The sequence below is a fragment of the Tamandua tetradactyla genome, chromosome 6 (assembly GCF_023851605.1).
Source record: "Tamandua tetradactyla isolate mTamTet1 chromosome 6, mTamTet1.pri, whole genome shotgun sequence".
Classification (NCBI taxonomy): Eukaryota; Metazoa; Chordata; class Mammalia; order Pilosa; family Myrmecophagidae; genus Tamandua; species Tamandua tetradactyla.
The window spans coordinates 63,662,788-63,713,829 of NC_135332.1; the positions used below are offsets into that span (position 1 = coordinate 63,662,788).

The 51,042-nt window shown below is 43.9% G+C and overlaps 2 protein-coding genes across 2 annotated transcripts; both read right to left on the bottom strand.

Annotated features, from left to right (window-relative positions):
* Window positions 1-1,577: 1,577 nt before the first annotated feature.
* Window positions 1,578-22,122, bottom strand: DHRS7C (dehydrogenase/reductase 7C). Its single transcript, XM_077163128.1, has 7 exons — window positions 21,981-22,122; window positions 21,602-21,761; window positions 9,995-10,107; window positions 9,088-9,298; window positions 7,986-8,078; window positions 2,765-2,920; window positions 1,578-1,837 (listed from the first exon to the last, which is right to left on the bottom strand). Exons 2-7 carry the CDS (start codon window positions 21,753-21,755, stop codon window positions 1,629-1,631), a joined length of 936 nt encoding a protein of 311 aa, XP_077019243.1. The 5' UTR covers window positions 21,756-21,761; window positions 21,981-22,122; the 3' UTR covers window positions 1,578-1,628.
* Window positions 22,123-32,448: 10,326 nt separating this feature from the next.
* Window positions 32,449-49,492, bottom strand: GSG1L2 (GSG1 like 2). The gene is made up of 3 exons (XM_077163286.1): window positions 49,261-49,492; window positions 38,066-38,201; window positions 32,449-32,707 (listed from the first exon to the last, which is right to left on the bottom strand). The coding sequence occupies exons 1-3, from the start codon at window positions 49,490-49,492 to the stop codon at window positions 32,449-32,451; spliced, it is 627 nt and encodes a 208-aa protein (XP_077019401.1).
* Between the last annotated feature and the right edge of the window lie 1,550 nt (window positions 49,493-51,042).

Genomic DNA, 51,042 nt, shown 5'->3' on the forward strand with positions numbered 1-51,042 from the left:
TCCCAGGTTGCATCTCTAGTGCCAGTGTGAACAGTTCCAGCCTCAGTCCCTCCCTGCACCCCCATCACTCCCATCACTCCCTTGTCCCCACTCTGGAGCTCCCCTAAGACCAGGCAGGGTCCTAAAGGGAGCAGGGCAGGACCCCATGGCCTGGGTTATGGCCAAGCTCTGCCTGGAGCCCAGCCTTCCTGCGCCCCTTGCGCCCCCTGGTTCCAGCCCCCTCTTCCCAAACCACCGTCCCTGCTCTCTGGCCACCACTCAAGTTTCTGCCACCTTGCTGCTGCCCGTTGTCTTCCCATAGCTCCTCCCCCCAGCCCTTCTTTGGCTCTGGTCTGAGCTTCCCTACAACACCTCCCATCACTCCAAGCAACAGCAGTTCCCCAAAGATAGAAAGTTAACTTGCTGACTCCAGGCCAGCCCTGCCTCTGCTTAGCTGACCCTCCTAAATTCCAACCCACACCTGCCCCACTGCTCTGAGCATCGGGTCAGTGACCCTCAGCTCTGTCCTGGGGCCGGCTGGGCTCCAGGGTGCTTTTGTGGTCCCAGAGGTTTGCTTTTTTGCAGTCAGCTTTGCATAAGCCCACAGGCATGTAGTACGCATATATTTTGGAAGTGACTTAGGTTCAGGGAAGGAACTCGAGCCCTCCTTCGGCTACAAATATTCGAAGAGTCTGAATCAGCAGTTGCATTATTAGGGCTATAAAAGCACCTGACACTTTCCCGAAGCCCAAGAATAATTAATCGTTTTGTATAAGAAAAACTAAACTACGCAAACTTAAACACCCACTACAGCACAGGCTGGCGGTTTAAAAATGAGGTTTGCTTTGAGAATTTCAGAAAGGGGTGGAAGGAGGTGGGTACCTTGGGGCAGAGGTTCTCAAGCTTTGCTGCCCGTTAGAATCAGCTAAGGAGTCTTTTAATTAGATCAGTCTCTGGGGGAGGGGCTGGCATCAAGCCAACACTGCCCAGGTGATTGTGATGTGCTGCCAAGCGTGGGAAAATCACAGTTCTGTGGAGCTGTCAGCATGGGAACTGCTAGGGGCTGTTTTTATTTTTTTAATTAAATAAATCAAAAAATAATTAAATAAATTTCTAAAATTCGCGTTTTTCAGTTGCGCTAAGCCGCATTTTCAGCGCTTCCTTAGCCACACGTGGCTAGCGGCTGACATGCCGGACAGCTCAGACAGAGAACTTCTCCATCGATAGGGGAAGTTCTGTGGACGGAGCTGCCCCTCAGGCGTGGCCAGGTCCCACTTCTACCGTGGGAAGGTGGCTGCGACAGTTCGCCCTGGTGTGAAACGAAGGTGGTTTTCCGAGTGTGCCTCTGACAGGCTGATCGTCATGGTGTGGGGGGTTTAGGGCCCTCGAGGCCCCTATTCTCTGCTCATGTGTCAACCCTTGGAGAGTCGAGAACCTTCCAGAAGGGTATCCAGGGACGGCTGAGTGGGAGACCCCCGGAGGCCCTGCAGCTTGCGGGGGCCGTTCTCACTCCGGGTGGACGTTCCCTGCCCTGAGAGGGAACAGACGAGGGGCAGCATGGCTGTGCAGAGGCGCCAGAAGACAGGAGACCCGCCGCCTGCCGGGAAAGCCTTTATTTCCCATGGGACTGCGCCCGTGGCCTCCTGTAGTCAATTCTCCTCGGGTATGTTGAGCTTCTCCTTCACCCCGCAGGCCACCACGGCGAAAAAGAACTCCGGGAAGAAGGTGCGGACGTAGATGGCGGCCTTGGGGATGGGGTTGGCCATGCAGACCTCCTGCTTCTTCCTTCGCACGGTGCGCATCACCTCCTCGGCCACCTCCACGGGGTGCACCCCGTACACCTGCTTCCTGAAAAAGACTGAGAGGCCCCGGGCGGGGCAGGCCCCGAGAGAGGGGAGGCGTGGACCTGAGCCCCTAGAGCCGACCCTGCCACCCAGCAACCGCGCGACCCTGGGGGAGACGCGTCACCCCCATCCAGCGTCCGCTGCTTCACCTGCGAAGGCGGGAAGGTGCCACCGAAGGTGTGCGGAAGAGCTTGGAAGATAAGAAAGGGCCAGATGAACGCAGGGGCACGGGCTGTGGCTGCTGGGAAGCCATGCCTGCCAAGAACCTCCCTAAAGTACAGGGTCTGCCCCCCATATTGAGTCCTCTTGGCCCCCCAATCTAGACCTAGAGCCCTGGGCGAGGTGCAAGCATGTCCACACTTAGAGTATTCTAGAATGCCCGTAATGATAATGTATGTTGGTAGAGCATGTTCTGTGCTGGCTGTTGTTCCAGGTCTTTACACAGAGCCATTGGACCTCCAATCCCCCAACAAGTCCCATGGGGTATTACCACCAACCCTCATTTTCTAAAGGGGAAACTGAGGCAAAGAGATTTAAAGCTAAGTTGCCTGTGTGCTAACATGTGGCAGACGCAAGCTTCAAATGCAGGCACTCTGGCTCCAGACTCTTAACCTCAACTCTGTGCTGCCTCCAAAGAAAAAAGGGGAACAGCGAGACTCTTAAAGTTCCTGGAGACCAACTCCTGGGGAAACTGAGGCTCAGGTACTTGAACAAGATCACAGAGCAAGTGAGCTACTGAGTTCAGTGGGGCCTCGGTCCTTTCCCTTGTGGGTGACTCTCTCTTCCTGCTGGTAGCTGGTTGCAGAGGTCCCATCCCCCCCAGTCTCATGCTTTGGGAACAGCCCCCAGCCCGGGCCCAGTGAAAGCAGACTGTCCCAGAGGCCCCCACCCCAGGAGCCCTCTTCAGCCCCTGCCCCTCCAGCTTCCCCCTGAAGTCTCACATTTCCAAATGGAGGCTTCCCAGTTTCCCTGCTCGGGATAAACGTGGTATGAGCAGACAAAGGTGGGGCTCACGGTGCTGACCACGACGTCGTATTCCTCCACCTCAGCCCGGAGGCAGTCGAAGAAGCCCAGAGCAGCATGCTTGGAGGCAGCATCTAGAAGACAAGCCAGCCAGAGGGTGGTGCATGCAGGGGTCCAGCCCTGCTTCCCTGGGCAACATGCTGACACCCCACATTCCACAAGGTCAAGAAGGGGCCTCCAACGTCCCTCGGCCCTGCCCACACCTTGCAAAGGAGGAAACAGAGACACTGCAATGTGGTAGAAGGAGGACAACCTGGGCTGAATCCAGCTTAGCCAACTGCCTGCTGTGTGACCTTGGGCAAATCACTTGCCCTCTCTGAAGCTGTTTTCTGATCTTTAAAATGGAAGTTATTGAGAAGAGGTATGGAAAGTGCCTGGCACCAGCATGTGCTCCCTTTCCTTCCCAGGAAGGCTGACGCCTGGGGGATGTGTCCCAGGTCCCAGTGCCAGCTGGTGGCTGTGGTGTGCCTGGCACATGAATCTTTCCTCCCACTTCCTGCTCCCCTTTCCCTTGGAGAAGGTGTCTGTGTAATCTCCTTGCCAAATTCAACTCAAATTGTGGAGGCTGTGGGTTGGGCAAGCAAGAATAGTTCCAGGAATTCTCCAAAAAGGGAACATTTCTAAAGTCTAGGGAAGTTGTAGCCACCTGTGGAGTTAGTGAACCCCAACTTTATATTTTTTTGGAGTGTGGCTGAGGCAGTAGGTGGACATGTCATGGTCTCTACTGCCATGAAGTCTTGATGCCCAGATATTTAGAGTCAGACCCAGCTCCCTTTCCAAAGATTCCCAAGGTGAAGCAGGGGTAATCCCTCCCCTTTCCATGCATGCTCCCACAGACTGCTCTTTAGAAGGCCTAACCCGTGCCTCACTGGACAGGGTCAGGAATGCAGGTACTGAAGCTGTAGGATGGGGACACTGGCGGGGAGCTGCTGTAAGGACCCAACAAGATAAGACGTGTAAGGCTTGGCGCTCAGGGCCAGGGCGTGGAAACCCTTCGGTAAGCGGTCAGCGCTTTCATGACTGCTTGAGTTGTCAGCAGGGTCCCAAGTTAAAAATGTCTTTGGGGAACACACGGAGAGGAGCAGCCCGGGTGGACTGTGGCGAACGGGAAAGTGCACGCTCATCTATGGGGGTGACTCTGCTCGGCTCTGGTGACTGTCCCCACTCAGGACGCTGGGTCCTTGGCCCTAGATCTTGTGGTTGTTCAGGAGAAGCTGGAGATCCTGCTTTCTATGCAAATATCCCAATATCTAAGCAACGAATGGTAAAATACTCTCCTGCTGGCCAAAGCAAACCCATCTGGAGACAGCCTCAGCATGGTTTATACAGTGAATGATGTGCGTCATTCCATTTGAACCCCTTCCTGCAGTGGCGTGAGGCCACTGGTTCGTTACTAATGCACTGCATAAAGAGGGATACTTTATGAATAATGAGGAACAAGAAGCTCAGAGAGGTTAAGTGATAAGTACAAGGTGGCACAGCCAGAGGTGGCAGAGTTTGCACTTGAATCCAGCCCTGCTGGCTCCTACGCCTCCCTCAGCATTCTGCTTGTGGTTCATGGGGAACCCAGTTTTGCCTGCATATAAAGGGTTATGATAGCTACCACGGGAAAAACAAACACCCCAATGTGATACCACTGCATAGCCACTAGGATGGCTGGAATTAAAAAGATAGACAATAACAAATGTTCGTGAGGATGTGGAGAAATTGGAAGCCTTGTATATTGCTGGAGGGAATGTACAGTGGTGTGGCTGTCATGGAAACCAGTCCAGCAGTGCATCAGATGGTTACACATGGAGTTATGTAAGTGACAACAGTCCTACTCTTAGGCATACACCCAAGAGAAATGAAATCCAATGTCCACATAAAAACTTCTGTGTGACTGTCCATAGAAGCATTAATCAACAGCCAAGCAGAGGAAATACCCCAAATGCCCATCAACAGATAAATAGAATGTGGTATATCCATATGATGGAATATTTTTCAGCCTTAGAAAGGAATGCATTTTTGATTCATACCACACCATGGAAATATCATGTTAAAGAATCCAGTTATGAAGGATTGCATATTGTATGATCCCATTTGTGAAATATCCAGAATAGGAAAATCTGTAGAGAGAAAGTAGTAAGAGGTTACCAAGACTGGGGAGGCTGGGGGTATTGGGGAGTGATGTTATGGGATATGGGGGTTCCTTTTTAGAGTAATGAAAATGTTCTGAACTTGACGATGGTGTTGGATGCAAACTCTGAATATGCCGAAAGCCCCTGAATTGTGCGACTGAAGAGTAAATTGTGTGGTATGTATGTTATATCTCAATACAGTTAAAAAAAAGTTAGGTTCAGCAGCTTGATGTTCACTTATCTACCAACTGAGCGATTCTGTCATTCATTCACCATGCGTGGGTGGGGCACCCGCTCCAGGCTGAGCTCTGGGCGGGAACTGATGAGGCACAGGTGTGTTGGAGAAGCTCAGCCCTCATGGAGCCCACAGCGCAGGGCAGACACTGGCAGGTATTCTCCATGGGGAGTGGTTAGTGCAGTGAGAGGGGTGTGTGCCTGTGTCGGGAAGGAAACTTGGCATGATGGGCCTGGCTCATGGGTCTGGGTCTGGGCCTCTGAGCCCCCAGTCTCCTCACCTGGGATGGTGCCTGAAGGAAGGGGTGCCTCTGGAGGCAGATGACCACTTCTCTGCCCTCCCTCTCCAGTGCCTATCAGAAGCCAACCCAGAGGAAGAGGAGGGCTTGGGGCTGACCCTGAGTTGCATCTCTGTGGTTGCATCTCTCTAGTTCTGACATTTAGGTGGGAAATTCTGCACCCTGTAATTTCTTAGTTGCAGAGAAGCCAGACCATGGCCAGGGGGATGGGAGGGGCTGGGGGGTGGAGATGGCCCTTGTTATAATCCTTAACCCCTGCTGCTGTGATTGCAAAATGCTCTGAAGAAACCAGATATTTGCCTCATATTGGTTGGTGACCAAAGAGCCCATTGCAATACCGAGTGGCAAGGTTTCCCATGTTACCTCTGTCTGTGATGCCAGCACCTGGTTTTAGACATGCTGAATGAATGAAGTTTATTGGGGATTGAATCATGTTCCCTACAAAAGGCATGTTCAGGTCCCAACCCCTGGTCCAGTGGGTGTGAATCCACTGTAAATAGGACCTTCTGATGAGGTTACTTCAGTTAAGGTGTGGTCCAGTTGAATCAGGACAAGTCTTAATCCTACAAGGCAGCAGAGGGAGACAGCCACAGAGAACAGGCAGAAGCTGGAAGCCAATGGAACCCGGGAGAGTAAGGGGAAGATGCACCTGTGTTCATTGCCATGTGATGGAAAGGCCAAGGAAGCACGAAGAATGCTGGCCAGTTGGAAGATACTGACCCTGGGAGGAGTTAAACCTTCTAGCCTCTGAAACCATGAGCCGATAAATTCCCATTATTAAGCCAACCCACTGTATGATACTTGTATTAGCAGCCTAAAGCAAAGGCATAGAGCAAAAAAATAAAAAGTTACTGGAAATAACATGTAAAGAGAGTTTAAAAGTACAAGGAAAAGTGGTGAGATTCATAAATGAGCTGGGGAAGAGAGGAAAAAGAGGAAAGTGGCAAACTCTGCTGAGTGTGGACAAAACTCCATCCCTCCTTTCTTGGGCCCACAGGTAACAGCCCTTCCCATGTCCGTTGCAGTTAGGTGAGCTGTTCACTAGTTCAGTTCTCACCAATAGGAAGTGAGCAGAAGTGATGAATGCTAATTCGGGTTGGGGCTTTAGACATTGGGCCTCCTCAACTCTCTTCTTCCCTCTTCCTGCCAGCCAGAACCCAGATGGGGTGGGGACCTAGCTTTAACCAAACAGAAGATGATGTCTAAGAAATAGCTTGGCATGGTCATGGGGGCCCAAATGACCATATGGAACAGCAGTGCCTGCTGACCTGGTCCTCTCACATTGAGATTGTTACATGAAAGAGAAGTAAACATCTTCATTCTTAGGCTTAACCTGACTAATGCAAAGGAGAAGAGTGTGAAACATTGTTAGGGACTGTGGAAGTTTGGAGCTGTATGTACCCCAGAAAAACGTTCTTAAATCTACTCCATTCCTGTGAGTGTGAACCCATCTTAAGTAGAACCTTCTGATGGGATTACTTCAATTAATGTGTGTGTGACCCAGTCCAATAAGGATGGGTCCTATTTCTATGACTGGAGTCCTTTGTAAATGGAATGAATGCAGACATGAGGAAGAGAGCCATAGGAAGCGAGAAACTGGATGTCAACAGAACTCACAAGATAAGGGAGAGACAGGAGACACTGCCATGTGACAGAGGAGCCAGGGATCACCAGCAGCCAGCCCCCAAATGCCAGAGTATTCAGGCAGAAAGCATTGCCTTGATGATGCCTTGATTTGGAATTTTTCTCAATGTCAAAACCAAAAGCTAATAAATTTCCATTGTTCAACTTGACCCATTGTGTGGTATTTGCTTCAGCAGCCTGGGAAACTATAAAACAGGGACCTACCCATTTTCTTTCCTTCTTCCCTTTCCTTTCCTTGCCACCTTTCAATCAATTACATCCTGTTTTGCTCAAGATGCTCTGGGCAATAAAGAAATGTATAAGGCATGCTCCCTGCCATCCAAAAACCTAACTTGTGGGAGGTGAGAATGTCTCTACAGTTTTTCCAAATGGATCCCATGAACATATACTCATGAACACATACCTCCTTAGAGTTTTTAGAAGACTCACTTTTGGAGTTTCCCCTTCCCTGGAATTCTGCCCCCTTTCCTCTTCCTTCCTCAGAACCTCTCCCATCCCTCTCCCTATTTTCTCCCATGTTTTCTTTCCTGGTTGTCACCTTTCCTGCTCTTGAAGGATATCTTCTTGGATGAAGGGGCATTGGAGCTGGTTCTGGAGTAAATTTGTCAGAAGTGTGACCTTCATCTGACATTGACCCAGCTCACATTCTGACTGCCTGGGAGAAGGACCTTATTTTTTACGTCTCACTGTCTCCCACAGTGCCCAACATGCCAAGGGTGCTTGAAACATGGGAATTGAAGAGATGAAAGGAAAACAGCAGACTGCCTTTGCCCCCACCAAGCATATGCCTAGTCCTAGACAGAACATCTCTGAAGAAGACATTTTTGGTCTTAGCAACTTACAAGCTGAACGGAACGGGATTCCAAACTTCCCTTGGATGTTATTCACCAACACAATCTGGCCTGTTCTCCGGGAGATCATGTCGGGAAGCAGGGCTGGAAAACAGGACAAGGATTCACTGTTAAAAATCTGAGACCTCAGCAGGTGATGGCACGCAGACCCTTTCCCGACACTCCCCTCCATCACATGTCGTTCCTGGACCTCCTGGTAATTAGATTGCAGCAGGAAAAGTACCCTGGAAGTCAATTAGTCCAGTATCTCCAAAGAGTGGGCCAGCATCAGTGCCCAGGTAAAGAGTCGGTGACCCTGCTTTTCCCCCAACACCTAAGAGGGTGCCTTCTCAGCCTCTGTTTGGGCATCAGACTATAGGTATCCTCCATGCTTGCATTCTCCCTCTTGAGTTCTGTTTTGATAAAATGTTATTCTTTTGGGGGGTGGGGTGGGAGGATGCTTCAACTCTTGGTTCTAATCTGTGAATGTCTCTAGCTCCACCATCCCAGGTTTCAGATCTGCACGTGAACTTGCCCATGAGAAACTCCACCTGGGTGTTTTCTGGACCTGCCTCGCACTCAGCAGGTCCACACGGGAACCGACATTTTACCCTTTGAAGGGGCACATCCTCCTGACTTCTGTCTCTGTATATTGGGTCTCTTGCAGTTTGGGGATAAATTATTTTCCTTCAATTCTGAGGACAGAATCTCACTTGCCCATCATCCTGAAGAGTGACTGTCTCCCCTAATTAGGAGCAGACCAAATGCAAAGTTGATATGAAAAATATGCAAAGGATGCAGGCAATAGTCCGGAGGTGCCAAATGGGATGGGAGGGGGGACTGTGGATTTAAATAAGAGGGAGAGAGGTAAAGAGCAGGCCCTGGGTGGGGAGGGCGGGTTTAAACACAAGGAGGTTGGAATATGTCAGTAAGATACTTTCATGATCTTTCTTTCATCTACAGTTACACTTAGAACTCTGAAAGCTTTCGCCAAATAATAGGGATTTTCATGAAGGGAACCCAGGTGCTCCATACAGAATTGGATGACAGCCAGGCTATGTAACAAGCCCTCCCTAGTAGCTGGTGGTCCAGGGAAATGTCAAACTCACGAGACCTTTGGTCAATGTGATGGGGCCAAAGTAGTTGGCATCCATGATCTTTTTGTCGAGCTCCAGAGAAATCTTATGGGCAGGTCCTTTCACCTTCATGCTGGCATTGTTGATGAGGATGTCCACACAGCCATAGCAGGCCAGGACCTCCTTTGCCACATCCTGTACACAGCTGACATCTGAGAGGTCCAAGAGGACCAGCTTTGGGGTAAATGTCTGTGGAGGCAATGAGAGAATCAAGGTGTGGGAATACCTCCTGATCCCAGAACTGGGGCCCTACAATATATTAGCCACCCTTTTGAAATTTCGAGCTCATGGAAAGACTGCAAAAAAAAGCAAAGAGGAAAATGCAGAAATGATTCAGGTTGGGAAGGAGATTCATGGAGAATCCATTCTCGGGAATTGGTACAACAACATCCACAAACCCTAAATATGAATATATAGCAATGATTCTGAACTTTGGGCAAAAGTGTCAGAATTGATAAATCCAAATGACTAGCACCCTTCACAGTTGCCCCTTTTGGAGACTGCACTTATTCCAGTAGTGATGTCATGACTTAAACATTTCTGAGCTCTTTTTTGAAAACTGTTTTCCAAACAGACTGACAAGCCATAAGAAAATCCGCCACAATAATTTGCAGTCACATATTGTTTTTGGACAAAATGGGTGGGGGAAGGTCAGTGCATAGAGAACATCTCTTTGGCATGGGTGAGTGGCCAAAAATAAGTGACCCCTTCTGATCAGTAGACGTGCCTGTGTCATGATAGTGGAACCTTTGGCTTACATTCCACCAAGAACTCTCTAAATCTCATCCTGCCGAAGGAACCCACAGGGCCAAAGAGTTGCCTCAATAATCAATGAAGGCAAAGGGTACCCAGGAGTTACCCAAACCAATTGCCAGAAAACCTTACCTTGCTGGGGTCAGCCACACTGATCAAGGCATCATATAGGATTTCCAGCCTCTCCCAGTTCTTTCCACACAGCACCAGCCTGGCTCCGCCAGTGTGAAACACTCGCGCACACTCTGTGGGGAAGAAGGAGAGAGGGCAGGGGGCACTGTGTGGATGGTACCACTGATGGTAAGCCCCCTCCCTTACAAATCCAAGAATTCAAAAATCTTAGGGCCACGAGGTCCTTTAGAGGTAATTTCATTCAACCCCCTCCAGTGCTGGAATTTTTTCTAGTTACCAACTTCAGCTTGGTTGCTTCCTTTGATGGGGAGTGCAAGGTTGGGTGACACAACAACCCCTTCCATCATCAGATAGTCCAGATTATGAGAACATTCTTCCTTAACTTGACAGAAGCATCACCATGTCCACAACTCTAAATATACCTAAATCTAAAGATGTTAGGAAGAGCCATTGTGTCTTCTCAGACTAAATGTCACCCATATTTTCTCTGCGGCTAGATACCCTAGTCAGGGCTCTTCTTATTAAAAAGTAAACATTTTCTGTCTAATGAATTTTACTCTGAACTAATTCCTGACTCATCCAACTTAGGACATTCTCAACTGGGTAATGGCTGGTGGACACACAGCGTGACACTGATGCTTAAAAACCACAAAAAAACTGACATATTTTGAGAGTTTACTTGTTCTAGATACTGCAAAAGAACTTCACATGCATGAGCTCATTTGTTTCTCTGTAGCAATAACATCAATGCTTAAAAACCACAAAAGCTGACATATTTTGAGAGTTTAGTTGTTCTAGGTATTGCAAAAGGACTTCACATGCATGAGCTCATTTGTTTCTCTGGGTAGGATCTCATGAGGTAGAATATTGAGTCAGGCTCCCTGGAAGCAGAGCCCGAGACGGGGATTCAGGTGACCAGGCTTCATTAAGGAGTGTGCTTCAGAAAAAACCTGCTGGGGAGTGGCGGAAGGAGGATAGGGCAGGGAAAGGTGCCAGGCAAGGATGTGGTCTCAGATAAAGTCCGGTATTGACTTGATCCAAAGAGGGTTCTAGAGTGCATACTCAACTGCAGAGCCGTACCATCTGGAGGCAAGAGGACAAGCCTTTTGGATACCTGAATCAATCAGTCATTGATTATGGGCTGCCACCTTCCAGGGCGGGTGAATAAGGTGTATAACTCCTGGGCAAAGCGACATCCACTGGCAGAGGGCAGGTCTCTGGGGAAAGGGGCAGCAGGAAGGCAGCAGAGTCCATGCTCAACAGCACCTGGAAATTTGGTAACTGGGCAGGTTACTGGAGCACTAACAGCACCTCTGACAGGTGGGCACCTATTGCCCCCATTTTATACCAGAAGGCAATGGACCCAGACTGGCCAAGGATACCAAAGGATAGCTGAGTATCACCGAGCCCCACTGGAAGCTGGATATTGTGAGTTCAAGGCACAATGTGAGCTTAGGGTTGTGTGATTTCTCCTGCAGGACTCAGCGGTGTTGGCTGAAGAGGAGATAAGGAGCCAGTGGAGCAGGGCAGTTGGGCGGTGGTTGGTAAGTGGGTCTTATACGCAGGGGAATTGCAGCATAGGAGAGAGAGCAGTTGAGGTGCTGAACCATGCAGGCCAAGCCAGCTGGTGGGAGGAGTGATGGCAGGAGGGACTGAGAGAAGAGGGAAAGGTCCAAGGATGGGAAATCTCAGAATGGTCTAAAAACAGGCATGGAGGTATGACTGGAAGGAGGGCAGCTGTGATCTGTTCTGCACTTAGGGAAACCTGACTGGAGAATTGTGTTAGCAGGGTCAACTTGAGTTGTTAGGACCGTAGGGGATGGGAGACTTCTCTGGGTGCTGGTGTTTTCTTGAGAAAGGGGTCATCCATGATGATTCTGGAGGGGAAAATTCAATAGAGATGTCCATTGATATCCATTTAATTTCATGGAATAATAGGTGTTGGAAAGCGATGGAAAGATTCTAAACTATGTTTGGAATAATTTACAAACTTTATTTAGAATAATATACATGCAGAAAAGCAAAGAACATCTTGAAAAGCAATAATGGGGATGGACTAAATTTACCAGTCATTAAAATATATTATCAATCCACAGAAATTAAAGCTGAGCCTTAATGGTTCAAGTATAGATAGAAATCCTAATATAAACGGAGCCAAGTTTTAATAAAAATTTAGTATATGATAAAATTGGCATATTGAATCAGTGGAAAAAGAATGTATTATTTAAAGTGATGGTATTTGGACTGCGTAAAACTATTTGTGGGGGTGAAGGAAGAGCTAGATGTATTACACCAAAATGTGTTAAATAGTTAAATGTAAAAACAGAACCATAAAAGAACTGGAAAAAAGTAGAGATGACTATATAACCTTTAATTGGGGAAAGTCTTATAAGCATGGCATCAAAGGAAGTAACCATGACAAATGATTTGTAGATTTTACCCTTAAAAAACCTTCCTGATAAGAAAAACAATAAATAAAATTAATGGCAGGATGAACTGAGAAAACGTACGTGGCAGAAAAGGGTTAATTTATTTGAAATATAAAAAAAGCTCACAAATCCATTTTTAAAAGGATCCTAACAAAGAAATTAGCTAAGGATACGAATACGCAATTTATAAAAGAGGTGCAAAGAGCTATGCAGATAGTTTAATGACAATAATAAAGAGATGCAAATTAAAACATGACACTATTTTTTTTTGTTTTGTTTTGGGGTGGGTGCCTGGTCTGGGAATCAAACTCAGGTCTCCCGCATGAAAGGCAGGACCACTGAACTACCTGTGCACCCTAATTTTAACATAAGAAATAAAGTAAAAAACTGCGCTATTTAGTCTTGGTAAGATGAGAAAAGGGGCTTACCACCACTGCTAGTGGTAGCATGAATTGCTGCAGTGTTTTAGAGGAAGAATTTGACAGTGTTGTTGAAACCAAATGCAGTCTTTGACCCAACGATTTCATTTATGGACATTAATCTAAGGAGATAATTAAGAGTGTCTGTATAGACACAGGTATAATCTTGTTTATCTTAGTACCATTTATACTGGTAAAAAGTTGGAGATAATTGTCCAATATAATAGGAGATTGGTTAAGTAAGTTATTGTATATCTATACATAAAATATTTGATTGAAGCTCTTAAAATGATATTGCAGAAATGAATCTACTGACATGGAAAGAAGTTCAAGATTTAGTAAGTTTCAATAAAAAAAGACAAAAAAATATAAAACAGTATGTCTAATGTGATGCCATAAACTGAATGGTGTGTATGTATGTATGTGTATGTGTGTGTAATCGAATGTTAATTTTATATTTCTGTACATACCAGGATCCTAAACTGGAAGTTTGAGATGCTGACTCAAATAGACATAAAATTCCCAAGTTAAGTGCCAATCCGGGATGCAGATTTTCAAAGGAAATAACTGAACCCCTGTTTTATGAAGCTAAATTCTGTTAACCCAAAAAGAGGACATAAATGGATCAAGAAAGACTTGGAGAGAACTGTACGTGAGCCCTCACCCCGGGCCAGGGATGGGAGTGGGCCTAGAGAGGAGCGCGTGGCGGGGGGGAGGGTAGTGGGGGGTGCGCGGGGGCGACCCTGTGATCAGCAGCACCTGAGCTCCCTGTGCTGGGCACCTGGCTGATTTCTAAGTCACACCTGGGAAATCTAATGAGCAAGATTGGTTGGGGCTGGTCACCTGCCCTGGGGGCAGAGACGGGGGCCTGAGGGGGTAGGGGTGGGGCGGTTGCTGCAAGCCCAAAGAATTCACCACCGTTTCTCATGGACCAAAAGTAGGCCAACTGAGGGAGACAGAGAAAAGAGAGAGGAGAGAGAAATGGTTGGGAGCTCTTTAGAATTCTGCCCCAGAGAACTCTGCAGTAGGCTGAGTCATGTAGCCTAACCAAAGACATATTCTTTTGGTTGTTTGTTTTTCTTTTCTGGAGCTTGGCAATTTATTTATTTTTTTCAAAAATTAAAATTAAAAAAAAAATTTGTATTGACACAGCAATGCACAAGCACATACATTCTTAATACACAAACATTCCATACATGGTGTACAATCAATGGCTCACAATATCATCACACAGTTGTATATTCATCACCATGATCATTTCTGAGAACATTTGCATCACTCCAGAAAAAGAAAGAAAAAGAAAAAACACATACCATACCTTTTACCCCTCCCTCTCATTGACCACTAGTATTTCCATCTCTCCAATATATATACTTTTTAAATTTTAACACTTGTTCCCCCAATTATTTATCTATTTTTAATCCATATGTTTTACTCGTCTGTCCATATGGTAGATAAAAGGAGCTCAGACACAAGGTTTTCACAATCATGCAGTGACATTGCAAAAGCTTTATCATTATACAATCATCTTCAAGAAACATGGCTACTGAAACACAGCTCCACAGTTTCAGGTACTTCCCTCTAGCCTAATACACCTTAATCTGAAAAGGGGATATCTTATACAATACATAACAATAACTTCCAGGATAACCTCTCAACTCTGTTTGAAATCAATCTCTCAGCCACTGACATTTTATTTTGTCTCATTTCGCTCTTTCCCCTTTCGGTTGAGAAGGCTTTCTCAATCCCTTGATGCTGAGTCCCAGCTCATTCTAGGATTTCTGTGCCACGTTGCCAGGGAAGTTTACACCACTGGGATTCATGTCCCACGTAGAGAAGGGGAGAACGGTGAGTTTGCTTGTGGGTTAGCTGGGAGAGTGGCCACATCTGAGCACAAAAGAGGTTGTCTGGGGGGTGACTCTTAGGCCTAATTTTAAGTAGGCTTAGTCTATCCTTTGTGGGGTTAAGTTTCATAGGAACAAACCTCAAGATTGAGGGCTCAGACTATTGATTTGGTTGTCCCCACTGCTTGTGTGAATATCAGGAGTTCTCCAAATGGCGAGTTGAATTTTCCCCCTTTCTTGCCATTCCCCGAAGGGGACTTTGCAAATACTTTTTTATTCACTGTTCAAATCACTCTGGGATTTATCAGGGCATAACTCTGGGCAAACTTTCAAAATCTCATGCTCTGTTCAAGGTTCCATGTATTTATGGTGTTCAATTAAACTGTCCATATAAGTTATATTAGGAAATGCACTAGTCAAAATATAAATTTTGTACCAAATATTTTTTGCTTTAATCTCACACATAAGTTAAAGTTTTAAAATATTAATTATCATCTATTTTCAACACCCTGCAATATTGATATTCCTTTGTTCTTCCTCATGCAAAAATATTTTTTAATTTGTATATTTAGTCACTATCATTGTACACTCTAGGCATTCCTAGATTATATCATCTCAGTCTTTATCGTCTAACTTTCCTTCTGATTTCATTTGTGCTCCAGCCCCTCTCCCTCTATCATTCTCACATTCAGCTTCATTCGGTGTACTAACTTTATTGTGCTACAATTAGGAAGTATTGTGCTATCCACTTCTGAGTTTTTACAATCAGTCCTGTTGCACAATCTGTATCCCTCCAGCTCCAATTACCCAATATCTACCCTATTTCTAGCTCCTGATGGCCTCTGTCCTTAACTGAAATTCTCCAAGTTCATTCACTAATGTTAATTCATATCAGTGAGACCATACAGTATTTGTCCTTTTGTTTCTGGCTAATCTCACTCAGCATAATGTCCTCAAGGTCCATCCACGTTGTTACATGCTTCATGACTTTATTCTGTAGCTGCATAATATCCCATCTTATGTATATAACACAGCTTGTTTAGTCACTCATCTGTTGATGGACATTTGGGCTGTTTCCATCTCTTGGCAATTGTAAATAATGCAGCTATAAACATTGGTGTGCAAATGTTCATTTGTGTCCTTGCCCTCACGTCCTCTGAATAGATACCTAGCAATGGTATTGCCAGATCATATGGCAAATCTATACTTAGATTCCTGAGGAACCGCCAAACTGCCTTCCACAGCATTTGACCACTTTACATTCCCACCAACAGTGGATAAGTGTGCCTCTTTCTCCGCATCCTCTCCAGCACTTGTTGTTCTCTATTTTATCGATAATGGCCATTCTGGTGAGTGTGAGATGATATCTCATTGTGGTTTTGGTTTGCATTTCCCTAATAGCCAGGGAAGTTGAGCATCTTTTCATGTGCCTCTTAGCCATTTGTATTTCCTCTGCTGAGAAGTGTCTGTTCATGTCTTTTGCCCATTTTGGAATTGGGTTTTTTGTCTTTTTGTTATTGAGTTGAACAATCTCTTTATATATTCTGGATACTAGACCCTTATCTGATCTATCATTTCCTAACATTGACTCCCATTGTGTAGGCTGTCTTTTTACTTTCTTGACAAAGTTCTTTGATGCATGAAGGTGTTTAATTGTAAGGAGTTCCCATTTATCTATTTCTTTCTTCAATTCTTGGGCTTTGGGTGTAAGATCTAGGAAACTACCTCCTATTATAAGATTTATGAGATATTTCACTACATTTTCTTCTAAAAGTTTTGTGGTCTGAGATCTAATGTTTAGGGTTTTGATTCACTTTGAGTTAATTTTTGTATAGGGTGTGAGATATAGGATCCTCTTTCATTCTTTCGCATATGGATATCCAGTTCTCCAAGCACCATTTATTGAAGAGACTGCTCTGTCCCAGGTGAGTTGGCTTGACTGCCTTAGCAAATCAATTTTTCACAGATGAGAGGGTCTATATCTGAACACTATTCAATTCCACTGGTCAGTATAGCTATCTTTATGCTAGTTCCATGCTATCTTGACCACTGTAGCTTCATAATACACATTAAAATCCGATAGTGTGAGACCTCCAACTTCATTTTACTTTTTCAGGATATTTTTAGCTATTCTGGGTAACTTGCCCTTCCAGATAAATTGGGTTATTGGTTTTTCTATTTTTGAAAAGTAAGTTTTTAGGATTTTCATTGGTATTGCATTGAATCTATAAATCAATTTAAGTAGAATTGACATCTTAACTATATTTAGTCTTCCAATCCATGAACACGGTATGCCGTTCCATTTATTTAGGTCTTCTGTGATTTCCTTTAGCAATTTCTTGTAGTTTTCCTTGTATAGGTCTTTTGTATCCTTAGTTCAATTTATTCCTCAAAGACACATTCTTACTACGAGTTCCTGTGGGTGTGAAACTCTTTTGTAACTAGGAGCCTTTGAAGATGTATTATCGTTGACCTGTGGACTCATTTGTGAATACGATCTGGGAAGAGCCTGTAGGTGTGGCCCAGCTGAGTCCATTTGTTTGGAGGCCTTGGAAAAAGAAGTCAAAGAAAGCCACTGTGGGGCAGCAAGCACATCCCTACACGGTCGTAGGTACCCCAAGGACTGCGGCAAGCGTGGTCCTGCTGATGCTCTGATTTTGGACATCTAGCCTCTGAAGCAGTGAGAAAATAAATGCTTGATGTTTACGCCAACCCATCGTTTGGTTTTTGTCATAGCAGCCTGGCAAACTAAGACAAACTCCAAAAGAGCACACGCATGTGAAGATTGTCCCACACCACGGGTGGTGTGGGGAGCGAGCAGCTGGAGGAAATGCTGCATTCACAGAGGATGCAGGTGAAATTGCCAAGGAGGAACTCCTGAGGTCAGTGAACGCGCCCACAAGAGGGAGAATCAGGCTCAGTTGTAAACATGTAACAGGCCCTCGGAGCCTGAAGCATCAGTCAGATAAGATTTTCCTGCTCTCCCAGAGACAGCCAGAGCTGGCCTGCAGCTTGCCATAGAAATAGAGAAGTGGAAAGAAATTTTAACGTTAGGCAGTGGAAATTGAATTGATATGTAATGGACTGATGTCCCAGTTTCTGAATCAATGCCGTGTCGTGGGGCTTTAAGTGACTAAAATCAGTAACCTGATTTCTTATCAAGGCCAACAGAAGGAGCCTCCTCTCTGAATCAGTTTGAAAAAGGCAGAGGTGGCGCTCTCATGACAGCCCTTGGCTTGTGTTTGCTCTGTAACTAACTGCCTGCACATTTAAGCATCATAAGCAAAGAAGCTGAAGGAGAATAAAGTGTTTGCAAAGGGTGTCTCTGAGTGAGTGAGGTCCTAAGTGTGTTTTTATGTTCTTTCTACATAAAACATTCTTTTTAATACATATAACTTTTATAATACTAGCCTTCACTAAAAGAAACCCCATTTGAGAGGGAAGCAGCCTCGCCTTTCAGAGGATCACCTGTCATTCTGTGTAGCAGTAGCAACCATACTAGGAGTGTGCAAAAATGGTCGTATCTTCCAAATCAGAGAGGTGAGGTTTGGTGTTTAAATGATGGGTGCAGAGTTCCACAGCTGGAGTGGTGGAGCTGGAACTTGAACCCCAGACTCTGGGGTCCAGCTCAGGGTGTCCTGTCCTGTACTAGGCTGCCTCCTCAAACCCCGCCCCCCGACTGCTGAGACGGGAGCCTGTGGGAGGAGGGACCCCTGCTCTCCCTCCATCTTGTGACGATGGCATATATCTGCAAGTGGGGCCCTGGGGTGGGGGTGGGGGAACGTGTGACAAGGAACCAGACCCAACCTCTGATCTTGACTTCCTTGGGAGAGGCAGCCAGGATCATTCCCCTCACTCCACTTCCTCCTTCTCAGCTTACACCTTGCCTTTCCCAAATGGCCAGGGAGCCTGGGGTCCACTGAGCAGCCTCCATATAAGGCCAGACTCACCATGCCAAAATGGACCCTTTCTGCTTGAAGCCAGGCCTTAGGTATACCCACTCACTTTTATTTTTATTTTTTAACAATGTTGCTCAGCATTTATCTTGTGTCAAGCACACTGGCACCAGGCTTTTTCTTTTCTCACCCAACAAACATAAATGGAGCCCTTACTTCCATAAGTCATCCAATCGGATTGTAAGAGGCTTCTTGACTTCAGAGACATTAAAATGCAAACAGATGATCTGTGGTGGTTGTAATATGCTGTTTATTGGAAGACGACCATCCCAATTTCTGAAAAGCTGAAATGCAGGCAGAGCTGATTTCTGGATGGTATTCTCTGGAGTAGTTCAATACCAGCAGGTAAGGGTACAGCTGTCACTCTTGCTCTAGCTACACTGAATGCGAGATAACACAGTTTCCGACTTGGATGAATTGTGTAAGTTTGGGGAAAAGGTTAAGTATCTTGATCATTGTTGATTTGTTTGATTTCCTTAGGAAATCTCCTTGCTGCTGTCCAGTGTTCCCCACTGGGTGCCAGGGACCTGCTGTGTGCTTGGACAGCCCATATCCCACTCAGTGCCCTTCCCTTTTCCTTGCCTTGGTCCCAAGAAAAGGAGCAGAGAGGTCCTGGAATCTCTGCAATCAGCAGCATAGCTGAGCTAGGCATTTATTTAAGGTCACACCCGCCCAGCTTCTCAAGTTACTTCTAAATACTTGGACTTGTTTTTTCTGCTTTGCATTTTATTCCAGGGTGGGTCAAGAAGATACAGATTTTTTTTTCAAGTGAAAAACAAAAAACACAGACAGTAGTTGTCACAAAGACTAGTCTTTGAGATTAAAAAAAAATACCTGGAACTATTGAAAAAAACATACATCTCTCAGCCACAGAACTACTTACACATAGACGTACCAGACAAGGATATAACTGAATTACCTCATCAACCAACAGGATCTAAGTTATTTGTGGGACACTCTACCCACAACAGATGCACATTTCTTTCCAGCACCCATGCAACGTTCCCCAAGACAGACTATATCCCAGGCCACAAAACAAACTTCAACACATTTAAAAGAATTAAAGTTATACGTTTTTCATATTAGACCATATTGTAATTGATCTGGAAATCAATGAAACAAATATACAAGAATACACTTATCCAAACAAGGGCCTTTACTTGTCACATGGTCACTTTTAGAGACTAGTCATTAAATGTGTGTGTGTGTGTGTGTGTGTGTGTGCGTGTGTGTGTGTGTGTGTGTGTTTTGTGTGCCTGAGCTACATGCTGAGGTTACCAGGGTGAACCAAAACACAGGCTCCACCATCAGGGAGCTTGTGTCTAGTGGACCAATGGAAAGACACTAAAAATGCAGGACAGTGTGAGAAGGGTGCTAATAGTGTTTAGAACAAGAGGCAGATTCTCCACTATCCAAGGGCATTTAAGGTGACCAGAAGGCTTATGGTGAAGGGTGCATTTGGCTTGCACATTGGCAACCTGGCCTGAGGCTAGATGGACATGTTCCATTTGGAGAACAAGGTTTTCCCAAAGACTTGGGCTCTGAATGCCTTTCGGTAGGCATCTTCCCTCCAATTCCCCAGGGCAACCTTCATATCCTGTTGCCTTATACCTGGTCTGATTGACAAATGCGTGTGCTCTGGCTTGCTTTATAGCAGTTTGGTTTGCATCCTCCTATCTCACTCCTTTTGAGTACTGATGTTAATGATGCTGATGTCCTCTTTGGGGGTTGCCTCGGAATCCATTTAGGAGCCACTGAGAGAACTTATCTATCTGCCTTACACTTTGCTGTGGTTGGTTTTGTCTTATATGATTTACCCAACTTGACCTTCCATTGAAATCAAACCCACCCTCAAAGCATGCACATTGGCTCCCACTGGGAATGTCGAGAGAATGAGCCTATGCTCAGAGGTCAAGTTCCAAGCAAGAAGTAACACATGTACCACAGGGGCAGCACTGGGAAAGTAAGTCCCCAGGGGGACAATTCAGGGGAGGCAATGCTTGCTAGTGACAAAATGGTCTCAGCAAATGCTGTTCAATGACCTCATGAATGTTTGGGCGTATATGCTCTGGGCTTGAGTAGACCTAACAAGACAGCAGAAAAAATTGCCCTACCATTGTTTGGAGTGTTAGAGTCAGAACCTTCCAAGCCTGAGGACATGTCCTACCCCTCATCTCACGGATGTCATCCATGGATGCTCTCCAAGACCATCTACTTTAGGGGTTGTAAATGAAAATGGCTTTAGGGCCAGGAGGCAATATGGTTTAGAGAAGCAGGCACGTGTGACACAGTTGTGATTAGTGGGTGTGTGGCACCCTGAAGCATGTGTGTTCTGCCTAAAATCATTCCTTAGAGTGCATGGGTGGCTCAATAGTAGAATGCTCGCTTGCTATGACGGAGACCCAGGTTCTATTCCCAGCCCATGCACTTCCAAAATAAATAAATAAATCATTCGTTCGCATCATTGCTAACATGTGAGTGTTTTCCACTATATTGCTAGGGGCTATTCTAAAAGCCTTCCATGTACTAATTCATTTATTCCTCACAACAAATATTATAAAGTAGGGATGATCTTATCCTCTGCTTACAGAAGAGAAAACCAAGGCAGAGAAGTGAAGCCATCTGCCCAAATCACACAGCTAGGAGGTGGTAGAGCCAGGAATTGAACCCAGCTTCCCAGTCTGGGCTCGTGACCTTCTGTCATCCCAGCCAAGGATGGGCTTTACATTCCAAACCTTCCGGAAACCTCATGAAGGTAAAACAAATCACATCTGCAACCCCAGATATCCCGGTCCCCTCATTTATCAGGAAAGGAAGCTGTAGAACTTACCAGTTAATGACAGACCCTGGAAGAGAGCACAGAACTGACCCCCGCCCAGCAGGTTTGCCCACGCGCCGCCTAGCCACCTCTTGTCCTGCAAGGCAGGGACGGGCACGGGTGGAAGAGAAGCCAGCTTACCCTTGCCCAGTCCCGAGATGGCATCGGTGATCACCACCACTTTGTTCTGCACAACCGACTTTGACCACAGCCTGGAAACCTCCTGATAAATGAAGAGGAGGCCACTGATGGCCAGAAGCAGCAGAGGCAGCATAAGCACAATCACGACTCCCATCTTGTTCTGAGCACAAACAAGGTAAAAATATAATTGGTTTTGCAGAGAGACCCTGATTGCGATAGCTTGGGCAGGGGATACCCGAGGCTACCCAGGTACATTCATCTGTGCACTGAGCCCTAGACACTCCTCTCCAGGGAGCCTGGCTCTGTGCAAGCTTCTGAGTTGAGCACCCCATGAGCATGCTGATCACCCCAAATGTTCAGAGAATAGGAAATTACTCACGGTGTCTCCAAAAACAAAACCCGAATCCAGGGTGGGGGGTGGGGCTGCCCTCCCCAAAGGCTAATTAACAAATTTAATTAAATTGGGTCTGCATCTTTGGAAGGAAATCCATGTGCTAAGGCCAATTGCTTGGGCCCTAGTGGCTATTTATAACTCTCAGTTCCACTAAAGGGCTTTTCAGGGTAAATATAGTGCCTATTCTGATATCCAGGGACACATGCTGGCCGGGTCTGATTTCAGGGCTCTTGCCAAGGTCTTTAAAGCGTCTGGCTTCCTTGATGGTTAGACGTTTCCTCTGCAGTTTGCAGGTGAGAATGAGGGCTCAGAACTTGGGAATTTCAGCACAAATCTGCCTGACCCATCACAGTTTTTATTAAGTCGCTTCCAGGTAGCTCAGACTAGAGTAGCAGTGAGACATCCAGCTGTCCCTTTCCTGTTGGAGAAGAAATGCACAGAACAACTGTTAAACAGAATGAAGACTGTTGCAGAATGAGCAACTTGGAGGCATCACTTGGAATACTGAAAAGAGTTCAGACTTGGGAGTGTTTTTTTTTTTTTTCTTTGTATGCTGTATTGCGGGGGTCACATTTCATTCTTTTTCCATCTGAGTGTCCCCTTATTGCAGCACCATTCTGTTGAATGTTTGTTTTCGTTTGTTCGTTTGCTTGTTTGTTTTGTTTGGGGAGGTGCATGGGCCGGGAATCGAACCTGGGTCTCCCACATGAGAGGAATTCTACCACTGAACTACCCTCACACCCCCGCAGTGTTTGTCATTAGCCAGGTTGTCTCACCTCTCCTAAGAGTCCTCATCTGTGAAATGGGCAGAACAGTCTTATCCGGCAGGGCTGTTGGGAGGATGAAATGAGACAGTGTGTGCCATTAGCCTAGTGCAGGCCCTGGCCACAAGATGATACCATTGCTATCAATTTATGATTAAGAAAACGAAGAATTTATCCCAAGCGTTAAACATTTTAATTACATAAGACAACTCGATGGGATTAGAAATGGAGTGACATGAGGAGCTAAAATCTAGTTCAGTTGCTCAAACTGTCACAAACCAGAAGACAAATGGTAATGATGGGCTAATTTGTGGCAAGGGTTCCCCAGGCTTTTGGGGATTGGGGCAAGGTGTAGTGGCCAGGGGTGGGGATGGGAAACTGCATTTCTTCCTTGGAAATTAGCAATGGCCAGAACATTAAAAAAAAAAAGCAAAAAATTTTTTATTGGTGCAAATATATGTATGGAAATTGTGCACATATCATAAGTATAAAGCTTGATGAGTTTTCACAAACCAAACATACCAGCATGACAAGAAACGGGATGTCAGTCACAGAACCCTGTGTCTTCTTCCAGCCACTGAACATAACTACTTTCTCACTGTTAAAAACATGTGTTAATTTTGTCTGGTTTTATTTTTTTACTTTATATAAAAGGAGCCACAAAGTTGGTATTTATTTGCACAACATTGTGTTTATGAGATAAAGCGTCCATATTTTTGTGTGATGTTGTAGATCATTTCATTGAATGACTATATCACACTCTTTTTTTTTATTCCTTCCTTTGTCAGTCGATAGTTTCAGCTTGGGGCTACTCCAAAGAGTACAGCTGTGAGCATTCAAGCACATGGATTTTGGTGACAGAGGCATAATTTTCATATGGATTTAGAGGGCCTTCTGGATGAGAGAATAAGAAATTTTTGACCTGATGGTTTTCAGGTCTGGAGACATTGGCTAAGAATGTAAAATGAAAAAGGAGAGGTCAAGTCCATCACCCTCTCTTTAGTGTCAAGGATTCTTTGAGTTGGGTTCCTGGCGTTTCACCCCACACCCTTCAGCAGAGATGAAGGTATTTTTAAATGAGACTATTTGTCAAAATTATGAATTTGGAAGCTCCCAATGAGCTTTTTCTAGAGGAACACTGCAAGGTTTAAAATTATATTATTGATGTTATAATGCCTACACGCCAAAGTTGAGACTGGGCAATATAGACTTTTTAGTTTTATTGTTCAAGTATGGTCACAGCTGGTGATTGGACAATTCCCAAGTTCTTTAGTTAAAGAGAAGCTCTCCCCAAAGTACCAGATCCTTTATAAAAGGAAGTATCAGGGTTTCCTATAGTGGCTGATGGCTGCCTCTTTTTAAGTAGATGCAGCTGAAAGTGTTTACTATGTCCAGGCATGCCAGCAGCACCCCTACCCCTTCTGTATGGACCCTCAAGATGTGGTTTCCTGTACTGTTGAAAGTCATGAATCATTGGACAGTGTTCCACCTAAAGACCAACGGACACCCCCCATATTTCACTTTAATGTTTCCAGAAAACAATCCAGGCCGTTTGTAAAATGTTACTCATTTATTCTTTTCATTAATTTTTTTATTGTGGCAACTTATATACAACACAAATGTTCCCATTTTAACCCTTTTCAATATACAGTTCAGTGGTTGTAATTGCATTCACAATGTTGGCTTCCATCACCACCGTCCATTACCAAAACTTTTCCATCACCCCAAACAGGAACTTCACACAGTTAGTATTAACTCCCCACTCCCCACCTCTGCCCCTGGTAATCTGTATGCTAACTTCTGATTCTATGAATTTGCATGTTCTAATTATTTTACATCGGTGAGATCATACAGTATTTGTTCTTCTGTGTCTGGTTTATTTCACTCAACATGATGTCTTCAAGGTTCATCCATGTCACAGCATGTGTCAGAACTGTGGCCCGCTCTAGGGGACCGAGAGCCAATCACTCAAGCATACCTGGGAGTGGCTGATGCTAATGGGTTAGATGTTCCCCTGCAGAAGAACATGTTTCCATCCCGACAGGGCCATGGTCCTTCCTGCTCTGTTCACCCTGGTGAGCCTTGCTTTTCCCCCCACAGATTTGCCAAGGCAATGATGGCCTCAATGGCCCTGTTTCAGAAGCTGCAAATCTGGAAGCCAGACTTCATTTCTCCTTCCTCCTAGCTCCTCTATCCAGTCTCAAGTCCTGGCAATTTCTCTCTGAGCTACTTTCCTAACTTCCTCTCTCCTTTCCATCTCTATCACCACTGTTCTGGGCCAGCCCTCTTCTTTTTATTTTGAGGAAAACAAAATAAGGTGATATTTGAGCTATTAAATCTTTTTTTTAATAACAGCTATATTGAGATATAATATACTTACCATACAATTCACCCATTTGAAGTGTACGATACAAAGGTGTGGTGGTTTGAAGCTGTATGTCCCTCAGAGAAAACATGTTCTTAGAGTCAATCCACTCCTGCGGGAGTGGACACACTGCAAGTAGGATCTCTTGATGAAGCTACTTTAGCTAAGGTGTGACAACCCACCTCATCAAGATGAGTCTTAATCTTCTTCCTGGAGTTCTTTATAAATGGAAGCAAGACAAAGAGAGAACCATAAACACAAGAAACTGAAAGCAACAAAGCCTGGGAGAGAAGGGAGAGACCAGTGGACAAGCCATGGGCTTTGGCATATGCAGAGGAGCCGGGATCTCCTGCCGGCAGTGGGTCTTCTGGAAGGAAACATCATCTTGATGCTGCCTTGATTTGGACATTTTCCCGCACTCCAGCTGTGAGCCAATAAATTCCCATTATTTAAGCCAAACCATTTCATGGCATGTGCTTTAAGCAGATTATGAAACTACAACAAATGGTTTGTAGTGTACTCACAGAGTTGTACAACCAACTCCACAATCAGTTTTAGAATATTTTCATCACCCCCTGTTTCCCAGCTACACTCACAAATACCACACAGTGGGCTGGCTTAAACAATGGGAATTTATTGGCTCATGGTTTTGTGGCTAGAAGTCCAAAATCAAGGCATCGGTAAGGCAATGCTTTCTCCCCAAAGAGCATGGCATTCTGGGGCTGGCTGCCAGCAGTCTGGCTCCTTCGCTTTTCCATCACATGGTGATGCACATGGTGTATTCTTCTCTTTTCTCTTCCTGGTTCCATTGACTTCTGGTTTCTTCATGTGGCTTTTTCTCTTTGTCTGAATTTCACTCTTCTTTAAAAGATTCCAGTCATCCGGATTAAAGCCCAACCTGGCTCAGTTAGGCCACACCCTAACTGAAATAACATCTTCAAGAGATCCTTCTTACAATGGGTCTACACTCACCAAAAACCAGACCAAGACGAAGAATATGTTCAAACTGGCCTACAGAATTCAGTCCACCGCAGACCCCCCCCAAATAAAACCATATCTATCAGCAGTCTGTCTTCACTCTCTCCCCATTTATCCCAGCCCTTGTCAATCAGCAATCTGCTTTCTTTCTTTTTGGATTCGCCTGTTGTGGCATTTCATATAAATGGAAGCATACAATATGGGGTCTTCTGCAACTGACTTTTTTTCATTTAGCATAATAAATTCAAGGTTCACCCATGTTTTAGCTTGTATCAGTACTTCGCTTTTTATTGCTGAATAATATTCCATAGTATAGCTATACAATATCACTTATCCATTTCTCTGTTGACAGACATTGGATTGCTCCAGTTTTTGGCTATTTTAAATAATGTTGCTAAGCACAAGTTTTTGTATGAACAGATGTCTTCATTTCCCTTGTATACTTAGGAATAAGATTGCTGGATCATATGTAACTCTATGTTTAGCAATTTGAGGAATTGCTAGACACAGTTTTTCCAAAGTGGCTGCAGTATTTTACAATCCTACCAGCAACGAATGAGAGTTTCTCCACATTCTTACCAGCTCTTGTTATTGTGCATCTTTTTTATTCTAGCATCCTAGTGGTTGTGATGTGGTATCTCATTGTGGTTTTAATTTGCATTTCCCTGATGACAGATGATAATGAGTATCCTTTCATGTGCTCACTGGCTTTTTGTATATATTCTCTGGAGAAATGTCTGTTTAGATCCTTTGCTCGTTTTTAATTTGTGTAGCCCTCTTCATTTTTGCCCCAACTTCCCCTTGGGTCCCCAGCCTTGCCCTCTCTCTGATTAGTTAAAACTCAAATCTAGTTATGTCACTCCAGTTTACAGCCTTTAAAGGTATACCATCACCCTCTTTTGGTTTGGGTAGATCCATATAGTTAGCCATTTTACTGGGTGTTTATTTAGTATATAGTATCCTACTTTGACTTTCAGATTTATCATTTCTAAATGGTGATGATAAGACATAACGTCTAAAGTGGTGGCAATCCCTTGAGATTTGCAAGATTTCCCAAACTTCAGCCATTTGAGGAACACATCATGATATCTTAAATTTCTGCTTGCCCCTTCTACTGTTAGTTAATATACATTTTTAATTTTTTTAATTGTGCAAAATAACATATATATAAAAAAGAGTAAATTTCCAAGTACATTTTAACAAGCAGTTGTACAACAGATTTTAAAGTTTGGTATGGGTTACAGTGCCACAATTTTTCATTTTTTCTTCTAGCTGCTCCAAGACACTGGAGACCATCAGAAATATCAACATATTGATTCAGCAGTCATACTCATTTGTCAAATCCTATCTTTATTACACTCTTCTCTTTTTTGTGAAAAATAACATAGTCAAAAAAGCAATAAATTTCAAAGTACATCACAACGATTAGTTGTAGAACAGATTTCAGAGTTTGGTGTGAGTTATAACTCCACAATTTCAGGTTTTTAGTTCTAGCTGCTCTAAAGTACTGGAGATTAAAAGATGTCAATATAATGATTCAGCATTCATATTCATTTGTTAAACCCAACCTTCTCTGTATAATTCCATTGTCACCTTTGATCTTTCTCCCACTCTTTAGGGATATTTGGGCTATGCCTAGTCTAACTTTTTCGTGTTGGAAGGGGCTGTTAATAATATGGGGTAGGGGGATGGAACTAGCTGATGTTCTGGAGTGGCTGGGCCCTCTGCATTTCAGTACTTGACTGGTCCAGGGACCCATCTGGGGGTTGTAGGTTTCTAGAAAGTTACTCTAGTGCATGGAACCTTTGTAGAATCTTATATAATGCCCTACATGTTCTTTAGGATTGGCAGGAATAGTCGATATACTTTTTTAATCAACTCTTTAAAAAAACTTAAATTACTTAAAAAAAGTAATTTGGTTATATTCTGGTTATTTTATTGTTTGTTACATGTTCAAATAAATAATCACTAAAGTAAAACATGCTTTGCTTGTGTACCACCCAGAATCTTCTCCTGGCCCATGGATGGGAGGGACACGGCACCTCGGGGTGTGGCAGAATGAAGGGCTGTGCTTGGGGAACGTGGGCTGCCCTAGAAGTGTGAGTGGCAATCACGGGTTCATTAGCTGCTCAATCTCTAGAATATTAAAACCTCAGCATACCAGGTGCATCCACAAGGATTCATTTCCTTTTCATAATGCACCTTAAGGAAGAGTAAGGAAAAGAGAAAGGAAAGGGAAAGAGGGGACAAGACCAAAAGGTGTTGAAACACTGTCATGTGGAAGACGCTTCACATTTCCCACCAATTGGAGCAAGGCTACCGGCCTAAAGAGGCCAGGACAAACTGCCAGTCAGGGGGAGGGACTGAACAAGAGGCTTGTCAGACCCTCCCCACCCAGGCCAGTCTACTTTGGAAGGGAGTTCTGGCCCTGGGCAGGGAGCTGGAGGGCAGGCCAGCCGGATTGTCATGCTAGCCTGACATCTAATGTAATTATGAGCTTCTTTTAAAGCATTTTGCTAATGTCACAAAAGGAAGAAGGTCTGATTTCCCACATTCAGGAGAAATGGCATGGAGCCTGGAACACTGGAGACACCTGATAAAATTCACTGACTAGTTAGCCAAAGCCTGAGAGCTTCCACGCTAAAAATGGTTAGGGGTTGTCCCACTCGAGTCTGGCTTTCTGTTGTGCACGGTTGCTGAGCTTTTCACCAAAGATTCCCCAACTCAGTAATAGCCAAGGCTCAGCCTCTATCTTGTTTCCTTATGTGCAGCAGGATTTGACACAGTGTGTTGCTCTTTGGCAGATAATAGCAGTTAATCCTTACATAGTACTTACTAAGTACCACCAAGCGTTGTCCTAAGAACTTCTCATTTAACCCTCACAACCCTTAAAGTAGATATGATTATTATCCTCATTTTTCAGAAAAGAAAACAGAAGTAACTTGCCCAAGGTCAAGGTGAGGAGCCAGGATTTAACTCTAGGAAGTCTGGCTCCAGATTGAAAAACAAGTCATTTGATAGAGTATATAGGGATATGTATGTCTGTATATATATGTGTGTGCTTGTGTGTCACAGTTGAGTCTCAGTATTCGTAGTTATGTTCTATACAATGTCTGTGAACACTGAATTAGTGAATACTGAATCATTGCTTCCTAGGTCCCTGTGAGCCTCTATTGATCAATACATAATCTTATTTTATGTGTTTCTGGTTTAAGATGTCTTATTTAATATATATTGTTGATTTGTTAACATTGAACTAACAGCCTACAGTTCTATAACTCATGCCTGAGCAAAGCTTATCTAACACATATATTCTCTGTAAGGCATAATGCAGCCTTCAGCACTGTGCTTGGGGACAAAAGGCACAAAAAATGAAAAACATGGCACTAAATATACTGCAAAAAGGACACTGTTTATAGTGAGAAGAGAGGTGAAAAGAAGGCGGCAGCTGCAAACGTGAGTGTTGGACAACTCAAAATTTTCACTGCTGTGCATGTCTGTGCATGCCCACGATAGCTCTGGGAGTAGTAGTCTTGAGTTGCAAATAAATTAGCAGGTAGGCGAATTAATAAATACAGAATAGTATATTAATGAGGACTGATGGGCTCTATCATCTCTCTCTCGCTCTCTGCCTCCATCCATCGTCTATCTAATTTTGAACATTCTCTACTTGCCAACAATTGTTCTAGGTGCTGGAGGTACAGAAAACAGTTCTTGCCATAGGTAGATTCACAACCTACAGGAGGAGAACAGATATAAAGAGGTTATTTTAATGTACTAAGTAATTAAATTCCAACTGAGCTCATCTTAATAGCAAAACTAAGTAACAATGAGACACGTTGTTTCTGTTTCTGGATCTAGGGACTGGTTAAACAGGTGTTCTGAAAACTCTTTAAGCTGTGAATTTATGATTTGTGTACTTTTTGTAGGCAAGTTATACCTCAATAAAATTGGCATTTAAAAGATCTAAAATGAAACAAAGTGCCTTGGGAGACCAGACGATGTGGCAAAGAATTCATTTTGATTTGAGCCAGGGTCAAGGATGATTTCCAGTTGTGCTGCAGTGTCTGGTTGATTTTTAGCTCCTTCCTGCAAATGCCACCTGTGCCCGCCCATGTTATCTGCCTTTCTCATGTACCTCCAGATAGCGCCTCTCTTTCTTGGCCTCTTCACCTACAGCTGCCACAATTTTTTTTTTCCAAGGGAGAATTAAGTAAGTGTCTCTTTAAATGTATTGTTTGGGAATGTGATTTCCTTCTCTCTAGGAACTGACCTTGACTTCTTACTGTGACAGTCACAGGATGTACCCACTCAGATACCCAGCTAGGCCAGAGGCTGTCGAGCATCCGCCCCTCTTCTCTAGGTGAGGAGACTGCTCAGAGAATCCCAGCATGCTTTCTCTGGGTTGGGCTTATTCCAGCAAAAATCCATTTTATATCTCTTCGAATATACTTAGTGCAAAAAAACCCAAAATGCCATGGAGCTAACATTTGTGAGGCAGGCGCTCAAGAATGAAAAAGTTAACTGAATTATTTCCCTTTATTTTCAGCCTGTATATGTTCAGCATACATAGTTCAACACAAGCAGATTGAACATTTTTATATAAAACATTCCGTTTTTTTCAGAGATGATGTGTTTACTAAATACAATTTTTTAATGTGTCCTAGTTTGCTAGCTGTCGGAATGCAATATACCAGAAACAGAATGGCTTTTAAAAAGAACAACTTAATAATTTGCAAGTTTACTGTTCTAAGGCTGAGAAAATGTCCCAATTATAACAAGTCTATAGAAATGTCCAATCAAAGGCATCCAGGGAAAGATACCCTGGTTCAAGGAGGCTGATGAAATTCAAGGTTTCTCCCTCATCTGGAAGGGCACATGGCGAACATGGTGACATCTGCTAGCTTTCTCTCCTGGCTTCCTGTTTCATGAACTCCCCGGGAGGCATTTTCCTTCTTCATCTCCAAAGGTCGCTGGCTGGTGGACTCTGCTTCTCATGGCTATGTCGTTCTACTCTGCTCTCTCTGAATCTCCTTCATTTTTCAGAATGTTTCCTCTTTTATAGGACTCCAAAAACTTATCAAGACCCACCCAAATGGGTGGAGATATGTCGTCACCTAATCCAGCTTAACAACCACTCTTGATTAAATTATATCTCCAGGGAGGTGATCCGATTACAGTTTCAAACATACAGTATTGAATAGGGATTATTCTGCCTTTATGAAATGGGACTTAGATTAAAACATGGCTTTTCTAGGGGACATACATCCTTTCAAACCAGCACAGTATCTGAGCTAAGACATATTTAGGGTTGTTAGAATTTGGCAACCCATTTTTTTCAAAAGCACAATGTATGTATGTAGTGAACTGTGGCCTCACTAACATGTTAGCTTAAAACACAAGAGAAATGTATACACTATCACTACTAAACATATCACTATGCCTCTGCCTGCAACAAGACTTGCACATTTAGCAACATTTATTTTTAGAAGCAAAAGTGCCTGGCAATTTAATTTAAGCACAACAATTCAGACAGTTGTTTCACTTAACTATGATAAGATGTCATTCCACTTAATTGTGTTTTCATTTTGCTCATTTATTTGACTATCCTTCCAAAGTGATTTTACTATAAGTAGAAGTTAGGAAATTTCAAAGAAAACATAATTTTAAAATAAACAATACTTATTTTTAAAAATTTTGTCTTTTTAAAGCATATATATATATTTTTTCTGTTAGAGACGTAGGTTTACAGAAAAATAATGCAGAAAACACAGAGTCCCCATTCTGTCTTCTTGATTAAATAAAAATTTTTTTGGGTGAATGGTCCAGGAATCAAACCCATGTCTCCCACATGGAAGGCGAGCATTCTACCACTAAACCACCTGTGCACCCTTAAAGTATATATATTTTTAAAGTATAGGATAGCCATATATGCAATTGCCAATTGAGGGGGAAATTCTGAGCTCTCCTATCAATGAAACTGTGTTAGGCAACAGTTTGTATCCTTCATAAGTAAAGCTTTACTCTCGCCTTTCTTCAATTTCTCTTCTCCTTAGTGCTTGCATGCTCTCTCTTTTTTTGTTACTGTTATTAAACTGCTATCAGGAAAGCTCAAGAAACTCATTTATACTAGAGTGGTAATGGTTGACATCATCTGTAAGTGTTACCTCATTTAAAGATACCAGTATTTTAACAGAAATCAGAAACTAAAGTCAAAGTGAAGGGTAAGATGGAGAAGGGTTTTATCTGGACTGCAGCTTTCTAAAGCTCATCCCAGAGATGCTCATTGTAGGCACAAGTGCCTGGCTTTCCCACCTGCGCTGTACTGGCAGCCACAGGACTGTGACTAGCACACAGACATCCCGCCTGGGGCACCTGGTGGCAGTTGCCCACATACACTCATAAGGACAAGCCCAGCAGGACTGGGAACAGCCCCTGCTTCCCAAACAGCCTCCAAAGCTTCAGGTTGCAGGAGGGTGTGCTGAGGATGCTGTTTGCCTTCCTGAATCCTCTGCTTCTCTGTGAATTCCAGGGGGGCTGCTGTGTGTCTGCCCATGGCCGAAACCGAGGCAGCCATACAGAGGGCAAAAGAAACCCAGGCGAGGCTGTCGACCTAAGGCACCATTAGGAAAGGGCCCAAGACTGTGATTCCTGGGCTTCCTGTTGGGAGTCAGTCTGGTGAAAATCCAGCTGCTGGTTGTGTCCAACGTGGACCAGCATTTTTGGATCAGAAACCCTAGAGCCCATCAACAGTGCTATGGAAGTGTGATGGTTGAGAGTGGATTCTGGGGTCGTCCTGCTGGGCTTGCACTGTGCCCCCTTCCTATTAACTACAGGACCTTGAATGGTTGCCTCACCTCTCTGTGTCAGTTTCCTCATCAGAAAAGCTGGAATAAAATTAACATTGCCACCCCGGTTGTTGTGAGGAAGTCAATGGATTGCTGCATGGGAAGGGCTTAGCATTGTATCTGCCACTTAGTACTAGATGTTGCTGGCTCTAACCCAGGACGCTGCATTAGACATCGTTATTCTTATATGCCTAGCAAGGCTGGAAGCCCGTGTCATCCTGAGACCACACACACTTTTCGCCCTCCACAGAAATCAGGACCATGTCAGGAACATGTTAATTAGCATCCATCTTCTACCAAAGAGGGTTGCAATGTATGCATCCTTTGTGAGATAGAGAGAAGGACTGTGTTATGGGCAAGGAACCAATTTGAAAAGGAGAGCAAAATGTAGAGCTAAGCACGCTGTATTAGTTAGGGTTCTCTAGAGAAACGGAATCAACAGGAAACACTCTCAAATATAAAATTCATAAAAGTGTCCCATGTGACTGCGGGAACACCAAGTCCAAAATCCACAGGGCAGGCTGTGAAGCCGACGACTCCCATGGAGGGTCTGGATGAACTCCACAGGAGAGGCTCACCAGCTGAAGGAGGAAGAGAGCCTGTCTCTTCTGAATCCTCCTTAAAAGGCTTCCAGTGATTGGACTGAGCATCACTCATGGCAGAAGACACTCCCCTTGGCTGATTACAAATGGAATCAGCTGTGGATGCAGCTGACGTGATCATGATTTAATTCTATGAAATGTCCTCATTGCAACAGACAGGCCAGCACTTGCCCAACCAGACAAACAGGTCCCACCACTTGGCCAAAGTTGATGCATGAACCTGACCTTGACACATGCATACTTCCAGATGGACGATGATGTGAATTAAAATTATTGCATATTTATTGGGTGCCAGATGCGCTGATGAACCCTGGGTTGTTTAATTTAACTTCACAGCAACCCACTGATGGGGACACTGTTATCCCCCTTTTACAAATGAGGAGACTGAGGCACAGAGAAGTTGTGTAACTCATCCACAGTCAACTCTTAGAAAGGGGCATACCTGGAGTTGACCCAGACCTGTGACTCCAGAGTCAGCTGCTTACTTGCTACCCTCAGCTGCCTCCTGATGCTACATACTCGGTTAGCAGGCATGACCCTCAGTGTTCCAGGCTGGGCTTGGTCATGCGCAATGCTTCCATGAAGTGGGGGACTGTTCTCGCTTAAATGGGACAGGAATAGGATGACAGGTGACACTTGGGTGGGGTGGAATTCCATTATCTTTTGGGAGTGCTGTGTTCTGTGCTATTAGGTACAACTTAGGATAAGAGTGGGGGAATTCCTTTAGATGCCATCTGATGATGTCAGGCAGATCTGCTGCTGTAAATCCCAAAAGCTGATAAAATGTTGCACATCATGCAAAGAGGTTGTCATGGTTAGGGACAGGTGTCAACTTGGCCAAGTTGTGGTACCTGTTCATCTGATTGGGCAAGCGCTGGCCTGTCTGTTGCAATGAGGACATTTCATAGGATTAGGTCATGATCACGTCAGCTACATCCACAGCTGATTCCATTTGTAATCAGCCAAAGGGGAGTGTCTTCTGCAATTAGTGATGCTAAATTCAATCATGGGAAGCCTTTTAAGGAGGACTCAGAGGAGACAGGTTGCATTCCTGCTTTGGCTGGTGAGCCTCTCCTGTGGAGTTCATCCAGGCCATCCATTGGAGTCGTCGGCTTCGCAGCCTGCCCTGTGGATTTTGGACTCTGCATTCCTACGGTCACGTGAGACACTTTCATAAATTTTATATTTGCAAGTGTTCCCTGTTGATTCTGTTTCTCTAGAGAACCCTAACTAATACAGAGGTGAAGGAAAGGGACTTTGGGTTTAAATGGAAGACTCATTTCAAGGGTTTATGGCCCCTCTCTAGGCCCCATGAAATGAGAATAAGGGGATTATATGCTACTGCAAGCACACAAGGGCAAAGAGAATTGAGAGGAGACATGAGAGGATGGAAAGCAGATGGCGAGAGGGATAACTAATTTATCAGAAAGAAAGATGCTAGCATAAAGTGCCACTAACAAGATAAGAAGGAGGCCTCTTGGTCCCATGGAATCCTTTAGAGGCTTAGAACTTTGAGATACAAAGATGACAGATGATGGGGAAAAATACAATGAAGACAAAGCAGGGGATTGGCTAAAATCTGCATATGGATGGTTTGTCCCCAGGTCTTCTTCTCCACACCACTTTTGCCTTGTCTCCCCTTTCCCCACAGAGAACAAAAGCTCATTCTCTGGAGAAATAGCAGGAGGAAAGCTCCAGATGCAGAAGTGGCAGGCACAATGGAAGGCAGGAGAAAGGTGCTGGCTTGGTACAGGGGATTCGGTATAAATTTGCATGTGGTTGGGGAAACCCAGCTCCTTCCCCACACCTAACCCCAGAAATTAAGACTCAGGCATACAAGCCCACCCCACTTTCTACAGAGATTGGGTGCTTTCCCTCTGAAGACACTGAGTGGTTGCTGAGAAAGAACCTCTATAAACTGAACTTCTCTAAACTGACTCCTTACCCAATAACCTATGAAGAAACCTACAGTTGATAAATTTCATCCCTCTCTACAGAATTTCCAATCACCCTTAACTATGACTTGACAATTAGGAAACACCAATGTCTGGGGAAAAGACCAAACAAACAGGAAAGAAAAAGAGAAGGCTCTAACGTAGAAAGAACACAAGGAAGAGAGGGAAAAGCCACAAAAAGAAAAGTGATTAAAATCTTCAGAGACACATGAGAGGATTGGTCTATTATGAAAAAGGAACAACTAGAGAAAAAGAAGAGTTCTTGAAAATTAAAAATAAGATCTGAAAAAGAATTCATTGGAAGGGTAAGAAGATAAGTAGAGAGAATTTTTCAGAAAGTACAACAAACAGAGAAAGGGATAGAAAGTAAGAGAAAAGCAGTAAGACATCTGTATAATTAATCCAAGAAATCCAATAAAATAATCCAATAACAAGAATTTCCAGAAAAAGAACAGAAAACTGAGGAAAGGTAATAATCAAAGAAATAATAGAAGAAATATTCCCAGACTTCTAGAACATGAATATTCAGACTGAAGGGCCCACTAAGTACAATGAATGAAAAAAGGCCTCTACCAAAGTATATTATCATGAAATTTCAGAACACTGGAAACAAAGAGAAGAAAATGACAATTTACCTACAAAGGAACATGAATCAGAATGGGATGGGACTCTTGACAAAAGCAAAAAAAATGCTACCAAAAAAGAAAAAAAAAAATGGAGCAATGCCCTCAAAATTCTACAGAAAATGATTTTCAGCAAAGATTTCTACACTCCATCAGACTATCAATCAAGGAATGGCACGTTGAATAAAGGCATTCCCAGATATGCAAGGGATAAAATAATTTATCTTCCATTAAACCCCTTCTTACAAAGCTCCTAGAGGATGTGATCCCACAAAATGTGGATGAAAACTAAATAAAATAATGATATGGACCCCAGAAAACATGGCTGAAATACAAGAGTGTGGCAAAGGGAGTTCTCATCATGACATTTTTGCAGGAGGCCTAGAGAGTTTCCAATCCAGAGTAGAGCTTTGTGGGGGAGAGAGTAGAATAGGGAGGGGATGGAATTGGTGGATTATTTGTCATGCTTAGAACTATTGGCTCTTTTGAAAAATTATTTGTATAAATATTTATTTTATTACAGATTATGTAATTAAAAGAAAGGAAACAAAGAAAACAAATGTTATTGGAAACAGACCATTCTTAAGACTCCTTTAATGTTTGGGATTTGCTTCCATCCACAGTGACAGGATCCCAATACAAACTGGCCACTGTTTGGGACTAAATCATGACCACACAAAAGGCATGTTCAACCCCAATCCCTAGGCCTGTGGGTATGAGCCCATTTGTAAATAGGGCCTATGAAGATGTCATTGGTTAAGGTGTGCCCAAATTGAAGGACAATGGGCCTTAACCCAAAGTGGCTGAAGTCCTTATAAGCAAAGGAAATTGGACCAGAAAACAAGCCCCAAGAAGCAAGAAATTCAATGGCACCCGGAAGAGAAAGAAGAAGATGCCACCATATGCATTGCCATGTGACGGGAGAGTCAAGGACCAAGTATCACCAGCAGCCAGTTCCAGAATGCCACAGTCTTCAGGGAGAAAGCATCGCCTTGCTGACCCCTTGATTTTGGACTTCTCCTTACATCAAAAGTATGAGCCAATAAATTCCTGTTGCTTAAGCCAACCCATCATATGGTATGTACTGTGGCAGCCACAGGTGATAACTCACCTGGCATTCATCTGAACTCTACTGCAATTAAACTATCAACTATGTGCACTGCTGGAGTAGCACCTCAGAATCAATGGTACTAGTTCAGAGGGAGGCAGCTAAAGTGACAAAGAGGTGAAGAGAAGGTGTCCTGAGCAACACTGGTAAAAATTAACTTCTTTAGATTGGGAGGATGGGGCTAAAAAGAGTTCAAATTCTAATAAATCATGAAGCATAATGGGTAACTGCAATATAGATATGTTACGAAATCCTAGGTGAGGGTGATGAGGATGGGCCCTGAAAGTATTATTTCACAAGGAGGAAGGTGACATTAGGAGTTGTTATTTAGGATGGAAATATAAGTAGATTTTCATTTATTTTTAAGATGCAGACGTACATCTGAGGTCCACATCAAGGAGAACCCCATCCCTTATATGACATGGTGGCATTGATATCTTAGAGTCAGAACTTCTAGGTCATGGCCCTGTGTTTCCATTCAAAACACAAGGAGCTCGATCTCCCATCATGGAAGGATGTCTTAAGAGTTATAATTCAGGGCATTTTACCTCTAAACTGTGATGAAGGATGCAATAACAAGAACATCTCCATTTTTTTTTTGAGGATTTAGAGCATGCCAAGCATTTTATAAACATAATCTCTTGAAATTTCTATGAAAACATTTGAGGAAGGTATCATCCCTTTGCATATTAGGAAGTTGAGGGGCAGAAAGATTAAAGAAACTAACCTGAAATCACAAGAGTAGCAAAGGACAAAGATATGACCACGGCTGGCTGTCCTACAAAACATAACCGTATAGGGCCCGAGCACCACAGGGAGTAACTTACCAGTATGACCAACCATAACCCCATTTCTGAGGCCTCCAGTCTTCTGGTCCAAGGCTCACAGTAATTTGAAAAATGGTTGTATACATCTTGTGGGCCACCATACCCAGGAGCCGTGCACAAAGGAAACCTTGTGAGCCTTTGATGATGAGACGAAGACACAACACAGTGGAAGAGCTTATCCAGCTTGCATGAGGTGGAAGTAAGGGCACCCGAGCATTTTCCTGTAGACCTTCCAAGCAGCCTTTCATATCTCAGGTGAACATTAGTTTCTTACAGTGATGAATCCACACTGTCCATATGTGTCCCATTTCATTCGTCCCACGAGCACCTCTTCCCATTTATCATTAGCCTTGTGTTCCTAGAGGCACCAATGGGAGAATGTTTCTTGGCACAAATGAGCAACCCTTGGGCTACATATTGCCTGAGTCATGCTTTACAGTGTTGTGTCAATTTTTTTTTTTTTAGATTTGAATAAGCTGTTAACATTTAAAAACTGGGACATTTCACATAAAAAATAATATGTTCTGGCTATGCTAGATCCACATGGCAATAATCAGGGTTACCCGAAGTCAGTGGCCAATGTGAGTTTTTCTTTGCTTTGTAAACAACTTGGTCTTTTTGCCTGGTGACCCAGCGAGTTTTTAAAAGATTTATTTAACAGTTTTAATAATGTATAGCTGAGGAATGCACATTCAATGCATTAAAAGTACAAATATATTGAATGCACAGGGTCAATTCTCCCAGGTACTTGGAAGGACTTTTCCAGATGTATGTTTTGGTCTTCTTTTGTTCAAGAAAGTTTTTTTCAACTTTACTTTTAAATAGTTCTGTTGCATTGCTTTGTCTTTCTTCTTTGGGGACTCTAATTATGTATATGTTGGATCTTATTTGCCCATATTCTGTATTTATCACTTAATAACTAATCTTTTTTTTAAACCTTTGTTCATTTCTATTTTATCTTTATGTCTCTTCCCATTCCTTGCCTCTACGTCCCTTTAGTATTTTGATTGTAACTTTTCTCCCCTTTAATGAACGCTGCCTTTGTATGTCTTTGTGACTGTCTACCACCTTTGAATTCTATCACACACCCTTTATTTTAGCAAAGCTCTCATATTTAGTTATCTCCTTCTTCTTTCACCACCAAGCCTCCAAGAGATAGTTCTAAAATAATTTCCTCTCAGCCATGAGCAGTGCCTTCTCCAAACTGCCACCTCTAGTCACTCACATGTTTGCAGCCCCTTCCATTTGGGTCCCCAGCAGGCAGTGTTCTGATCCACAAGCTATGGGACTGATCTCAGTATTTCCTCTCATGCTCTGGGTCATTCATTCTGGGGTTTAGCCTGGTACCATCAGTACCCTCCACTCTTCTCTCTCTTCCTCATAATGCTTCCTGACTCTCTACTTCCGTGTGGGCTGCCCTCTTGACTTGCTGGTTTCTAATATTGATTTCCCTACTTTTATATAAGTTGAAGTTTGTAGCTTTTCCTGTCTCCTAGTTTTTCTGTAGGCAGGAGCTATGTGTGATTTTGATCGTTATCCCTGCTTTTTTTGTATGGTTCTAAGGAGGACATTGGAAGATATTTGAATTTCGGTGGTCTTATCTTTCTCTACGTCATATTTTGAAATAACCTCATATTCTCATGTATGTGACAGATGAGTTGGAGTTAAGTCTTACTACTTACACATGTGGGGGGTTTGTCTATTTATCTAGATTTTAAATATCTTTAAATTTCTTTCCATATTCTATATGTCCTGTCCTTGTCATGGTGAGTTGCATTTTAAGTTGCTCAATGAAAAGTTACTTAATCAAAAGAAGAGTTTGAAGTTGAGATGGAGAGGAGGAGGCATATGTGAGCGTGTGTCTGTATGCTGGATTGAAATTATTATGTACCCCAGAAAAGCCTTGTTCTTCTAATCCTGATTCAATATTTTAGGGTGGGACCCTGTGATTAGATTGTTTTCATGGAGATATAATCTACTCAATTGTGTGTGTGGCTTTTTTTCATTAGATGGTGATGTGACTCCACCCATTCAATATGTCTTGATTAGTTTACTGGAGTCCTTTAAAAGGGGAAACATTTTGGAGAAACATCTGATGTAGACACAGACACAGACATTTGGAGATGCAGAAGCCCCAGGAGACACCAGGAGCTAAGGGAGCCCACAGAAGCTAGACAGGAACCAGAGCTGACAGAGATGCAGACGTTTGGAGATGCTTGGTGAGCCAGCAGAGAGAGCAGATGCCTAGACACAGACTTTTGGAGATACAAAGTCCAGCAGACATTGCCATCTGCCTTCCCATGAAAGACTAAGCAAGCCAGAACCCACAGTTGTGTCCCGGAGGAGCTAAGTGAAGGCCTAAAGATACTTAGAGAGGAAACCTCTGGCATCAGAAGCTGGAAGCAATGGAACCAGGAACAAGGTCCAGCAGATGCCATCCACGTGCCTTCCCATGTGACAGGTATCAGCCTTCCTTGAGTCAAGGTAACTTTCTCTGGATGCCGAAATTTGGACATTTTTTTATGGCCTTAGAACTGTAAACTTGTAACTTAGAAAATTCTCTTTTTAAAAAGCCATTCCATTTCTGGTATATTGCATTCTGGAAGTACTAGCAAACTAAAATTGTCTGTGCAGGGTAGAGTGTGTGTGTGCGCACATGTGAGTGTGTGCATGAGGCTTCAGGTAGCTTCGATATTCTGGTTCTTTTCTGGACTCACAATGATTGGGTGGGGGGGAGATGCAGTAGTTAGAATCGTATCCCCAGGCCTGTGGGTATTAGAAATTCTTCCTGGTTTATCATCTTATGTCGGCAGTGGCAGCAGTACCAACGTCACTGTGGCGGTTTGGAGCTATATGCACCTCAGAGAAACATATTCTCAAGTTTAATCCATTCCTGTGGGTGTGAACCTGTTGTATGTAGGACATTTTGATGAGGCTACCTCAGTGCAGACATGGCCCACCTCAATCAAGATGGGTCTTAATCCTATCACTGCAGGTGAAATTCAGACAGAGGGGGAGAGAGCCACAGAAGCAAGAAGCTGAAGTCAAAGAAACCTGGAAGAGAACAGAGAGACCAGCAGACACCACTATGTGCCTTACCATGTGGCAGAGGAACCAGGGATCGCCAGCAGCCAGTCTTTAAAAAGAAAGCATTGCCTTGATGATGTCCTGATTTGGACATTTTCTTGGCTTCAAAACTGTAAGGTAATAAATTTCCATTGTTCAAGCCAAACCATTTCAGGGTATTGGCTTTAAGCAGCCTAGGAAACCAAAACAGTCACAGTAGCAAGTAATTTTTGAGTCTTCCCAAATCTACCAGGGAAGACCCTGTGGTATTGGGAAAATCTCAGCAGTCATGCCATGCTCTTGCAGAGTGGTTTGGGGCTGACATAGTATCTCTTATACATCACCTCATTGGGTCATCTCTGCAACCCCAGGTCAGGCCAGCAGGGAGAGCAGCAGATGGATGTCATGGACAGCATGTGACATGAAAATCCAAAGGGCTTGGCTTCTATGCCTGCTTCTGCCACAGTCAGTAATAATAGGAAGCCTTGCTTTCTTCATCTGCTCAATGGGTATAATTAAAGCCATCCAATGAGAAAGTTGTGAAAGCATTTTGTGACTTGCCTTATGCATTTTTGTGCATTTAATTATCGATAAGGCAAGTACGTATCTCTGTTTTACAAATTTGGAGGCCAGGCTCAAACAGGTTGGTGGGGTCAGGAATTGAAACCAGGTTTTCCCACCTGAGACCCAGTACCTTTTTGCTACCTCACTGCTTGCTGTGTTTCTGCACAATGCACGGAGGAGAGAGGATCCTGTCTTCTGAAAAGAAGTGTCTTTGCTAACTGGAATAAAAAGGAGGTCAGGTACTGAGCCAGGGTGCAGGCCAGCCAAGGAGATTAAGGGACTTCACAATAGTTTAGAAGGATGAGCTTAGCTCAGGCCCAAAGCATCAGACCACAGTGACCCCTTGATTAATACGAATCCTCAGAAAATGGTTTTGCTTTTGAATAAGGCCAGCAGGATTAAAAGGAAAAATCTTTATAAATCCCATGAGGCCACGGTGGCAGGTGTTACATAGCTGGAGAATGCATCTGGGAAAGCGCTGCGGCTTGCCAACTCTAGGAAACGCCTTTCCACGTTGCCTGTGCTTGACTCTGCGTCTCCCTCTGCTGTCTGCTGCTTCAGCCCCCCCAGTCCCCACACCCACACACTCCCCTGCTGGGGTGCCTGGGTCCTTCTACTCTTGAACGTTTTGAGGTGAGCAGAATGGCAGCCGTAGGATCTGGTCTCAGCATGTGCTGTTGATGGCCGGATTCATCCAGGGGCAGGGACATTTCGTCTGAGTGCTGCCCTGACTAGGAATTTTCATTTCAAACTTGCATTTCAGAGTGTGGGGTCAGAGGCACTGCCTCCTTCGGGACACGTTCTAGGCATTGGTGAGGAACTGCAGAACTATGTGAGGTCACTTGTACAGAGGATGTCCCGAAAAAGCACCCTAAATAAGAGGTCCCCCAGAGAGTCCATTTTAAGGAGACCTGGGACGGATGGAGATGGAGCTGATTTAGAAGGAAAACACCCACTGAGGTCCCCCTGGAGCAGTAGGGCCAAGGGGTAATGGGACGCAGAGAGGCTCTTTCCTGGATTCTTTTGGGGCCAGGAGCCTCCTGCCCAGACTGGAGCCCTTTCTGCCAAGTCTACTGAGCCCCTTGTGCCTCCCCTGATCCCCCTTTTTTTAAAACTTTTTTTTATTGTAAATACAACATATATCCAAAGCAAAGAAAAAACAAACAGTAATTTTCAAAGCACACTTCAACAAGTAGTTACAGAACAGATTATGTCATGGGCTACCGTTACGCCATCTTAGATTTTTTCCTTCTAGCTACTCCAAAACTCTGGAGGCTAGAAATAATATCAGTACAGTGATTCAACAGTCATACTCGGTTGTTAAATCCTGTTTTCTCTGTTATGCTTCTTCCTTCTCCTTTGACTCTTCTCCCAATTAACAGGGATCATTGGGCAATGCCTGTTCTGACTTTTTCATGTTGAGAAGGGGTGTCGACACTAGAGGATTGAGGGATGTAATTAATTGATAATCTTGGAGAGGCTCGTCCCTCTGGATCTCAGCATTTATCTGACCTACGAGCCCTCTGGAAATTATAGATTCCAGGGAAGCAAATTTAGTGCATGAAACCTTTATAGAGTCTCAGTTCGAGCCCTAGGTGTTTTTAAGAGTCGACAGGAGTGATGTTGGTTGGGATTTAGCAAACCACGCCACTTAGCACTGTCTAACTCTAGCTCACATAAGAGTAGCCTTCAGGATAGCCTTTAACTCCATTTGATCTCTCTTGGCTATTGATGCCTTATTTTTTTAAAAAAAATTTTTATTAATTAAAAAATATTATAAGAAAGAAACACAAACATTCTTAATAAATGATTATTCCATTCTACATATATATAATCAGTAATTCACAATATCATCACATAGTTGCATATTCATCATCATGATCATTTCTTAGAACATTTGCATCCTGATCCTCTTTTTAAAGCACAATTCACCTCTTATTCACCTCCAGTTCCTAATCCTTTTTTCCCTTTGTCTTCCAAGTCTCTAAGGCAGTCATGATAAATTAGACTGAATAGCAGATGTTTATATGATACAGAGATCTCCAACTAGGGGCCACAGGCTAATGTTCTAATGCAAATGTGCTTTCTGGGGCCTATGCAATGTTTTAAGGATATTTAAATATTGGGAATTTTCATACACAAAAAATCTGGATGTCTTATTTCACTTAAAAACCAGAGGATCTGACCATATTGTGTCCCCAAACCTACAGGACCCCAAACTGAACTGAGCTGAGGCTGCTCCCTTGAGCTGAGGCATGAGGTTTCAAGGTGTTGGAAGTCCCAGTTACTCTTGCTTCATTCATCTTTTGTTACTTCCTCTTATTGGCAATTGAGTTCATAATCCCTGATGCATAGTTTACATTTTCCTCTCTAATATGTATATTATTTTAGTCGATATTTTGTAAAACTTAATTCTAAACTATTTTTTAGGAGCACCACATGGAGGTGATAAAGTTTCTTTTTGGGGAAAAAAGTGTGCAGGGAAGATATCCCCTATTCCTCCTTTTGAAATAAAAGGATGACAATATTTAGAGATCATATTTTACCTGGATGGCCATATTATACTTAGAAATATAGAAAAGTATGACCAGAGGTTTCTTAGATTGATGGGCACAAAATTATTCATTGACCAATGTAAGATTTGTTGTCTGTTAGGTTTTTCGGCCTTGTGGGACAGCAGGGAAAGTTCTGGGCTAAGAGTTAAGAAATTTGAGTCCTATGTCCAGCTCCATCGGTATCTAACTTTAATAGGACACTTAAACCTCCAGAACTCAGTTTTTCCTTCTGTAAAATGAGTCTATTGTTCTAGATTCATAAGATAGCCTTTTCCAAAATGTATTTCACCAAACACTAGCCTCATAGAATATTAATCCATAGTAAATGCAAAAATTTTCTCTATGGTCAACTAATTTGGGGAAACATTGGGAGATGTCATCTCAAACAAGTCTTTATTGTGGGACTTCTCAGAGAGTTGAATACACAAATGTGCATGTGAATTTCAGAGAAAATGTAATATGCAGCATCTTCCAAATTTACTTGACTATTGAAACTTCGTTTAGTTTTACAAAGAGTATTTTGAAAGGCATCTTTTTTTTTTTACATTTTTCTTCTTTTTTTTATTAATTAAAAAAAGAATTAACAAAACAATTAGAAATCATTCCAATCTACATGTACAATCAGTAATTCTTAATAACATCACATAGTTGCATATTCATCATTTCTTAGTACATTTGCATCGATTTAGAAAAAGAAATAAAAAGACAACAGAATAAGAATTAAAACAATAATAGAAAGAAAAAAACAAAAACAAAAACAAAAACAAAAAACCTATACCTCACATGCAGCTTCATTCAGTGTTTTAACATAATTGCATTACAATTGGGTAGTATTGTGCTGTCCATTTCTGAGTTTTTATATCCAGTCCCGTTGTACAGTCTGTATCCCTTCAGCTCCAATTATCCCTTCTCTCTTTTTTTTTTTAATTAAAAGAAATTAACCCAACATTTAGAGATCATACCATTCTACATATGCAATCATTAATTCTTAACATCATCACATAGATGCATGATCATCATTTCTTAGTACATTTGCATTGGTTTAGAAGAACTAGCAACATAACCGAAAAAGATATAGAATGTTAATATAGAGAAAAAAATAAAAGTAATAATAGTAAAATCAAAACAAAACAAAACAAAACAAAACAAAAACCTATAGCTCAGATGCAGCTTCATTCAGTGTTTTAACATGGTTACTTTACAATTAGGTATTATTGTGCTGTCCATTTTTGAGTTTGAAAGGCATCTTTGTGGAATAATTGAAGATTATTCCACTGGCTTGATATTTGGAAGGTCTCTTTCTGTTGTGACATCAAGTATATACGTACATCAATTGGATATAAAGGATTTTTGAAATCCTTTATATCCACCTGGCTTTTCCCAAGAATCATTAAGTACACCAACTGTCCTTAGAATTCAGTGTATTTCCTATAATGAAGCTTCCTCTTCCTTTCCTGCCTTGTGTTCTGGTGCAAATCCCTGGGCTGTCCCACCACAGATATTGGCCGATTCACTTCTGATTGCCTACAGCATTCTCACCTCCAATCTCCATCTATTAAAATCACAGTCCTATAGCCATGAAAAGGAATGAATTTCTGATACCTGCTACAAAAAAACATGGCTAAACCTTGAAATCATTATGCTAAGTGAAATAAGTGAGACACAAAAGGACAACTATGGTAGGCTTCCCCTTCCATGAGATGTCTAAAATAGGGAAATTATAGAAACCGAAAGTAGATCAGAGGTTTCCAGGGACTGCTGGGGGATGGGTTATTCCTTAATGCGTACAGACTTTCTGTTTGGGGTGATGAAAACGTTTAGGGACCGGATGGTGGTGATGGTAGCACACAATTGCAAATATGAATAATGTCACTGAAATGTATAGTTAGAAATGGTTAAAATGGCAAGTTTTAGGTTGTACACGTTATGACGATACAAATAAGGAAGAAAGAAATCGTAATCCTATTTTGAGCCTTGGCAGATTTGCCACCTTTACGAAACCTTCCCCACCCCTCAAACTGTAAAGTCACTCTCCTTTGTTGCATTCCTGAATCGTGCTTCAGTCTTCATTATAACCATTTTCATACTTTTCCTTGTTAATTAAACTCAGGTTTCTCTTTCTGGATTGCCTCTCAGCACTGTGGCTCACCCACCTTTGTACTCACCTGCTCTGTGCCTCATGTAGCAATGGCTACGTGAATGCTTGGAAATTTGCTCCCAGCTGCTCACAGTCCCCTCTTCCTAAGAGCTTTGTCATACCCTGTACATCCCTCTGACTTTGGGGCATGCCTCTCTGATTTTGGTGTGTGTCATAATCACCAGGGGACCTTGTTAGAAATGCAGATGCCACCAGATAGAATAGAGAGTTTAGGGAAATAAAAACTGATGCTATGAGGATGGGAAAAGAAAAGGCAACTAGAAACGCCAGGAAAAGGAAAAAGATGTAGAAGAACTCCTTGATTCTGCAATGAACAATATTTATATACCTCATCTCTGCACTCGCAGCTCAGCCCAGGCCTTTGGAGATGCAGAAAGGAAACACCCTGGGGGAAAGTTGTTGGGACGCAGAGGTCTGGAGAGAAGGCCAACAGTGATCACCCTGTGCCTTCCCACGTAAGAATGAACCTCAGTGGAAAGTTAGCTGCCTTTCCTCTGAAGAACTAACAAATAAATCCCCTTTTATTAAAAGCCAATCCATCCCAAAGCTTAAGAAACTAAAAGCAAGTAGAAGCACTCGGAAAGGTGAGCTTGAAGCATTTTAAGACATGGGAATCCTGAGCCCTGATCGAGTTGTGAAGTCCATTCAGATACCAGATATAAGAAGCTAGCTAAAGGCAGTGAGCCTGAGAAGATTTCTCATGAGGGGGAGGAACAGTGTGGAGAGAATGAAGGGAACCAGGGAAGAGGACGAGGGACAAGAAAAACAGTCCCAAGTACATATTAAACATGCAAGGCAGGACACAGTGGAGACCACCTTAGGATTTTCTTGGAACAGGGAATGGGAGAAAGGGTTGTCATAGGCAGGGAAACAGGGGCAGTAGTCCAGACAAGCCCCACGGTCAACTCAGACTAGAGAAGCAAGCCCTGGGGTCCTTCACCCACTGGAGGCATACCCAGAGCGTGGGAACAGGCGAGGCCTGAAGACCAAGACGGAAAAGTGATTTAACAGGACTTGGAAACCAGTACCTTCCAAAGGATGCGCTGAAGACTGGCTATGAGGGCATGTGATCTATGCAGCTGCCCCGGGCCACTGCTCCTAAGGGCCCCACACCAAGTTTAAGGAACTGTCGTCACCATCTGGAAATCCCTAAGAATTTTTTTTATTGTGATAATGTATATATATAAAACATAAATATATATATATATTGAATAGCCCATTGTAAAAAAAAAAAAAAAAAAAAGCCAATCCATCTCTGGTGTGTTGCATTCCAGCAGCTAGCAAAGTAGAACAAGTAGTTTCTCCTGAAGGGTGGGGTTGGGTTATGGAAAGGAAAGGGGGTAAGGGTGTGCTGATTTTTGCTTGTACATCTTTCAAAGTGATATTGATATTTTATCTATATATAAATATTACCTGATTACATTTTTTTGAAAAAAAGAATGCAGATTTCTAGACCCCCCCATCCCAGATTTATTGAATTGGAATCTCCAGGACTGGGTGCTTGATTCTGATTCCTACCAGCATTTGATAACTGGTGTGACACTTACATGTCACTGTGGAGGCGGCAGTAAGCAGTCCTCAGATGGGGACTTGGAAAGGCAGCAGAAGTCCCCAAGGAATTTACCCTCCAGGATGCAGGGTCATGTGACTCCAGAGAAAGCAGACTTACAGGAAGGTCACACCCCCCTGAGGACAGAGGCAAGGGGAAGACCCCTCCAGTAGCCTTTGCAAAGGCCACAGGTGCCACTGCTGACCTGGACAGGTTGGGAGGGTAAGGCAGGGCACTGCCCCTGGGAAGGGGTGGGGAAGACACAACATCTCAGAGGGCGCATTCCTGTTGCCTTTTACTTAAACATAAGCTTGAAGTCAGGAGAGAAAGAGGGGACAGGTGAGGGAGTTCCCTCTTCTCTGCTTTTGGGGGTTTTGCTTTCCCAGCAGGGAGTTAAGTGCACCCTGCGAGGAGCCAGGCTGCCAAATCTTGAGGTGTCAAACTCCTCACTCCTCAGTTCATTGTGAGGTAAAAACACCCTTCTCTGAAATAAGAGCCCCAGATAGTATTCCTTCCCTTTCCCCTTCTCTTTATCTTTTGCTACCATTTCCCTTACCTCCACCAACCCAACCCCACAACAGTTGAAAGGATGCTGATGAGTTGCGGCTCAAGAATATGGTGGGAAAGGGAGCGGGTTGTGCCACTTGAAACACTGTGAGCCTCAGTTTCTCCATTTGTGCACTGAGGAGATAGTACCTACTTTGCAGGATTATTTCCAGGACGGCCTGAGGTACGGATCTGGCTTGTGAAGGGCGAAACTTGTGTGGTAGGTAGCTCCCTTCCAGCCAGTGATAATAAAAGTCTATTTTCTGAAAGAAGCTTCTGTTCCAAGAAGTCCCTAAAAACGCAGGAGAAATACCAGGATTCAGCTCCGGAACTGGGTGGGAGCCACCTTTAATTCTAATACTGATATAAAATATAACGATCATTAATATCAACACTTAACCTTAAGCTAATACCTAATGAACACAGTGTGTCCGTGCACTGCCACCAAGTACTTTATGAGTATCCACTCATTTAATCTTCACAATAACCTTGTGAAGGAAGCTCTTGTTCCTATTTCATAGATGAGGAAACTGAGGCTCAGAGAGGCGAAGAGACTTGCTCTGGGAGGCACAGCCAGCAGGCAAACCTAGGGCCATCCTCCCGCCTCTGCCCCGCCTCCCCCCACCCCCACCCGGCCCCGGGGACCTGCGGGCTGCGCACACCTGTGCCGGCGGCGCGCACCTGTGTCGGCGGCGCTCACCTGTGCCGGCGGCGCGCACCTGTGTCGGCGGCGCTCACCTGTGCCGGCGGCGCGCACCTGTGCCGTCGAGGCTCTCCTCGCAGGACTGCCAGAGCCCCGCGTGGAACCTGCGCTGGACGAACTTGTCGTCCCCCGCCTCCCATAGGCTCCGGTTGTCGCTCCCGCCGCCTGCGTGAAGGCGGCGCTGCGCCCGTGGCTGGTCCCGACACTGCGGGCACCAGCGGCTGCTACCCACGGCGGCGAGAGAGAAGGCGACCGCCAGGCACGCGCCCCGCCCCGCCCCGTGCATGACCGAATGAGGGGCGCGGGGCGGGGCGGCGGAGTCGCTCCTCCTCCCCCCTCCCCCACCCCCATCCGGGCCGCCCCTCCCCACCTCTCCTTCTCGGGCCTCCTGCGGGGGTTTCCCCTCACACACGCCTCCCGGGCATGTGGGTGCGCGGCGGCCTGAGGCTCCCGGGGAGCACCTGTGGTCCGAGAAGGCCACGTGCAGAGAGGCAGACAACTGCGTGGGACACCCGTCAAGGGTATTGGTCCTTCAGCCCTCGCAGGGCGGAGATGTGGGCGCGGAAGTTTTTTCTTTTTTTAATGATCCCCATCTTGTTTTTTAAAAATTTATTCTGTTTCTCTTTAGAGCACTTGTAGGTTTACAGAAAAATCGTGCAGGGGGTACGGAATTCCCACATAACCCCCCCTCGCCCACCACTCCCCAACACACACATACACACATTATTAACAATTTGCATGGGTGTGATACATTTGTTACAACTGATGAACAAATATGATAATTATATCAAAGCCCAAAGTTTACGTTAGGGTTCACGCCTGTGTTGTACAGCTTTGTGAGTTTTAAGAAAAGTTTATTGTTGTAACATATACAACATGAAAGTTCCCATTTTGACTACTTTCAGGTATACAGTTGAGCATGTTAATTACATTCACGATGTTGTGCTCCCATCACCACCATCCATTACCAAAAATTTCCAAACAGAAACTCTGTACCCATTAAACCTTAACTCCTCAGTTCCCCACCCCGTACCTTACAATCTAATTTCTTATGCTCTTAGCCTGCAAATTCTAAATATTTCGTATCAGTGAGATCATACAATATTTGTCTTTTGGTGTCTGACTTATTTCCCTTACTACGATGTCTTCAGCAGTGGCATGAGGCTTTGGTGCTTGACTGAAGACCAGGGGAGGTTTGAGTGGGTGTCTGGGTGAGACAGCGCTGTACCCACCTTTTGCATTGAGCAGAGTCTCAGGGTTGGGTTCCAGAAAGGGGGACCCCCGAGGACAGCATGGGGTCCGTGCCTGCCCAACCCTCTGCAGAAAGGGACTGCAGGGGAAAGCTGCTTGGCCAGGCCCTCTGAGGGATGTGAGCTACAGGCCGAGCTGCTCTAGGGCCTGGCAGAGAAACTGCTGTGCTGGGTCGGGGAGGGCAGGATTCAGCACCAACCTGGGGCAGGCAGAGCCCTTGGCCGTTGGCCATAGTGGGCACTGGCAGGTGCAATGGTGCAGGGGACCCTAAGATTCTTCTCGGCAAAGGACAATGAATAAAGAGTGAGGCCGGAGAAGAATAGCAGATGATGCCACATGGCATCTGAAACAATTGGATTCTTTTTTAAAAAAATTTTAAATATTTTTTTGGTATGCTGTATGGTGGGAGTCACAGTTCATTCTTTTTCCATGTGACTATCCCGTTAGTGCGGCACCATTTGTTGACAATTTTTTTTTGGGGGGGGGATGTCTCCCACATGGCAGTGGGGAATTCTACCACTAACAATTGGATTCTTGATTACTATCAAACACCTCCTGAAGCCCTCGCCCCCCACCCCCCTGCTC

What these genes read in the sequence shown, in the direction of transcription:
- DHRS7C (XM_077163128.1), bottom strand. Translation starts at nt 21,755, where the DNA reads ATGGGAGTCGTGATTGTGCTTATGCTGCCTCTGCTGCTTCTGGCCATC. An exon ending in CCCCATCACATTGACCAAAG is followed by an intron (nt 8,079 to 9,087) that starts GTCTCGTGAGTT and finishes CCTGTTTTCCAG; the next exon opens with CCCTGCTTCCCGACATGATC. An exon ending in AATCCCGTTCCGTTCAGCTT is followed by an intron (nt 2,921 to 7,985) that starts GTAAGTTGCTAA and finishes CTTGTCTTCTAG; the next exon opens with ATGCTGCCTCCAAGCATGCT.
- GSG1L2 (XM_077163286.1), bottom strand. Translation starts at nt 49,492, where the DNA reads ATGCACGGGGCGGGGCGGGGCGCGTGCCTGGCGGTCGCCTTCTCTCTC. An exon ending in GGAGAGCCTCGACGGCACAG is followed by an intron (nt 38,202 to 49,260) that starts GTGCGCGCCGCC and finishes TCATCATCAAAG; the next exon opens with GCTCACAAGGTTTCCTTTGT. An exon ending in GGTTATGGTTGGTCATACTG is followed by an intron (nt 32,708 to 38,065) that starts GTAAGTTACTCC and finishes TTAGGTCGACAG; the next exon opens with CCTCGCCTGGGTTTCTTTTG.